The 60948-nt window shown below is 38.4% G+C and overlaps 4 protein-coding genes and 1 long non-coding RNA gene across 5 annotated transcripts; all 5 read left to right on the top strand.

Annotated features, from left to right (window-relative positions):
* The first annotated feature begins 8521 nt into the window (after positions 1-8521).
* On the top strand, positions 8522-13834 carry LOC134824642 (uncharacterized). The gene is made up of 3 exons (XR_010161449.1): positions 8522-8719; positions 13160-13562; positions 13762-13834. It is a non-coding gene; the product is annotated as an uncharacterized LOC134824642 (long non-coding RNA).
* Positions 13835-28193: 14359 nt separating this feature from the next.
* LOC134824573 (alpha/beta-tubulin-N-acetyltransferase 9-like) lies at positions 28194-28942 on the top strand. Its single transcript, XM_063836482.1, has one exon. The coding sequence runs from the start codon at positions 28194-28196 to the stop codon at positions 28779-28781; it is 588 nt and encodes a 195-aa protein (XP_063692552.1). The 3' UTR covers positions 28782-28942.
* A 2284-nt stretch (positions 28943-31226) lies between these two features.
* On the top strand, positions 31227-33934 carry LOC134824363 (phosphatidylinositol 4-kinase beta-like). Its single transcript, XM_063836255.1, has 3 exons — positions 31227-31712; positions 31893-32105; positions 32298-33934. The coding sequence occupies exons 1-3, from the start codon at positions 31310-31312 to the stop codon at positions 33677-33679; spliced, it is 1998 nt and encodes a 665-aa protein (XP_063692325.1). The 5' UTR covers positions 31227-31309; the 3' UTR covers positions 33680-33934.
* An 861-nt stretch (positions 33935-34795) lies between these two features.
* On the top strand, positions 34796-45179 carry LOC134824364 (serine/arginine repetitive matrix protein 5-like). Its single transcript, XM_063836256.1, has 10 exons — positions 34796-34922; positions 35170-35253; positions 35590-35661; positions 35823-35880; positions 36057-36145; positions 36452-36530; positions 36843-36998; positions 43407-43545; positions 43682-43870; positions 44076-45179. The coding sequence occupies exons 1-10, from the start codon at positions 34816-34818 to the stop codon at positions 44783-44785; spliced, it is 1683 nt and encodes a 560-aa protein (XP_063692326.1). The 5' UTR covers positions 34796-34815; the 3' UTR covers positions 44786-45179.
* A 3703-nt stretch (positions 45180-48882) lies between these two features.
* Positions 48883-60482, top strand: LOC134824414 (neurexin-1a-like). Its single transcript, XM_063836317.1, has 11 exons — positions 48883-49146; positions 49345-50303; positions 50678-50758; positions 51031-51140; positions 52482-52607; positions 54744-54858; positions 55543-55641; positions 55954-56047; positions 58425-58526; positions 59171-59294; positions 60224-60482. The coding sequence occupies exons 1-11, from the start codon at positions 48950-48952 to the stop codon at positions 60395-60397; spliced, it is 2181 nt and encodes a 726-aa protein (XP_063692387.1). The 5' UTR covers positions 48883-48949; the 3' UTR covers positions 60398-60482.
* The last annotated feature ends 466 nt before the right edge of the window (positions 60483-60948 follow it).

The raw sequence follows: 60948 nt of genomic DNA on the forward strand, positions 1-60948 counted from the left end.
ACTTTCCTGTGTGTGCTGAACTTGATTATCTAGAGTTGCTGCGGAACAGTGTTAATGTTTGTAGACTATTGATGTTTTTAGACTTTAGAGTACTTCTGTTTGTAGAGTACGAAACACCTCTGTTACGTGATTGTTTTACGATTTTTGTAATGTTAACTGTATGCTGTATCAATATCATATTTCGTATAACTTTCATTTTTTAGGTAGTATGAATAGTTTTTTAGTGAAGTTTAATTATTTAGAAAGAAATTTTCAGATACACTTTAAAAAATATAAAAAGAAAAAAAAAATACTTTTAAAGTTTGGGTTACAATGTAATTGTAATGTTGTTATATTGTCACCTGTATAATATTGTTAGTTGTGATGAATACAGAATAGAAATCCGAAAATTGAGCAATTTTATCGGCTCTTCAAATATTGGCATTCTTTCTTGTATCGCCCACATGACAACGGCAACCCATATGACAATTGACAATGGATCGTTTAGTTTTACATATTACATGCCCAGGAAACCTTACTGGCTGGGGCCTATCTCCAAATTTTCGCCTCGTAAAAATAACTTTTCCTCTCCAGGAGAAAAAAATGAGACAATGTACATTTTGAGTTATCGCGAAAAGTCTCATTTTGGACCAAATAAAAGTTCGCAACTTTAACTTTGCAAATTCATAACTCATGTCCTTTTATTTGCTGTGCCTGTGGGCTGAATTGTGTCACGTGAAGCTGGAATGCGTCACGCGCGTGCGCAATTAACTTAATATAATAAGCGCCAGTAAGGTTTGCTGGGTGCAGGTTCTGAGCTTGCTGGTCAATGGCTCTCTCTACTCTGGGAGTGATTCGGAATCAGCGTCCAAAAATGAGGGACGATTTAGGCTTGCTGGTAATTGTTTTTTTTTGAGATCAATACTTTTTTATAGTGCACGATTTAAAACTTTAAAAGTAGCTGAAAGCTGACTAAACTCAGCTCATGCAATAACAATAACAGTAATCCGCCGCACAGGATAAGAGGACTATAATAATGCAAAGAAACTGCTGCTGACTGTGACTGCTGCTGACTGCTGCTAACTGCTGCTAACAGCGTGCGCTACAGCAGCAGTTAGCAGCAGTCAGCAGCAGTTAGCAGCAGTCAGCAGCAGTCAGCAGTAGTCAGCAGCAGTCAGCAGCAATCAACAGCAGAGTCTAGACTACTGCTGTTCAACTTGGCGAGATGTCGGGCTAGCAAAACTGTCAAAAAGACCGATAAAAATACCCGTTAAAATTCTCCAAGACGGGAACTCTGAGATTGTGACATGTAATTACTATGTGACATGTAAATTGTAACTACTATGTAATTACTATGTGACATGTAACTACTATGTAACTACTATGTGACTTACTTGACTTAAGGCGGATAGTATTCCCGAGATCCATTGACAACAGTTCTCCACAGCTTTCTGTCCTCCATCAGTCTAGCTATCTCATCTACTGATTTCAGCCCAGTATCTGCTTTTAGGTTATCTAGTAGTGTTAGGTAAGGTCGCCCCCTGTTAGTATGCCCATGACTCGGCTTCCAGAGGATCAGTTTGTTCAGTGTCAGCTCCGGATTTCGGTGAGCATGACCTGCAAGTCTGAGCCTTCGTTGGGTTATCTTGGAGCTGACTTTAGGAAGATCACCGTACAGACTGTGGTTGCTGACATGGTCTCGATATTGATTGATGTTAAGGGCCATTCTTAACATTCGTGTATAGCAACCATCAACCATCTTCTCCAGCCTTTTCGTCATAGTCCAAGTCTCAGAACCGTATAGAAACACCGACTCGACTAGTGCTGTGAACACTCTGGTCTTGATAGACTTTCTAAGGTTAGATTTCCAAAGTTTTTTGAGAGTGTGGCATGCTCCCCATGCTCTTCCTTTCCTAACCCTGATATCACTCTCACTGTCTCTGATTCTAGAACCAAGATAGGTAAAGTCTTCCACGTGCTCTATTGTATTGTTACCCAGTGACTTGATGGTATCAGGGTTCTCGATGTTCTGAGTAATGAATTTGGTTTTCCCTTCGTTCATTTTAAGTCCCACTGTAGCAGCAACTCTTTCTACCTCTAGCATCAGCATCTCTGCCTCCTTTACAGTATCTGCTATCAGCGCAATGTCATCTGCAAAACCAGTGTCTGTTATCTTCTCCGCCTTGACTCTCCTACTCCGATAAGGCTTAATGGTAAATCCTATTTCAGGATGCTTGTTTAAGGCTTGTCTCATGCAATAGTCAAGGGCTATAATGAACAAGTATGGTGCTAATGTATCCCCTTGAAGAACTCCTGCCAGGATATCAAATAGCTCGGTATCCCCATCTGGTGTTATAACTTTGCCCTTCGTGTTGACATAGTAACTACTATGTAACTACTATGTCCGCTCCTACTAAATCGCTCGCCCAAATTTTAAGAAAATAATTGTGAAAAGGCCCTTTGGGTATGAAATTCATCAGAATCGGTGTATTTTTGGACGCTGATTCCGAATCACCCCCCATGACGTAGGGTAAAAATGCTTCCCTGGAGAGTTATGGGCAAAAAACCGTTTAGGTCACGTGACAGGCTGAAAAACATGAATTCAATTGTTTAGGGCTTGGGTTAGGGTTAGGGTTGTGGTAAGGGTTATGGATAGCTTCGGGGTTATGGTTAGGGTTAGGGTTGGGATTAGGGTTTATGTAAAAACCGTTCTGTACGGCTGCAAAACCATAAAAACCAAAGTCACGTGAAATTTTTGGGCGAGCGAATTAGCTTAGTTAGTATAGTTAGTAAGAGCTCTACTTTACTCACTTCTAACACTCTAACAGTAACACGGAACACCGCTCTTTATATTAGCTAGAAATAGAGAGTTGAATTAAGGGAATCATAGGGACATACGGATGGTATAATCAGTGACAAATTTTAATTTATTTTAAATTTATCACAGATCATAGTAACAGACTGAAGTGTAGCACAGTTTACCGTTACCTACCATACTATAAGTTATATCTTGATGCAAGCTAGTATTAGTAAGGTATCTTGATGCAAGCAAACTATAGTGAAATTCTTTATTTGGGTACTGCGGCCTTATTTAACTTGAACAGTGACAAATTTTAATTTAATTTAAATTTATCACAGATCATAGTAACAAACTGAAGTGTAGCAAAGTTTAACTACACTTATAAACTACGAGACTGCAGATATATCTTGATACAAGTAAGCAGACAAGGAGGAATGTTGAGCCCAAATGAAATATTATATAGCATTATAGCTGCTCCACTTCCAGTTCACTAACATTCAGTTCTCTTTAAGTTTAAGTTCTTTGTTTACCCTGATTTTTTTGTGAAACTTGGTTTCGAGATAGCAGTTGACCAACAAACTAGGACCAGTGACCGAACTTTTGAGGGGGTCCCGGACCCCAACCGCCAAACGGTGCCCGCGGGGCAGCCACGCCCAAATTTGGTCCAAATTAGGCCCAATTAAGCCAAATACCCTGAATATGCCCAAAACCCAGATTTTATGTGCTCTACTTGTAGCTAGTGGTCCCTTGAACTCATATATGAATTTTCATTAAGATTGGATAAAAATAACTGAGTTATGAGCTAAAAAGTATGTGCCCATATTTGGGCATACGCACTAAATTTGATCGATTTTGACCCATAAATTGGTCAAATATCAATATTTTTGAATGAAACCAACTTTATATGAAGGGTAAGCCTAAAGTACACATTCTCTATGATTAATAATCATTGATTATCAGCTCAATATCTAACTAAATGTGGATTCTGTATTCAAAAAATCGCCAATATCTCAGTTCGCGATATTTGCAAAACTGACTTCGCTCAAAACGATAGAACTCAATATTATAGGGTTTCAATATATTTTCATGGAATTTTCAAAATTAAGGCCTAACTCAAAATTTTAATACAAAACTTAAGGTCATGAGGCGATTCTGTTGATTCTGAAAATGTCATGAATAAATATTGAAACCCTATTGAGTTCTATTGTTTTGAGTGAAGTCAGTTTTGCAAATATCGCGAACTGAGATATGAGCGATTTTGTTCATTTTTTGCGATTATTTGAACACAGAATCCACAGTTAGTTAGATATTGAGCTGATAATCAATGTGCAATGACTATTAATCATAGAGAATATGTACTTTAGGCTTACCCTTCATATGAAGTTGGTTTCATTCAAAAATATTGATATTTGACAAATTTATGGGCCAAAATCGATCAAATTTAGTGCGTAGGCCCAAATATGGGCACATACTTTTTAGCTCATAACTCAGTCATTTTTTGAGTTTGTAGCGTATATATGACGCTTTGCCCTTAGTAGAGGCTCTTACGGGCATTGTCTGCTCGATACGCTAGGGACCCCAGATACACCTTACTAGACGTATTTTTGACCGTAGAATCGATTAAAAGTGGTTTAAAGTTGTCATACGTTGTATGACCCGCCGCGCACGAAGTGCGCGGCTCCCCCTGTAGCGTCGAAGACGCTACAGGGGGTCATAGCCGTTTTGCAAACAATAACAAACCAAAAGGGAACTCAGTCAGTTCCCTCCATAATAAAGCGCCGCGCCATACGTGATTGTACTGAATATTTGTGTGTCGCCAATACGAAATGCTTGCGGAGAACATGTTTGTGGCTTTTGACTTGGATCCAGCTTTATTAATTATAAATTCGATCGACCTTTATTACTATTTTATTCGTAATGGTTTTGAACTTGAATTATTCTAGTTTATCTACTCGATCTACCGTTAGTTATTTCGATCCTTGATTGCTGCTGTTTAGGTAGGATTATAGGATAGCTTTCGCTTTTAGAGCCATCTGCACTGTATACTAGTATTGTTAATGCAAGTTGAATGAATGTATATTTTAGGGGATTTGGTCTTGTTTAAGCATTTCATATCATTTAATTGAAAGGTATACCGGTCGGACCTGTTTGTGTATAAGTATAAAGGCACATAATATTTTGAACCTTGCAAACACAGTGTTCGGTTTCTGTAGATATTTAACTTTACTGTAACCTGCTCATGCCTATCCTGATCCCAGAAATATTATCAGTTTTATCATATCAGTATGTTCAACAGGTCAGACGTTTTAGTAATCTATAATCGACAATTGTGACTGGTTTAACCTGCATAATTTCTTATTGGGCGACAGCTGTCCGGCAGCGACATCTGTCCGACAGCCGAATTGGGGATTTCGGACAGATTTCGCTGTCGGACAGGAGCAGTTTTTGGCGACATCTGTCCGAATTTCGGATCATTATATATTGTAACTTCGGTTCACATTCGTATTTCACAAGCTCACAGGTAATCTCGTGACGTTGCTCCCATTGTTCTAATGCTGATGTGATCCGTTGAGATCTGATCAATCGATACGTGATTGACCAGTTGCGGACAGGATCGTGCTAGCCGTACACTAACAAGCTGTCGATCACATCACAGGTGTTTCTAATATGTCTCATATGTTTTTTTACACTCTGTGTTTACTCGACGATTTGCTTAATTATAACAGTAAACCATTTGTGTGGAATTAATATTTGATCGTACCTTTACCATTTAAGCCCTCGAACATTGATATTAAAACAAAGAGCTCAGTTTGTATTATAGATTTAAACATCAAGTGGGACGTTGAATACGTGACTTGTGTGGAGGCTCCTGCCTGCCCTTTAAATTAACGGTTTAAGTGTATACGTCTTTATTAATGTTGCCTCCGATTTCACTACACTGACAACATTCACTTTTTATTTTTTGTGTTATTTTACTTGGGATCTCATATCATAAAATTTTACCATCGCAATACGGGTATTAATTTACCTCCCAGCGGTGAGACACCGCTTCCCTCCATCGCCATGTTTGAAGCTCTCCCATCATCTGTTCTACTTCAGAGGGAAGTGATTTATTTTATATTTTAAAATTGTTATTATTCCAGTATAACAAATACATTTTTTAATCGTGTAAAATCGTGTAAATTGTTTAACCACTCCCGGACGAATTGCCATTATAATAGGCCCGACAGAATGTGAGGGCTTATTATACCTACATCACATCGCTGCTAGGAAACCAGTTATTAAGTGTTTCTAATATGTCTCATATATTTGTTTACACTCTGTGTTTACTCGACGATTTGCTTAATTATAACAGTAAACCATATGTGTGGAAATAACATTTGATCGTACCTTTACTATTTAGGCCCTCAAATATCCCTCGAACATTGATAATGATATTAAAACAAAGAGCTCAGTTTGTATTGAATGTAATGAGGTAACTTTCACAATCAAAGAGTGCAAAGAGACAAAATCTCTTGGCCTCATTCTAGATAGTAAATTAAACTTCAAAAGCCATGTAGATTATATTATTAGGAAGGTCATGAAGAGAATTGGTGCCATGTATAGAAGTAAAGCACTGCTACCCATTAAATATAGGAAAATGTTTGCCAATGCACTCATGTTACCACAATTCGATTTAGACACGATCTATTGTAGAGCTGGCAAGACAAAACTTGCTGAACTTGACACTCTGTACAAAAAGGTAGCCAAAATAGCTCTCAACGTTCCACAAACAGAGAGCAGCCTTAATGTTTATAGAGACATGAAATGGTTACCACTCCATCTTAGACGACAACTCCATCTGTCAAATTATATGTTTAGAATCATCCATGACAATTGTCCTACAAACTTTATGAACAAATTTAGTTACATATCAGGAGGTAGTAGGAGCGGCGAAAGCTGCAACTTATATGTTAATAGATCAACATCACATAAAAACTTTCAATACTTGGGGGCAAAATGTTGGAATAATGTTCCAACAGATCTACGAAATCTGCCCGATGTTAAAAGCTTTAGTGATTCGTATAAGAAACAGCTACTCTCATCTATAACAACAGACCCTAATTATACCGTCGACAATTCATATGACAAATTTTACACTGCAATCATAGTCGACGATAACTAAGTATCTTCTAATTCTTTTAAATCTGAGGCATATATAATTGATGTATCGAAAGGATATTCCCTTTTTTTACCACCTTACCATTCTGATTGATTTTGCACATGACTGACATGTTTTAACTGGAGAAGGGGTTCGCACAGTGGTAGTTTTATAAACCACTTTTAATTTATTGACCTATTATACCTAGTGGTAGTTTTATAGACCAAATTTAATTTATTAACTTATTATACTTAATATTTATTTTTGGTGATATGACTGTATCACCCAGTTTTAACATTTGATAATTGTACAGTTTATTGACGACACATTGACTGAATGTTATTTTATATTCTAATTTATATTCTAGATATTTTATTTATTTTTCAACAGACGACATCTTCCTGTTTTTTCTTCTATATTAGTTACTCATATCTCTTGTACAGACTGTTTTACAAGGACATTGACAGATGATACTCACATTAGGCATTCATTATTGCATCTAAATTATTTCACTTGCATTAGGTTTAGAAATTTATTCTCTAGTTAACAGATTCAAATGTATAATTAATTTGTAGTATGACAGTAAGGTATCGTATGTAAGAAGTTATTGAATTTTGCTTGGGCTATTATATTGACTATTGAGGTTTAATGATGATATGGAATTTGAATATTATATATTAATTTACACTGTGTGGTTGGGGCATTTTGCATAGTAAATATATGGTTACTACTCCTATATATCATATTATTTGATTGGTATTCGATTTCTGATTATTTTCCTAGGAATATGATTATTATATCTCAATTTGGCTTTAGGTAGGGTGCCCCGCTAAAAAGCTAAAAGAACTGGATTCTTCCAGGAAGCATCCCGTGCACAGAGCTTGGTCTACATATATATTAAATTATTAACCAATAACCATTCATTCTGTATGTGCACGAAAATTTATTTCGATCATTTATAGATTTAAACATCAAGTGGGACGTTGAATACGTGACTTTTGTGAAGGCCCCTCATGCCTGCCCTTTAAATTGTTTAACCACTCACGGACGAATTGCCATAATAATAGGCCCGACAGAATGTGAGGGCTTATTATACCTACATCACATCGCTGCTAGGAAACCAGTTATTAAGTGTTTCTACTATGTCTCATATATTTGTTTACACACTGTGTTTACTCGACGATTTGCTTTATTATAACAGTAAACCATTTGTGTGGAATTAACATTTGATCGTACCTTTACCATTTAAGCCCTCGAACATTGATATTAAAACAAAGAGCTCAGTTTGTATTAAATTTTATTTGAATTAGGTATTTTTAAACCCAATTAGTAATGTTGCTTTTAATTATAATTTTCCATAGCAAGGACTAATCAAGTGTAATATGTAACAAGATAACATCAGTATTCTCTAAACTGTATATGCAGGCAAGTTATTTGACTTTAAGTGTCTATTTAAATTGACTATAGGTCATTTTCAAGGTCGCAGACGGTTGAATTTTTGCATTTGAAGGTTTATATTGTATGTTATCACAAGTTATCACTTGAGTTACAATCAGTACAATGCGCTTATTTAATTCAATACTCAGGTAACGTGTTGACTCTTGGCCCGGTAATAACTTAATAATGAGCCGAGAATAAGGGTTAAAGTTCGGTATCCATAATGGAGACTGAGAGGAAGATATTGTCGAAGTATCCCCTCACTTGACTCATCGTTATGATATCTGACCATAATGAAAAAAAAAGACTTCGCACATGCAGTCCATGTTCTAGTTCTTGGTCTGCACTCTGCAATCTACCATGTAAGTGAATTTTATTGATAAGTTATTTGCGATCTGATCAGCTAACAACGCTTTTAGTAAAACCAAAAACTATGTTATCACAAGATGTACACATGATGATCGCAATTAGGTCACTACTTAATTACTACGATAGGATGTCAATCTATATACATTATCTTATTCTACACACATACCTTAGGGTGCGGTTGGCCGTCGCGGGGCTCACACGTGGGCGGATTCCCGCGTAATTTTCGAAGTAAATTTGTACAAAGTGTAACTTTCGTGAGCACTATCTCAATCTGTGCGCGTACATTACATTTACATATTATTTTGTCGACAAAAATATGAATTATAGCGAGGCCGATGTTTTTTTTGGATAACTTTTTATCCATTTGTCTAAACTTCACTCTGTAAAAAGTTATTGGTAGTTCTAACTTCTAAGGTTTAAAGGTGTTCTAAGAACTTGAAAGAACACCGTGTTCTTTCAAGTTTTTACGTCATTATTTGCATTGCCCATCATACTCCATAGCAACCGCAACGGGTCCCCCGTCCCCTAGCAACTGTTTCAAAATTTTGACTTTCTATCATCGTCTAAAGCATTACCTTTTATTTACTATAGCCTTGTCGAAGCCTTGTGATTTACAGTCATGATCTGGTGAATCTTTTGATTGGTTGGTGGCTTTCACAACGCGTCCCCATTCTCCAACTCCTGCTGCTGGAGAGAGAGACTCCCAAATTATATACCATAGATATATTGGGGGGGGGGGGGGTGACATGTCTCCAATGTCTCCCGCACCTTATCTTTTCGAAAAAGACAAAGACATTGGAGACACAGCTTTTGGAGACATTGGAGACATTGGGGACATTAGAGACACAGCTTTTGGAGACATTGGAGACATTGGAGACATTGGGGACATTGGGGACATTGGGAACATTAGGGACATAAAATGAATATTAGGGGCATTGGAGACATTGGAGACACAGCTTTTGGAGACTCCTCCTCCTCCTCTTTCTCCTTCCAGTCCTCCTCAGTCATTCTCCTCCTCCTCCTGGGTCCTTCTCCTGGGTCCTCCTCTTCCTCTTCATCCTCCTCCTCTTCCTCCTCAATCATCAGTCCTCCTCCTCAGTCCTCCTCCTCATCCTTCTCGTCAGTCCTCCTCCTCAGTCCTCCCCAAGTCCACCTCCTCCTCAGTCTCCCCCAGTCCCCCTCCTCCTCCTATTCAGTTCTCCTCAGTCCTCCTCCTTCTCATTCCTCCTCCTGAGTCCTCTTCCTGAGTCCTCCTACTCCTAGGTCCTCCTCCTCCTCAGTCCTTCTCCTCCTCCTCCTCCCCCTCCTCTCAGTCATCCTCCTCAGTCATCCTCCTCAGCCATCCTCCTCAGCCATCCTCCTCAGTCCTCCCCAGTCCCCCTCCTTCTCCTCATATTCACTCCTCCTTCTCCTCAGTTATCCTGAGTCCTCCTCCTGAGTCCTCCTCCTCCTCCTCCTGAGTCCTCCTCCTGGGTCCTCCTCCTTCTCCTCCTCAGTCCTTCTCCTCAGTCCTCCTCCTCCTCCCTCTCAGTCATCCTCCTCAGTCCTCCTCCTCTTCCTCAGTCCTTATCCTCATCCTCCTCTTCAGTCCTCCTCCTCCTGGGTCCTCTTCCTCCTCTTCATCCTCCTCCTCTTCCTCCTTAGTCCTCAGTTCTCCTCCTCATCCTTCTCGTCAGTCCTCCTCCTCCTCAGTCCTCCCCAGTCCCCCTCCTCCTCCTCCTATTCAATCCTCCTCCTCCTCCTCCTCAGTCCTCTTCCTGAGTTCTCCTCCTCCTCCTGAGTCCTCCTTCCGGGTCTTCCTCCTCCTAGGTCCTCCTCCTCCTCCCTCTCAGTCATCCTCCTCGGCCATCCTCTTCAGCCATCCTCCTCAGTCCTCCTTAGTCCTCATCCTCCTCCTCAGTCCTCCTCAGTCCTCCTCCTCCTGGGTCTTCCTCCTCTTCATCCTCCTCAGTCCTCAGTCCTCCTCCTCAGTCCTCCTCATCCTTCTCGTCAGTCTTCTTCATCCTCAGTCCTGCCCCCAGTCCCCCTCCTCCTCCTCCTATTCAGTACTCCTCCTCCGTTCTCCTCAGTCCTCTTCCTTATCAGTCCTCCTGAGTCCTCCTCCTCCTCTTCCTCCTCAGTCCTCCTCCTGGGTCCTCATCCTCCTCAGTCCTCCTCCTTCTCCTTCTCCTCAGTCCTTCTTCTCCTCCTCCTCCCTCTCAGTCATCTTCCTCAGTCATCCTCCTCAGCCATCCTCCTCAGTACTCCTCAGTCCTCCTCATTCTCTGTCCTCCTCAGTACTCTTCCTGAGTCCTCCTCCTGAGTCCTCCTCCTCCTCCTGAGTCCTCCTCCTCGGTCCTCCTGCTCCTGGGTCCTCCTCCTCCTCCTAGGTCCTCCTCCTCAGTCATCCTCCTCAGCCATCCTCCTCAACCATCCTCCACAGCCATCCTCCTCAGCTATCCTCCTCAGCCATCCTCCTCAGTACTCCTCAGTCCTCCTCCTTCTCAGTCCTCTTCCTGAGTCCTCCTCCTGAGTCCTCATCCTCCTCCTTCTCCTCCTGAGTCCTCCTCCTGAGTCCTCCTCCTGAGTCCTCCTTCTGGGTCTTCCTCCTCCTAGGTCCTCCTCCTCCCTCTCAGTCATCCTCCTCGGCCATCCTCCTTAGCCATCCTCCTCAGTACTCCTCAGTCCTTCTCATTTTCTTTCCTCCTCAGTCCTCTTCCTGAGTCCTCCTCCTGAGTCCTCCTCCTCGGTCCTCCTGCTCCTGGGTCCTCCTCCTCCTAGGTCCTCCTCCTCAGTCATCCTCCTCAGCCATCCTCCTCAGTACTCCTCAGTCCTCCTCCTTCTCAGTCCTCCTCAGTCCTCTTCCTCAGTCCTCCTCCTGAGTCCTCATCCTCCTCCTTCTCCTCCTGAGTCCTCCTCCTGGGTCATCCTCCTCCTAGATCCTCCTCCTTTTCCAGTCATACATCTAAGTCTCCAGTGTCTCCAATGTCTCCAAAAGCTTTGTCTCCAATGTCTCCAGGACATGTCTCTGCACCCTATCTTTTCAAAAAAGACAAAAGACATCGGAGACATGTCAACCCCCCCCCCCCCCCCCCCCTATATTAAACATAGATATCGACAACAGACTCCGAGAGTCTTGAAGTTCTGTTACCACCGCCCTTGGTGCAACCCCGCCGGGTTAACGACAGAGAGACAGGGACTTCCAGGGGAGGTCATGGCCTGCTACGTGCAACTCGTAGGAGTATGCAATGCTCATGTAACGTCACTGTAGACCGCTCCTCTTTCGATTTTTGAGTGAAAAATCTAAACTAAATCCTGGAGTTACACAAGACTTGGAAGCCTGTGAGCGAGTCAAATCCTGGGGTTACACGAGACATGGTAGCCTGTGAGCGTGTAGACCGCTCCTTTATCGTTGTTTTGAGTGTCCGATCCAAAACCAAATCCTAGGGTACACGAGACGTGGTAGCCTGTGAGCGTGCTAAATCCTGGGGTTACACGAGACATGGTAGCCTGTGAGCGTGTAGACCGCTCCTCTATCGTTGTTTTGAGTATCCGATCCAAAACCGAATCCTAGGGTACACGAGACGTGGAAGCCTGTGAGCGTGTTAGAGTCTGTTAAGTGTTAGAGTCCTAGAGTTACACGAGACGTGGTAGCCTGTGAGCGTGTTAAATCCTGGGGTTACACGAGACATGGTAGCCTGTGAGCGTGTAGACCGCTCCTCTATCGTTGTTTTGAGTGTCCGATCCAAAACCGAATCCTAGGGTACACGAGACGTGGAAGCCTGTGAGCGTGTTAGAGTCTGTCAAGTGTTAGAGTCCTAGTGTTACATGAGACGTGGTAGCCTGTAAGCGTGTTAAATCCTAGGGTTACACGAGACGTGGTAGCCTGTGAGCGTGTTAAATCCTGGGGTTATACACGAGACGTAGTAGCCTGTGAGCGTGTAGACCGCTCCTCTATCGTTGTTTTGAGTGTCCGATCCAAAACCAAATGCTGGGCCGGGGTTACACGTCATGTGGGAGCTTGTGAGCCTGTTGGTTTCCTGCGGAAGGTGTTATTTGCCTGTGGTAAAAGTGGTTATGCTGCGGTTCTGAGGTTAGTAGAGGCTATTAGAGCCTTTCCTTTGTTGTAGAGATGGCTAGTCCCTTCCTATGCATAGGTTAGAAACACCCATGTACCTCCCGTTCGAGCCACCCACCCAACACCGCGTGGAGGTTCGGTGAGGTTTTTCGTGGGGCGACTTGTCACATCATCACATGCTATGTTGATCGATCTACACTTGGTGAAATTGTTGCTGAGCCATGTGGTTTTAGGTTGATTTTAAAATAAATCTTAATGTTGTGTTTTTAATAAGCTACTATTATGAAAGAAATCCTTTTGGGTATGCTTGAACAAATCATAGATTGCCCGTTACAGTGTCTTTCCGTATCATCTAATGTGACATAACATATTTCAGGAGACTGTAGAAATCCGATGATTGTTTCCTGGATCTAACTTCATAAAAGTATTCCCATTTGAACCTACAGCAGAACCTCAACATCCAGCATAACCTCAACCCTCGTCTGAACCTCCACCTCGAAAAGAACTCCTTCGAACTCCTTTTAGAACCCCTTCTGCTAAGAAGAGAAGATACAATATAGACAATCTTGACGGGTTGGCACCCTTGATAGCTGTGCACAGGGTAAATAACAAAGTATGCGCTAGACTTACCTGTAAATATAACGAGTTTATGGAGTTTGACAAGCAGTTTACAGTAAAGAAGGTGAGAGGAATTGTGCAGCGATCTAAAGAGAATGCGTTAGAATAGCCTTGGAATCTGACAGTGGAGTCGCTCTACTTTGACAGGAAAAAGGATAAAGGTATAATGCTTTTTTTATTGATTTCATAGATCTTTCTTTTTTGGCAACTAAACGCTTTTAAAATAAATATGGGATTTCGAGTCGAATATCCAAGCCTATCGATTAAATGGGATTTTAGGTATAAGATTTTGATAACTCATTACTTTTTTAGTTGCTTGATATAAAAAGGTAAATGATGTAAAAATGTTTATCTAACCAGGTACGTTAGCCTTGGATCAACACAAGATTAGACAGAAGGTTACTGAGGAACACACGACCCTTGTAGCGCAGCCATCTGGTCGTTGCCTTAATGACTGCCTTCTTGGAGAAGAATATTGGACGGGAATTGCAAAGATGTATTTGCTGCCTTCGCAGGGTAGAGCTGCCATTCAGACACTTATTCATTGCATTTGATGGAGAGAAATCCGGCCCCAACTCGTTTACCCACGATATCGGAAATCTTCTCAGGACAACCGTTAAGTCAACGAGACATTTATGTCTTCTCTAGGGACATACATTCAAGCCCCTGGATAGAAACACCGTGAAGAAGCTGGGTTGGGACCTATGACTGTGTGTGTAAACTAAGGAAATTAGTTAGTTATATTATCAATATTTACTTACCGCTTCATTTGAATTTCAAGTATAAAAGCTCAGTTATTTATGGTATAGTTAGCTTGTTTGAGGAAGTAACATTGGTCAGGAAACACGTTTCGGGTAAAGTTCACAGGGAAATTTGTTTTAGGAAATAATTCTTACTTTGCACATTCCCATAACATTCTAATTGCCATGTTACCTGACGATTGTTCTGTTATTAGAAAAGAGGCTATAGAGAAGATGTCTGAAGTTAAGAGTATCAGATGTTTTGTCCTTAAGCTATGTTCTGCCTTGGTTGAATGTTAGGGCCACTTAAAGTATACAGAGTTGTGTTCTATGAGTAAGCTAGATGGTAGTTGGGTATATTTAAATTGTTTTGGTAAGAACGTGTCGGTAAAAAAGGTCAATTATTAGCAGAATTTTAGACTTAACTGAGAGATAAAAGACTAACGTGGTAACTCTTACTTCGTTTTAAAGATCTAGATTTACAGTATGCTATATAGATAAATATCTACCACATACCACACTTTATTTTATCACAAACGACTAGTAATCTGAGTACCCGTCTAGAGATTTGGCTGTTGAACCGGAAACAGTCTGATATCAGTATATTTTCCTGTTAGCATGCCCTTTAATAGTTGATACCTGATATGGAACCAAATATTTACTTTAAAACTACTGCAAAATTTAGTTCTTTGACATTTGAAGCGCTGAGGCATCCGTATATTTTCATTAATTTATGATGCAGATGAATTTTAGTTGTGTTATCTATCATCTCCAGGATACCAATTGTACAAGTTTTAATTATATGTGGTCCATTCTGTAAATATTGTTGATTGTGACTAAAATTATGGCTTTACTGATTTAATTTGGAATATGTTTTCTGATTAAAATACTAATTTTGATGTCCTGCACAGCAGATCGAAGCATTTTTAATTTATTTACTATTTCTATTATATTGCTGTTTAAATTTGACTCTAATTCTAATTCTAATTTGTAAAATGCTTTCCTGTCTCAAATTCAATACCGGGACTTACGTGTTCAGACACTAAACACCAAAGCCCGGGGTCCCCAAGTAAGCAAGTAAGAATAAAATAGAGAGAGAGTTGCAAGTTCAAAAATTGTGAATAGTTGGGGGTTAAGCTTTTCTGTTAATTGTGATCACATCATCGAAGAAGTCAACATACAACGTCAAATAGTCTAGAACCTTCTAAATGTGACTCTACCGTACACGCGGTAACAATTAAGTATTGAATCTATCATCTCGCGCACGCGAGTTCTTCTCGTACAGTTGCACCTGAGATTTCTCGCGAATCTCGCAATTCGGATGACACCCACTATAGTGAAGCGGCAGTGGGGGTCACCGCGTGATACAAGTTTAAAGATGATTTGACTGACTTTTTGGGGGTAAAATTGCAAAAAACCGATTTTTGGGCAAAAAATAGGCCAAAAAACTATGTTTTTTGATATTTTGAACAAGTTAATTTTGTTGGCATGTCGGCAAAACTTGCATGGAGATAGCTAAAACACAGCCGCACAAGATGATATAAAAATTTGAAAAATCCCTCTATTTTTTTGGGGGTAAAAATCCAAAAAAGTGGTAAAAATTTTGACTTTTTTGTTTGAAGTTTGAATAATTTTTTGCAGGTGTATTAAATCAACCCAAAAATAGTCACATCGTGTTTGCCTAAATTTTTCCTTTCCGAGAAGTACCCACTTCATATACTTTATCAAAGTTTGAATATTGTCACTCCGCAAGCGTTTTTGCCAAATGTTCGACGCGCACTACGCGCAAAAGCATTTAGTTGTTATCAATTGGCTCCTGCGCGTTCATCATAAATTTCAAACAGCTATAACTCAGCGAGATTATGTCCGTTCTAGCTTATATTTTCACACCAAATAGAAAATAATGTGATTTTATTGCTGACAAAATATGAATATAATTACTCTATTTGCCTTAGAGTAATAGACTGTCAAAGTTTAAAACGCGCATTGGTATAGCACGTGACTAATAAGGCCAAATTTATACTTCTTAACATATTATCAATCCTTAGACATCATACTATTGTGTCCAATTAGCGGTTAGGTCTCTAAACTCGTAGCAGAAAACACGTCTTTTTGCCCGTAAGAGCCTCTACTACCTTGTAGCGCGATGCACTACTGGGTCGCGCGCGCATCAAATAATGCTTCTCGGTAGATCGGCGAGATGCACCACTGTGCCTCACCGAGCTGCGAAGGATTGACATCGTGAATCAACTACTACCTTGTCAGAGGGTCTATCATTATGAGTTTAGATTGAAATTGGCTAATCTCCTCTGAATTGAATACAAATAACACACGTTATTGCCGACGTTTCGCCCCCATGGCTTCTTCAAGGCGGAACAAAAACTTTGTTACATAGTGACCTGATAAATATCCAAATTAATACATAAAACTCTGAGAAACATTAAAAATAAATGGGAAGATTCTAAGCGGTAGAAAATTTTAAAGCAAAAGATAGATGTTAGGCCAAAGAATCTAGAACTGTCCAATATTTGAGAGCTAGACCAACGTACACAGAACAGCAACGAAAATAGCTTCCTACTCCCTAACATTTTCGGGGAAACTGAAAGGGTGCCACGTACATATATTTTGATGACATTTACATAATAGCCCATGTGGTCTTTTGCCACGAGTCTGCTTCAGGTGAGAGCTGAGTGTTTATTTTAGGAAGTAACTGCTTGATATACAGTGATTGCCAGATCATTCGGTCTGCATAATCCTTACATACTTTGAGGACTTCAAATTTAAATGGTTCGATAGGAGTCATTTTTTGTCCAATCTTGATGAAAATTCATATACGATTTCAAGGGACCACTAGCTACTAATAGTAGTAGAGCACATAAAATCTGGGTTTTGGGCATGTTCAGATAATTGTGCATAATTTGGACCAAATATGGGTGTGGCTGCCCCGCGGGCACCGTTTGGCGGTTGGGGTCCGGGACCCCCTCAAAAGTTCGGTCACCGGTCCTATTTTGTTGGTCAACTGCTATCTCGAAACCAAGTTTCACAACAAAATCAGGGTGAACCCCCCCCCCCCCCCTTAAGACTCTGGGACGATATTTCAACGAATGATTATAATTTCATGACTCTCAGTCTCACCCAGACTGTATCCATTTAAGGCACCCGCTCCCTTTTTTGATTTACGATAACTATCGTGAACAAAATTAGAGTCTGGTATTTTTCATTAATTGTTAATACTGAGGTCTTCTTCCAAACAATTTTTGTCATACGTTGTATGACCCGCCGTGCACTAGTGCGCGGCTCCCCTTGTATCGTTCAAACTCTACAGTGAAACTACTAGTTTTACCGTGAGGGTCACGATGTGATACAAAACAATTTTAGATCTCTATTACAATGGTTTTTAGACACCTAAATATGTCGATTTCCGGGTTTTTTCCAGCGTTCAATTTTAGCAGCTGGTTCCTTCTTTCCTTTTCATCTTTAACAATAGAATAAAATATTTTGATCTACCTTTGAACGACTATCAGTATCAGGGCTTTAACTTTCAGTCCTGTTCCTTTTACCAGGTTTCAGTCTTTTTAAATCTTATTTTCATTTTTATCTGATATCGATTGATATTTGTAAAAAAACGTTGAACTATTTAAGTATTGTCATATTCGTATTTTATTGTTTTTATCTAAAAAAACACCAGACCCGCAGCAATGACGAAAGTATTCTGTTTTCTACTAGTGCTAGGACTGATCGCTCTGACTCAGTGTCAGACTCCATTTATGGGAAGACGATCAGCTGATCCCCAGGAGAACGGGGAAGAATTTGTTGATTTTGGAAGACGATCAGCTGATCCCCAGCAGAACGGGGAAGAATTTGTTGATTTTGGAAGACGATCAGCTGATCCCCAGCAGAACGGGGAAGAATTTGTTGATTTTGGAAGACGATCAGCTGATCCCCAGAAGAAGGGTAAGAAGGCCAAGGGGGAATAAACGAATAAGTACAACAGACGTTTATACTTTTTATTAACCGAAGCTTTAAAAACCATATGTTAATGATACTTGTCTTAAATGAAAGGTATTTGTTCGTTGAGTGACCATAATTTTAAAAAGTTACATTGAATATTGAGTTTTATTTTATTAGCACTTTACTTTTATATCAAAAATAAAATATACTCCTATCTATGTACAGCTCGACAAGAGTACAGTCAACAGTGTAGCGGGCGTGCTAAATCACTGTACTGTTCAAGACTAAAAGGGCCCCCGACAGTTGAAACCAACTTCAATTGCTGTATTTTCGGACGCTGATTCCGGATCACCCCCCATGACATAGAGGTAAAAAACTTTCTCTATCACGTGATATGACCGTATAAGGAAGTTTGTTTTATTTCTCGTTGGGGTTAGGGTCTCAGCATATTATGCTTTTGTAAAGGATTGGGTTAGGGTTAGGGTTGGGATCAGATTTGTAGCGCGATGCGTTACTGTGCATGCCACGCCGCGCACTCAATTATGCTTCTCGAAACGCGCGACAATCTCGCTAGATCGGCAAAATGTGCTACTAGCTGGGCCTCGCCAAGCTGCGATGAATTGACATCGTCAATTAAGAATTTGTAGGTTTATAACCTACCAGGACGCGCGCCGAGTTGGATTCGTCAACGGTCCTGGAACAAATATTTTACGGCCGGTATCAGTGTATCACCCGTTAATTAAGAATCAGATAAGAGGGTTAGGGTTTCGAATAATCGTTCAGGGCCAGCTGGAGAACGGGTTGAAAAAATCACGCGACAGTCGAGTGAAGAGTAATTAATCATCATCCAATCATGAGACTGAATAACACTTCATATCACGAATCTACATACCAGATTACAATCTACCAGATTACAAACTGGGATGTTTAGGGTTAATTGAAGTACAATTTTTTGTACATTCACAGTCACCTTATAATTATAACCGCGACCGTGAAAACCAAAAAACGTGTAAAAACTTATTAAGTAATAGTATTGATAATAATGATACACGTCGTTTACAAATTCTGACCACGACCATATAATGATAAAATGCTTAAACTAATTTTAGTTTAGTCCACAGTCGAACATAAGTTTTTATGCGTAAGTTAGTAACCAAATTTCAACATGAAATTGTTTGTATCACGTCGTGACCCCCACGGTCGTTTCATTAAAATAAAGTTTTTACAATATAGGCGGGTCATACAACGTATAACAATAAATTATATGGAAAATGTTACAACTGTTTGATTGTTTTCGAAATAATGTGCTAGCTGGCCGAAATATGAGCTAAAAATCATTCAATGGTCAGTGCGCGCGTTTTACAGTCGATGGTACTGCACGGCCTATTAACACTGAATATAAAAATTGACAAACAAGTTTATTTTAGTAATGTGTTATGTGCCCTGAGTGCTGAGACATGAAAGATTTAACACAATATTGAATATAAAATTAAAATGATATTGCTTTCTGCAATTGCATTTTACAATTTGTAATTTGGCAAATGTGGTTGCGATGAACAATATTTGATGCGCGCGGTGCGGCCAAGTTGTGCATAGCGCTATTGTCACACGTTGTTGTCTATTGGTAATGGACTAGCCCGGCGCGCGCACTTGCCTCGATTGTTCCAAGATTGTTGCTCTTTTATCTTGTCATACGTTGTATGATCCGCCGCGCACGAGCGCGCGGCTCCCCCTGTATCGTCGAAACTCTATAGTGAAGCGATAGTGGGGTCACTTGTCATACGTTGTATGACCCGCCGCGCACGAGTGCGCGGCCCCTAGTTGCTAGTGAAACGACCGTGGGTGTCACAACGTGATACAAGGGGTCACCAAGTGATACAACTTTTATCATGACCATAATTAATATTTTCTCTGTCATGTTACCTTTATACATATTTAGACTCAACGTTGAACGTTCATCCTTTTACCTATATTTATTGAATACTATCGATCAAAAATGAATTTAGTGGTCAATTTATACCGTTTAATATTAATTGCGACTACTTTTCTCAAATTTATGATATCTAACCCACCGAACTCTTGGTTAAGCTAAATATATGGTTATTAGGTTTCTGAAGCCCCCACGGTTTACTCACCTGACTGATCGGGTAACCGTGAGTGATAGTGAAATGAGGACCCTGCCAAAAGATTTTGAATTTTGTAAATAGGACAATTTTGAAAAACTTAACTGAGGTACTAGCAAAATTGCTCGTTTTGCTCTAGAGAGACACACTTTTTAGACATTTTACCGGCGTATCTTCTAAAACCACCTAATTTGTTCAATTTTAGGGAGGGGCACCAAAAGGGGAAGGGGCTCCAACAGGTGGTGATTTTTTTACCAACAGGCAACGTCACACCACTAGGATCATGCACTGCATGCGCTATGAGTCTTTGAATGCCTTTGTCAATAAGTAAATTTGACAACGCTGGCAGAGCGGCGAATACGTGGGGAACTTATTGAAGCTTTTAAGGTGATTAATGGTTTGACTGATTATGGTTCAGACTTGTTCAGACTAAGCAGATCAGGTCTTAATCTGGTTTCATCCAATAGATATAGTACTAAAAGTGTGACAAAGGTCAAGAATATCCAGAAGTCTTTTCTCCCGGAGCGAGTTATTCCATATTAGAACAAACTCCCTCCGCACAGGAGGGGCAAAGTGCAAAGAAACTGCTAAGTACTAAAAACTGCTGCTCACTGCTGCTCACTGCAGCAGTTAGCAGCAGTTTCTTTGCACTTTGCCCCTCCTGTGTCCGGACGTCAAGAACTGTGTGACAGTTTGGAATGTTAGGACCTCTACTATTTCTGATTTATATAAATGATATTGTGAGCTCCTCAAGTTTGGCTGAATTCGTCCTGTTTGCTGATGATACAAATATTTTTGTGATAGGTCGTTCAGCACAGGAAGCTTTTGAAAAAGCTAATCATGTAATGAAACAAGTCAGTAACTATATGGAGTCTAATAAGTTACATATAAATGCAGGGAAAAGTTGTTATATGCATTTTCAGCCAGGTTTGTCAAGAGCAACACAGACCTGTGCCAGAACACGGCCCTTTAACAGGAATCTAACGATTTCAATAGATGGCAAAAAGCTAGAAAAAGTTCAATGTACAAAGTTTCTTGGGGTGATAATAGACGAACAGCTATGTTGGGAACCACATCTTAATCATTTATCTTTAAAGCTAAACTCCAGTATTGTATCGATTAAGAGAATTTGCAAATTCTTTCCCAAATCTGAATATTTGAAACTATACAATGCTCTTTTTATGTCACATCTTAGCTATTGTATAAGTTGCTGGGGTGGGATCCCTAAACATAAGCTGAATAAAATCTTTGCAATTCAAAAACGATGTATAAGACTGCTATTTGGTAACATTCCCAATTTTGATCATAAAGAATGCTACTTAACCTGTGCACGTTCAAGAACTTATAACGAACATATGGCTAGCAAGAACTACTGTCTTGAACACACTAAACCGCTATTCACTGAGCAGAAAATTATCAACCTGGAGAATCTGCACATGTACCATACATTTATGGAACTATTCAAAATTCTTAAATCTGATGTCCCCCAGCCGATTAAAGATCTTTTCAAGTTCTGTCCTAGAAATGAAAAACTTCGTCTGATTGTCCCATTACTGAGGTTAGATATCTCCCAACAGAACTTTTTGTACACCTCTACGAAAATTTGGAATGATCTCATCCCCTATGTATTCGAAATATGTGATGCTAATGAAGATTGGATAATAATCCCGGGTTCTTCCAAAAATTCAGACTTATCAGCCTGGCCTCGTCAGGTATTATTAAATCTAACCTTAAAAAGCTCTTGCTATCCCTCCAAAATCTAGGTGACCCTAATATATGGTAACTAATCTATATTATATCTCAAATTCTACATCCGGTATGGCTCTGCACACATGATATCTCTCTGCCATGAAACATGGCTAACCTTTCAAACTATGATTTAAAACATAAACCTAAACTAAAACTCAACTGGGCATTCCTATGTCACCAAACTAGACCAATAAGCAATTTTAGCTTAAATAATTATATTTTTCTATATTTGTATAATAAGTATATTGACGTAGTGGATGGTTGAGGGGGTTTTAAGCACAGGTCACTCTCAAATCCTAAAGATAAGCAGTGGCCTTCGGCACTTGAAACCTCTTCAAACCTCCCCTGATTTATTTAAGTAAAACAAAATTTTTAAGTAAAACAAAATTTAAATTTTATCGCCATTACAATGAATAATGATATTGATTGATTGAAATAAATTTTCGTGCACATACAGAATGAATGGTTAATAATTTAATATATATGTAGACCAAGCTCTGTGCACGGGATGCTTCCTGGAAGAATCCAGTTCTTTTAGCGGGGCACCCTACCTAAAGCCAAATTGAGATATAATAATCATATTCCTAGGGAAATAATCAGAAATCGAATACCAATCAAATAATATGATATATAGGAGTAGTAACCATATTTACTATGCAAAATGCCCCAACCTCATAGTGTAAATTTATATAAAATTCAAATTCCATACCACCACTAAACCCCAACAGTCAACACAACAGCCCAAGCAAAATTAAATAACTTCTTATATACTTGTCATACTACAAATTAATTAAACATTTGAAATCTGTTAACCAGAGAATAAATTTCTAAACCTAATGCAAGTGAAATAATTTAGATGCAATAATGAATGCCTAATATGAGTATCATCTGTCAATGTCCTTGTAGAACAGTCTGTACAAGAGATATGAGTAACTAATATTTTTTTTTTTTATCAATAAACTTTCAAATTGTTACACAAATACATCATTTTATTTCAAAGAAAATATCGCCGAATGACCTTACATGCCTTGACAAGTGACCGAGTGTAAACAAAATAAGGGACACCGAAACACCAGTTGACCAGTAAACTGATCATAGCAATTACATCGGGCCCTAAATGCACCTATAAGTGAAGCGATGCTGCAACCAAGGCATGCTAGGTTTATTCCATTGAACTAATAAGGTTACAGCCTAAAATATAAATATAATAAATAACAATGTACCATAAATCATAATTATAAACACACTTTATTTAACATATTTTATTAATTATACTTCATATCAATTTATATTTAGACAATATAGTTACATTAAGGTAAATTGTTTAACTGTCAGAGGATGTTATATGGTCGTTTAGAACTGTCCAGAGGTACTTAATTAAATGGGTTTTAAACACGGATGGCCTTGAGATTTCCCTTAATTCATAAGGGAGTTTATTCCAAAGAATGTGTGCTCTGTAAAAGTAAGACTTAGATATGCCTGAACATCTGGTCTGGCTTGACGTAAGGTTTTGTGGAACTTGAGGAGAAATGTCACTAATCATACTGAGATCGTCTAGATGTGATCGCCTTAACCTACTTCCCATGAAACGTCGTAAGTAAGGTGGAAATGTCACAACTGACATGTCATAAAAAATATTATGAAAATATAATATATCCTTGTAATCAAACCTTACCGAGAGTGGAAGGATATTTAGTTCCTTACACGCTATGAAATACCTTTTTTTGTCCCTAAGGCTCAAGTAAATATCATTAAGGATCCACTTGATACCTCTTTTTTGTATCGATTCAAGTTTCTCCACCGAGGTTTCTGAATGAGGCCGCCAGACAATTGTGCAGTGTTCGAAATGACTTCTAACCTGAGATAGATAGAAGGCCCGACGTTTTTTAGTGTTCTTGGTGAAGTAACATGTTCTTTTTAGAAGGCCTAACCTCTGACTAGCCTTAGAGTATATCATATCACAGTGATGTGACCAATCTAACTTACTATTGATATGTACTCCAAGATCTTTTTCAATGTCTGTGTATTCGATAGCCGTTTCATTCATTGAGTACACAAAATTAACACTACGATTCATAGAATATGCTCGGGTAATAGAAAGAACGTGACTTTTTGAAGGGTGAAACACCATCTTATTATGATGAGCCCAATTTTGAAGACTGTTAATATCCCGCTGGAGCAGCCAATGGTCATCCTGGGACGTGATTCTACGCCATATTTTTGTATCATCAGCATACATGGTTATATTTGTTTCCGGTGACAAATCCTCTGTAATGTCATTAAGAAAAAGTATAAATAAAGTAGGCCCTAAAATTGAGCCCTGGGGTACACCTGATCTAACCTGACAGGGAGCAGACATTTTATTTCCAATGACAACCCTTTGGTATCTGAAGGAAAAAAAACAGGAAGTTGTCGTCTGTTGGAAAATAAATAAAATATCTAGTATATAAATTAGAATATAAAATAACATTCGGTCAATGTGTCGTCAATATCATAATAAATATAAGTAGACATCCGATAATAAACTTTTTACATCCAGTACAACCCAAGATGTCAGCCGACGCGACTTACAAAAATAAAAAAAGCTAGCATGTTATGTTCATTGTTCATAGTTTTTCTAACGAGCATACTTAGCACTTAGGCTGTACGGAAATAGCTTTAATTCTACGTCATATTAAAAACGTTACATCATTTTTGAGATACAAAAATAAATTTTAAAATAAATAACTCTTTTGCTGCTTAGGCGCGGCACCGCGCTTGACCCACATGCTATACAGTGTGTAGCAACACATCGCTGAAAACAGAAGATGAGGGAGCTATAACATATAAGCGGTGCGCCGCGCCTAAACCTAAAACCATAATGCTCGACAAGGAAGCCGACCCTACTTATTTGTCAGGCTGACCCACCTGATAACCATAATACAAGATCAACCAAAATTTTTAACATGATTACTCCAAAAATTAGAATGGATGACTTTACCATGAGTGTGATGTGTTTGCGGGGAAAGCTAAAACGTGCACTATTAAATAATCAACACAGCCACGCCCCGCTTGATTGGACAATCAAAGATTTTGACTGCAACAATATTGTCTTCGAAAGATCACTACTTGCTGGTCACACACATGTCAGCGAAATTCCCCTAGTCTAGTGTTTTCCAAGTCTTGTTCTGTGAGTAAAGTATGTGTGAGAAAGTCTTTAATAAAATAAAATGAATGTATATTTTTGAATTTTTAACATTTAATTTGATAATGCAGTATAAAGAAATTTTTAATTAGCACTGTATAGTTTAAGATATTTATATTAGCTTATTATAACCATTGATACAACGACCATAATTTTTCAACAGCTCTCCAATATCCATTTTAAAGTTGCATCTTATATCCTCAAACTACACAATTTAAACTTAGGCATATATATAGTGTAGACTTTCTGTCACAACAAGACTGTAACCCATAGTAACAAACACAAACAGAACCCCTAACGTCTGCTAACAATTTTCTTCTGATCCTCATATGAGCCCTGTCTCTAAAAACTCAACTGAACTAGCGTTTTGGTGTGTGCAAAAGCTTTCAGGCACGCACATTACCTGCCCCGTTAGTTGCCTGTCCCTTCAAAATCAAACTAACAGTCAAGGACAAAAAGTCATACACCAAATGAGCATTATATTTTTATAAATTGTTTTACATCTCTTTACTCTGTAAAATGTGCTAAAAATTAAATTTCTTGTTTCATTCATAAACTTTAAATATTGTCAAGATATTAAACGAGTTTTGCAAAATAATATAGCATGCTGACTTCGTAGGATATTACAATTATACTAGTGCCAGTTCCAAATGTGAGTCAGCGCTTCAACCAAAAGCAGTTGGCAAAAGGAGCCAGTTGCCTGCAAGATCAGTTAAACAAAAATTTCAGTTAAACAAAAATTTCAATTTTATGCCATTTATTACAGATTAAACAAGTTTACAATAAATCAATTTGATATTTAACGGAATCCTAATTCAATGTGCAGTATGGTTGTCACTCTTTAAATAGATTAGATATAGGTTGACGGGGCAAAGAGCTTTACTAGCACCCGATTTACCACTTTTGGAGCACAAACTCAAACCTAAAACCGGCCAAGCACAAAGATATGTTATCGCCACGATTGGGTGGATTGATTCCCAGAATATTTATCAGCACGCGGCACTAATAATATGAAGTTCATTATCGAATTTTAGATATGCCCTGGATCGTTTAACACATATATAAAAGGTTATTAATGTTTGGTTGGTATAAATCGATATTAATCAATTATTTAAAATAGTATTTGTGTTTGTTATTATTAACTATTGAGTTGCGTTCGATTTAAATAGTAAAACACTACTACAATACATTTCACAAAACAAAACGACGGGGACACAGAAAGGAGAAGGACAACACATCACACGGACGGAAACTGCTGCTGTTGACAAGTATCTGATTATATTAATTATGGGTCTCTTGTTCATTAAAATAAGTGTGATCATACTTATTTATTATTGATATTGTTTATTTATTATTGATATTGTTTGATTGTGCCGTAAAAATAAATATTTGTTTTATTAAATAAATATTTGTTTTATTAATGTTTCTAATGAAGTTTTAGTAAGAATTGAAGGAGCCAGTTATGTCAGTAATAAAGAGAAACAAAACAATTATCTTTGGTTCCATCCTTATAAGGATGGAACCAAAGATAAAACGTTTCTTTGCCACATAAATGTGGCAAAGAAACGTTTTATAAATCTTTATTCCACTGGGAAGTTTTTAAAATAGGATAATGTTTTTGATAAAATTGTTTTTAAATATTGTATTTGATAAATAATTAATGTTGGTGGGGAAATATTTATTATATATTTTTTCACACAGTGCAATGATATTTTGTAGACATGTGTGATGATGTGATGTCATACATTTTACTTACTTACTTACTTACTTACTTAAATTTGTAGTAGTAGTAGTAAATCTTTCAAAGTACGAAATATCTCTTTAAAAGAGCATCCTAGGCACCTTATAGATATCAAAACGCATAAAAAAGAAAACAAAAAACATCAACCATCTTCTAACTTCTTCCACTCCTCCCTATCTAAAGCTAAAAATCTAAGGTCTTCGAAATCAGTCAAATTCTTAAGTCTAATATCAAGATTTCTACTAGTCAAGTCTTTTCTAATAACATCTAATAAGTTTAAACATGGTCTACCCCGTCTCCCTTCCAAAAAAATATCAGAATTTATAGCAAATAACATAGAGGTGTATGCTGGTGAGTCTTCCTGTCCTCTTAAGATATGTCCTAACATTCTCCATCGAAACTTAGAGACTCTCACAGACAAGGGAGTGACATAACAACGAGCATAGAGTGCCTCATTAGAAATAACCCCAGTAGGCCATCAGATGTTGAGGATTCTTCGGAGGTGTTTGCGATGAGCAATATCAAGTTCATTCAACGAAGCTAGTGGTGCAGCCCAGGAGTTGCAGTTGTAGAGTAGAATAGAGACTACTTGTGCCTCGTAGATTTTGATCTTCCTTTGGACTGAAATCTTGCTCTTCATCCAAACTTTCTGAAATTTACTAAAGGCAACATTACCAAGGAATATTCGATTCTTGATATCCGTAACAGTGCACATCAACGATCCTAAAGTTTTGTTAGAGCGCCACTCTTCATCACCTCTATACACTTTTCCAACAATCACCTTGCGTTTAACAGTGGGTTTAGGATCTGCTAAATAAAAATGGACAAATTCAGTCTTGGAAGAATTGATGTGAAGGTCCCACTGCTGGAATATATCTTTAGCGATAGGAAGCATTTCTTTGAGTGGAGCAAGTTCAGTGTTATTAAAGTCAATATCATCAGAGTATCCTGTTTCGAGTGGCATGAATTCTTCTGAGATAGGAGGATTAGGGATTGGATGATTCACTGGGTAAGGTGTTGATGATACTTGGGAGAGTACAGATCTGAGGTGAATAAGTGCAGCGGCTTCAACAACAGTAAATAGACTTAAATTTGTCACTAAGTAAATTACTGAATTTGCTGGCAATGTTTTTTGATTCATTTATTAATTAATTAATTGTTATAATTTAGTATTTGAATTGATTCATGGCTTTTAGGGAGGTATCGAATATAAATCCATGCCATTGTCCTTTATTATACTAATATTCACTCTTAAGACTTAATTACATTTTAGCATAACCACAATTGTGACTGAATTAGACAGAATGAAACTCAATAGAAGTACCATGATCCTTGGTGAAACCATTTCTCTTGTTCCGTATTGTAAACATCATGTTGAAAAGTATCATATGTGGATGCAAGACAAAGATCTACAGCTTCTTACTGCTTCTGAACCCCTATCACTGAGCGAAGAATACCAAATGCAATTATCATGGCAAACGGATGAAGACAAGTTAACTTTTGTTGCCATCAGTGGTAGCTCAATTCCCCAAACTGTGGAAGAAGAAGTTTCCAGGATGATTGGTGACATCAATTTGTTTTTTATATTCTCGCCAGACATTGCTGAAATCAATATGATGGTGGCTGAAAATAAATTTAGAAGAGGTGGGTATGGTACGGAAATACTTAACTTGATGATGAGCTATGCTGTAGATCAACTGAACATTACTAAATTTTCTGCAAAAATAACTAATTCTAATCGACCAAGCATGAATTTTTTCCAAAAGAACACATTTAGCTTGGAATCTGTTTGCGAAGTTTTTCAAGAAACTAATTTCGAACTCCCTGCCACTGAGGTAACATCATTCAAATATAGACAAATTGTATACCCATTTTATCAGCCAGAAATTTAAATCTTTTATTTAACCCATTTAACATGATATTATTTGTATTTAAAACCTCCCATATCTAAGTTACCTATCTAACAGACAGCAGTACGTTTTAGTTTTAGGTGAGGGATCTGATAAACTACCTGTTATTTGTGGAGTACCACAATGTAGTGTTTTAGGACCGCTACTGTTTATAATTTATATAAACTAGCAGGAACCCGTCTAACCCTAAAATGGTGTCAAGACTGAAGAGACTAAAACAATTATTACCTATTTAATTCGCGTTTTTGACACCACTTGGGGTACCAAATTTTGGGCTCTAAAACTCCTATTTCTTGGCCTATTTTTTATTTTTTCATGCTGATTTCGAGGCCATTAAAGCATTTGACCCAGTCAAAAAAGATTCAGTTGTATATCTTTGACGGTTTTTGAAGAAATTCGCGTTAAAGTTGATGCCGTGGTGTCAGTAAAATGGCAAAGATTAATATATATACAGGGTGGCCCATAAGTGACTACCCACACGCAACCTCTTAATAACTCACGTAATTCGTCTCCAAATTGCACCAAAATTTCAGAGATTATAGATATGGGTCAAACTTAGATTTCCTGAAAGTTTCGTAAGCCACGCCCAATTACAGTGGGCGTGGCGTGACACTCCCTCTTTTTCACTATTGTCATCATAAAATGAGAACGCTTTAAGCTAAGAACTCAAATTTTTTTGCACACATTTGGCTTGATAATTGAAAACTTTTCCAAAAGTTTCAAGTTCATTGGTTAAAATATGGCTGAGTTATGACCATTTTAAAATCCATCGGATATGTGATCCGAGCACTCAGTCAGTGATATTTGCACTCAATTAGTGATCTCGTCACCCAATCTGATCAAGAGTAAGGCGTTAGCGTGTATTAATGAGGTTCATTAGGCTTTGATTGGATACCGATGATGACTTTGCTAGAAAGGAAAACACACATTTTTAGGATTAATCAAAGTATGGATCCACATTCTGCTTCGACAGGAATGTGTTGGCGAAATCTATCCTCGATTGGAAATCACGGTCCAAAAGTTTGTGTTTCTTTGTGATTCGGTAGGCCCGGTTAGAAAGGTCTTGCTTTAGCATTCGCTGAATGGTTGTTCTGCTGATGTCTAAGGCAGGAGCTCGTTTCCGGGTTGTGTCCATCACGTCACCAACAACCATCGTGATGTTTTCTACAGTCCTCGAAGTTCGTCTTCTGCCGACTCTTCGCCGATCGTGTGCAGAAAACGTAAACTTGATCTTGTGATGAATGTCAAAGCAGCTTTTCCGGCAAGGGGGTGGTCGGTTGAATTTCATCTGAAATTGTCGTTTAATCTGAGGGTAGAACACCCCATTTTCTTTCTTCAGGTAGACGAACAATCGTTGTACTGCAGTAAAGGGAGGATAGTGAACCATTTTCGATGATTCAATGGATGGTTCATTCCTTTTTATTGATTGTAAGGAACCTGTGACTAGCAGGGCTAACAAGCCCTTAAATGGTGACACCACCATAAATTCGTGTGATAGCGTTTTAGGTGCTGTCAGCTGTATAGGCTGGCCCACATGCAACCAATCAAGCGGTGCATGTGAGCCAAATAGGCCATTAACCAAGTGACGAGATCACTGACTGAGTGCTCGGATCACGTATCCGATGAGTTTTGAAATGGTCATAACTCAGCCATATTTTAACCAATGAACTTGAAACTTTGGGAAAAGTTTTCAATTATCAAGCCAAAATGTGTGCAAAAAAATTTGAGTTCTTAGCTTAAAGCGTTCTCATTTTATGAAGACAATAGTGAAAAAGAGGGAGTGTCACGCCACGCCCACTGTAATTGGGCGTGGCTTACGAAACTTTCAGGAAATCTAAGTTTGACCCATATCTATAATCTCTGAAATTTTGGTGCAATTTGGAGACGAATTACGTGAGTTATTAAGAGGTTGCGTGTGGGTAGTCACTTATGGGCCACCCTGTATATATATCGTCTCGCTTTATATATAGTAAGATGATATCTATCTAGTATCTTTGTTTCACACAATATAATAGAGCATAAGTTTTGTGGTTTATCTACTGGGCTTAGAGTTTGTGTTTAAGCTACCAAATTTTATTATTATTATTATAACTTATCAGACCTAGGAAAATTTATACTTTTCGCTGATGACACCAATATATCGACAAATCGATAAGTCGACAAATCTGTCCAGAATCTCTACCAAAAAGCAAATACTATAATGAATTCTGTTTACAATTATATGAAATGTTGTACTTCAAGTTTTGTTTTACTTAATATTTTCATTATCAATTGCATGTTTAAATGATGCCCAATGCCCAATTAAACATACAAGTTAGGGAAATACATTATATGCTGTAATGGATGAGTCCAGATCATTGAATTATCATCAGAAAATACGATGTTTGTTATCTATTTATTTGTAGGCATTTTCAATCAAGCCATTTGTTTCAGGACTTTAGCAATGTTCAGCCATACAGCCAAGATGTAAAGGGTCTGAAAACTCAAAAGCTGTTTGCTGTTCTGATTCCATGTCCACGGATGGGTTATTCCGGCTTCTTGAATCAGAACACTGTGATGCTTACTACACAATTTACTACCTATTCCATTCCAAAAGCAATGAAGTCAGGGAATTCTTAGGAACAAAGCTATTTAATCTATCAGAAACTGAACTGGAGTTTTTCCTACCCCAACTGCTACATCTGTACATCAACTATTCTTTTGTTGCGGACCATATTCACTCCTATCTCCTTTGTCGCTGCTTGAATGATGATATTTTTGCTTTAAAAACGGTTTGGTGGTTGAAGTCATGCAGTCAAGACGAATGGATGAACCCTGATGCAAAGCGTAGAGGACTCAGATTATTGGACATTATTATATCAAACGACATGAAATCTAAAAAGGGGACTAGTCCTGGAAAGTCATCTTCACCAGGTATTTGAAGTAATAAATTAGAAGTTTTCAATGTTTGTGTTTCACCTATAGCTCAATATTCCTTTTTTAATAATAGCAGATTACTTAATCAAGGAATTGGTCAGGGGGAATTTGGTCAGGGGTTTGAAGTTTTGCTGTAAATCTAAAATATCTCTAACAGGACAATCCAACCCTTTTCAGGAGCATCACTACTGAACCTATCTGAAACAGAAACCTTAAAAAGAAGCAGTTCAACTCACTCCCTCTCCATATCACCAACTCAACCCCACGTGACAACCACGCCCAAGTTCGTGCGGACACATTCCAGATCCAGATCAGATGACAGTGGTCTGATAAACTTCATACCTATTTTGAGAAGTGCCAGCACCCAACACTTGTCCGATTTAGCATCAGGTGATTTGTCGTTTTACAATTTACATGTTGGTTGTTTTCCCTGGCTTAGAATCATAGACTTTAATTGCAGTTTCGAAATTTGTTTATCATCAATAAGATCAATTGATTAAATTCGATACATCTGATTAAATTAGATACATCTGATTCGATACATCTGATTAAATTAATTAATTAATTAAATTAAATGTGCAGGCGGAGCATTTGAACTGGACTGCTCAAACTGTCTAAACTCCTCCACCTTCTGGTCGTGTAGAAGTCACGTGCCTCGGTTGACAGTCCTACAGAACTTTGTCCAATCCTTCCTAAACATATGTGACAAACTCGGACCACTGGCAACCAAAGAGGACAAAATGAACAAGTTACACGCCGAACTGGGCATCATAAATCTCAACCTTCCAGCTCGAGTTAAAATCCCCACAATCGGTGCCAAACACTACGACATAGTTCGAATTCCACCAAACCAAGGAATCGTACTAAACTCAAAAGAAAGGATCCCATATATGGTAAACATAGAGTATGTAGAACGGCACAGCTCTGACTCCCCACTCCCAGCGCGGTGTACCAGAAACAACGACCCTGCCACGCCCCTAAAAACAGATAACGACCCATTTCAAACAATATCCGCTGCTTCAATCCGGAACAATCTCTCAACCCAATCAGAAAGTGAATGCCCCAAGTTTTCTTACGATAATAGTGATCCGTCAGCTAGCAGGTTAAAGGAACAATGGGAACTGACAGTTCAGCGAACAAAGCAGTTCTCCCCATACGGCCATCTACCTGGCTGGAATCTCCACTCGTGTATCGTTAAATGTGGGGATGATTTGCGGCAGGAAGTGGTGGCGTACCAGTTGCTGAAGCAGTTCCAGAAAGTATGGCTGGAGGAGAAACTAGAGCTGTGGCTGTACCCGTACTCGGTAGTAGTGGTCAGTGAGGATTGTGGGTTTATTGAACTCATACCAAACACTGTTTCCATTCATCAGGTTAAGAAACAGAGTAAGCTATCCCTCCTGGGTTATTTTATCCAGGAGTTTGGTTCAGTCACCTCCCAATCCTTCCTTACTGCTCAGAAAAACTTTGTTCACAGCCTGGCTGCGTACTCTCTCTTTTGTTACTTCATCCAAGTGAAGGACAGGCACAACGGCAATATACTGATAGACAACCAAGGTCACATAATTCACATAGACTACGGGTTTATGTTGTCTCATTCCCCGGGCCGGAACATAGGGTTTGAGAACTCCCCTTTCAAGTTGACCGAGGAACACGTCGAGGTGCTGGGCGGACAAGACAGTGATTTATTCAACTACTTCAAACAGCTGCTCCTCAAAGGATTCCTAGCTGCTCGGAAACATTTCGAGCGGATTAAGTTGATTGTTGAGGTTATGCAGTTGGGGTCACAGTGGCCGTGTTTCAACCGCCGTGCTGCAACGGTACACGATCTGCAGAATAGGTTCTTTTTGAACCTGACGGAGGAACAGTTGTCTAAACAGATTGATGGTATGATTTATCAAGCTCTGCGGTCTCTGACTACTAAGTTGTATGATAATTATCAGTATTTTACTGGTGGTATACTGTGAGGATTTAGCAGGATTTAGCTGGATTTATCAGGAGAATGGTAGGAGTGTCACAGAATCTTGAGAAATGTCACAGAATGTTACGAATTCTGCAGAGAGCTGATTTTGCAGAATTTCTATCGTCCGATTGTGTATTATAATAGTTGAAACCGTCTTTTGGTTACGCATTGTAAATGAAATAGACTAGTATTTTTTGGTTATTTTTGTACATGTTTATTTTATGTGGCTGCGCTACTTCAACTATTTTAGAGCAGAGATGTTTATTGATTGGTAAAGTTGATAAGATTTTGCGTTTTCTACTTGATATATTGTATAGCATTCTTGGCATAGTTCCATTGAGTGAATAGTTGAGACTACGCATAGAGAATTTACAAATAGTTGAGACTACGTAGAGAATTTACAAAGATTTTATTCAAGGCAGACAGTAATAGGAAAATGTTTAATGACTAGATTTATTTTCACTTTTAATCCCTTTCCATCTGTAAGTTACATTGTTTCACGAATTGACCATGTTGGTTAATGGTTAAGAATGCAAATGGTTTAGAATATGTCTGATATAGTTCCTATAGTTAGTAGTTTTAGAAATTTAAAATAAGTTAAAAGTAAAATTGTTTGTTATTTTGTACTCGGTAAAACGTTTTTTGAACTAAAAATATTTATCTGATCCAATGGTCAGGGTTACAAGATATTTCTTCTAATTTTCATATTCTTTAGCGGAGTATGGATTACTTGTAACCGTTAGTAACCGTTAGTAACCGTTAGTAACCGTTAGTAACCGTTCAACTGTGATATTTGATTCGTTTATTGATTGAAAAAGTCGTTTGATTGGCGTTTCCCAACTAGTCAATTATGCTTATCTATACTTAAATTGAATATTCAGTCAAGTAAAAGTAGCCTTAGCCTCTTTATGAAATGTTGGCACGTGACTGAGAATGACCAATCACCGAATCTCTGTCTTACATAAAAACACCTATAACAGTCACATAAATTTAGGCTACTGCAACTGTAAATTATCCTACACTTTTATAGCAATTTGCTTTTACAAGAGTCAAAAGTTATGATTTATTGGTTAATTAATTAGCTAATTAGTTAATTAGTTAAAATTAAGTTAATTATCTAACAGTTTTAATTGGTAGAGTATGTCAGTGGAGATAATAGAAGCTCAGGAGCAGCTTCAGCGGGCTAGGGACAACTTGCGCCATGTTGAGGAGGGGATTAAGAAAACTGCTACATCTTCAAATCTTAGGTTGGTAGTACTTTATACCTATGCTATGTATAATGTACATATTATTACATTGATACAGATGCCTGACTGTGACTGTCTGACCTTTTGTATTATATTTCAAAACCCATGAGATAATATGAGATGTTTTGAGTTTTATCTCATTAGTTTCAGTCACCAAACACCATTTGACTTTTGAGTTGATAACCTAATCACTAATTCGTATAACATGTGTTGGAGTTTCTAGTATTAAAGATTTTAATTTCTTCAGATTTGGAGATAAGGATGCGGGCAGGGGCAGACCTGGCAGGGGCAGACCTGGACGCTTAATGGGTCGTCTTGGTGGCGTCCAGAGGTATTTACTGAGTTTTAATTTTAACATTTTAAACTTTAGTCTTAGGGTACGGTTTTACTTTTATCAAATAAATCAATAATCAGATTTCTTAAAATGTATACAACAGTTCCAATACCTTGCTCGATAATATCAATACTAAGATTAGTAGTAATGCTTTTCAAACAAAGTTACAACGAATTCTTCATGTAGTACATCCTAGGTTTGGACAGGATATGCCCGTTTAAAATATTTCCATCACGTTACATTACATAATTCTCAATAAATGTAATAGATTTGTAGTGTTGTTATGAGTTTAAAATTAGTTAATTAATTTAAAACTATGATAAACATGTGCAGGTTCCGGGCAGAGAACGATAGCAGTGTGGACAGTGAGCCCCCTCTCAAGAAATCCCTATCCTCCGTGGCAAGGTATTAAAATTTAAACCTAGTTTTATCTTATAGCATTGGGTATTTTGTAAATTAAATAAATGTTTAATATTAATAACACTTGGTAAATTTGGTGGCTAGATCTAAGAAAATCATAGACGATCTAAATAATTAATTTGATAATAACGTATTTGTTTTAACAGCAGGTTGGGTCCCTTGAACATCGAGAACAAACCTGACAATGATAATGACGATGACGCTGTGAGTATTATTAGCTAATATATTTTATTTTGAAATATAAACACGATTATGAGCAAAAACTTTTTACTTTCAACATTATAATTGTTGCAAAATTTATTCATTTATTAAACAAAAATCGATAAATCTTTAGATAATTTTTTATGATTTTAATCGCTCAGTTTTAATCTTATTTTTAGCCGACTCTGAAATCTACGGTGACCTTGAGCCAGATACAAGATAGAGATTCTGCTAGTTCTATTGTAAATGATGCAAAAACTCTGAACAGGTACCTTTAAAATTACACTTTACAATTACACTTTACTTTTAATTTACATTTATTCAAATTAATTAATTTTAAAAGTGTTTACTTTGTGATATAACATCGATAATTAATGGTGTTAAAATAGTTGCCATGAAAGAAGCTTGTTCTTATAATCGTGAGCCTTCAATTTATCCAGTTCTTGTTTCCACCCCAAAACCTAGACAAAGTTTAAATCGGCATAGATTTAAATTGTACTTAACTAATTATACCATTGCTTTATTGTGTAATTAAAGTTTTATTTCATCATGTTATTTAAATTATATTGTCCAGGTCAAAGCGTTTGTTTGGTAGCCTTTTGATGGGTACCTTGCGTCAGTTCAAACAAGAAAAAGAGAAAACCAAATCATCGGTTTGTTTTAAAAATCAAGTACAATTAGTTTCTGTTACGATGGAATCCTGTTAAAATTCTCGATTTACAAAAATTTGAATTGAACAGATATTTATTCTGACATATCCAAAATCCAAATCCTTCAAAAGTTCCTAAATAAAGGTATTAATTATTGATGTTGTGTCTCTCAAATGTCTCTCCCTCAAATATTTCAAAAAATGTTGCTATTTAAGTCATAATCAATAATGTCGTGTTACTTAATTGAAAACAATGGATATAAAATCAATTCCAATAAAACGATCCCTCCTCAACCCTGCTCGATCCCATCACTAGGAGTCAAAGCAAGCGGAAATGTGGGACAAGATAAATCAGAAGGAGGCGGAACAGGTAGCCTTGACAGCTGCGGATAGGAGACGGTTGGAGACGGCCAAGGACGAGGTTAACCAAGAGATTCGGCTTCTGGAGGAGAAGATGGAACTTGCAGAGATGGTGAGTTGATTTGATGGTTGGGATAGGAAGTTGGAGCAATCCTTGTTCTTTGATACCTTGTTAAGTACTTTGGGGTAGAGGGGTTCTCACCCAACAGCCTTACCGAGATAATCCATACCCTTTCTCTGTTATAGTGGATAACCGAGTAGACCGTTCAAAATAAAAGTAGACGTTTTTTCTATGTCAATCGAAATCGGATGTAATCATTGTATTACAACTCTTTCAAGTGTTGTCAACTTTGCGTCAGATTTCCTTCCAGGTTCATTTAACATGTATCTTGGTGCAGCCTGATAGTTGCTGACTATTCTGGTCTCATTCTTATCACTTTTCCTTCCTGGGCGGATAAAGATCATATTAATACTTTGATTGATTGTATTAAACATTAAGTAAATTTCAGCTGTCAGTTCACTCATAAATTTGCTATTAATTTGTATTAAATTAAGGTTATTTAATTTTAATTCGATAGTTATTTTCCAAAGATTCAAATGAACCAAAAACTCATTTACCTGATAACAATTGCAACATCATCCTCGTCTTTTCTCTTAAAAAGTTTCTGAAACTTCTCACAGTCATACTATAAATGAAAAAGTTTGACATAACGTTCACACTCAGCATGGTACAAGCACATCTGTAAAACACCAGCTGGAACATACTCCATTTAACAGGGTCTTTCTCCAGAAAAGGTTCTACCAAACCGTAGATATTATAAGGCAGAATAGCGAAACTGTAGATAGTTGCTACTAGCACCAGCGTTAAGGAACCCTGCCATCTTAAAGTAGTGTGGGTTATCTTCATTGCTTTTCTGAATAACAGGACTGTGGACACAATGATAGCGATACTTGGCACAGAGCCCATTAGGACAAAACTGACAGGTTTAAGCCATTTCCAGGTTTCCGCGAAAAACCCATAAGAGCAGTTATATTTACGGAGGTCAAAAACCACATCGGTTGAACTGACAAGATACTGTGTTATGGGCAGTCCCAGGCAGAATACCCAGATACCTCCGCATACCTTGTGGGTTTGGGTACACGTCCATGTTCGTGCTTTTAGAGGGAAATGCAGCATCAGTAGCTTACCTGTTGTCATGCCACCAATCAAGAAACAGCCCACTGGTAGACAGTAATAGCTGGAGTAAGTCGTAACATTGCAGATAATATCACCTAAAACCCAGCCGTCAGCTAGCAATGAAACCAGTCCCGGGGTTATGTAGGTGACAGCCAGGATGAGGTCACATGAGGCAATGTGCTGCATGAAGACAACTGTTACTTTCTGGAGTTTTATAGCTTTGTATCTGATGGTGGCTAGTAGGATTATGGTGTCACCCAGGAGAGATGATACAAGTACTAGTATGGTCCATGTGATCCAGATGGAGCGGACTAACCCGTTCTTTAGACCGAGTGTGGGGTAGTCGGAGTAATTGATAGTTTTGTTCATGTGGCTGACAGTGGGGTAGATAGAATTTAGAAAAGAAACAGCTGGAAAATGTCTTGTTGGACGATCGATACAAAACGTGTGATCCAGTACTATACATAATACATGTAATTTATAACCGGAACAATCTGACAATATAAACTTTTAGTTGCCGGCACAGAGACTGATATATTAGTTATTAAAGTTGCAATAGAATGGAAATGCGAATACTTCGCGAACGTTCGATGTTAACAGCCATTAGTGGTTCGAGAAGTGCATGTGACGAACTCATAGATGGGGGCTCCATTTTTACAGGTCGTGTTTGCGTCGACCAAAAAGATTATATCTAGATACAGGGTGGCCCAAAAGTGACTACCCACACGCAACCTCTTAATAACTCACGTAATTCGTCTCCAAATTGCACCAAAATTTCAGAGATTATAGATATGGGTCAAACTTAGATTTCCTGAAAGTTTCGTAAGCCACACCCAATTACAGTGGGCGTGGCGTGACACTCCCTCTTTTTCACTATTGTCTTCATAAAATAAGAACGCTTTAAGCTAAGAACTCCAAATTTTTTGCACACATTTGGCTTGATGATTTAAAACCTTTTCCAAAGTTTCAAGTTCATTGTTCAAAATTTGGCTGAGTTATGACCATTTCAAAATTCATCGGATACGTGATCCGAGCACTCAGTCAGTGATCTCTGCACTCAATCAGTGATCTCGTCACCCAATCTGTTCAAGAGTAAGGCGTTAGCGTGTATTAATGAGGTTCATTAGGCTTTACCAAACATACTGAGGAGATGACGACCTGATCATGATTGATTGGATACCGATAATGACTTTGCTAGACAGGAAAACACCAAATTCTTCGTAAAAGTCAGGTCCTAGGATTCCACGAGAACTGATGGCGCACCAGATCGTGACCTTTTCAGGAAAATCAGGAATCACGGTCTAAAAGTTGGTGTTTCTTTGTGTCCGATAGGCCCGGTTAGAAAGATCTCGCTTTAGGATTCGTTGAAGGGATGTTCTGCTGAGGTCTAAGGCAGGAGCTCGTTTTCGGGTGCCAATTTTAGGTGTATCCATCACGTCACCAATAACCATGGTGATGTTTTCTTCGGTCCTCGCAGTTCGTCTTCTGCCGACTCTTCGCTGATCGTTTGCAGAAAAAGTGAACTTGATCTTGTGATGCATATCAAAGCAGCTTTTCCGGCAAGGGGATGGTCGGTTGAATTTCATTTGAAATTGTCGTTTAAGCTGAGGGCAGAACTCCCCATTCTCTCTCTTCAGGTAGACAAACAATCGTTGTTCCGCAGTATAGGGAGGATAGTGAACCATTTTCGATGATTCAATGGATAGTTCATTCCTTTTTATCGATTGTAAGGAACAAACCTGTGACTAGCAGGGCTAACAAGCCCTGCAACCAATCAAGCGGTGCATGTGAGCCAAACAGGCCATTAACCAAGTGCAGAGATCACTGACTGAGTGCTCGGATCACGTATCCGGTGAATTTTGAAATGGTCATAACTCAGCCAAATTTTGAACAATGAACTTGAAACTTTGGGAAAGGTTTTAAATTATCAAGCCAAAGGTGTGCAAAAAATTTGGAGTTCTTAGCTTAAAGCGTTCTCATTTTATGAAGACAATAGTGAAAAAGAGGGAGTGTCACGCCACGCCCACTGTAATTGGGCGTGGCTTACGAAACTTTCAGGAAATCTAAGTTTGACCTATATCTATAATCTCTAAAATTTTTGTGTAATTTGAAGACGAATTACGTGAGTTATTAAAAGGTTGCGTGTGGGTAGTCACTTTTGGGCCACCCTGTATATAATCAACAACCAAGCGAGTAAAAGAAGATCTATTACTACAATAGAATGAATGATCTAAATCATTCTCCTGTATAACAAAGAATAATGTCGATATTGTACAGACACGTACAATTCCTTTGTAAAGCGTGTATGAAATTGCGGGTAGTTTGAGTGATCAGGCATTCCTTTGTAAAGCTTTGAGCACATTGGCTAATAAAGGTAAAAACAATGTATTTTCATTTCAATAATATATTAAATAATAAATTTACACATAATCAAACTTAAACCCAAATAACACTCTGCTCAAAAGCGGACATATGATCCCGAGGATTGAACTTGTATCCGTACACCTCTCCATCATTTAGCGAATTCATATCATCATCTACAATATCCTGGTACATTCCGTTACTCTCGGAGATAGAAAGTCCGAGCTTGTGAACTGTACAAGTTTCCTCGTGGTCAGCTATCAGGGAGGAGGAGTGGATAGGAGCTCCCATCTCCGATATCTCCGATAATTGCCGAGCTGGAGGGAAGGGCTGGTTAGCAGAGAGTTGGTGAGAGTTAGGGTAGGAAGGAGCTGTGAGTCGTCTTGGTCTGATGTGAGTGTAGGAAGTACGAGGGTAGGCGTCCTGTTCCGAATATCTCCTGTGTTGGGAGATTCTTCTGTTCTTTCTTACTGGGGTTATTTGGGGTTGGTGAGGACATCTAGTGCTGAAGGAACAGTTGCAGAGGTGAGCCACCATGGCATCCAGGACATCTTTGTGGACCAGGGCGTGTGTGAAATTGCGGGTGGGTTGGGTGATCAGGGATTCAGGAAGCTTATTGAGGGGGCTGGGGTTGTACAGCTGTGGTTGGGTGGGGATGACATGGTTGTCCCTGGGGTTGTATCGTTCTGTGGGTTCGGTGGGGATGACATGGTTGTCCCTGGGATTGTATCGTTCTGTGGGGCTAACATGGTTGTTTCTGTAGAAGGAATGGTGAGGAGAAGAAGCTTTTCTAGTGTTCTTCTTAGAAGACCTTTTCTTGGAGATGCTCTTCTTGGAGGATTGTTTGGAAGAACAGCACTGACCCATTGTTTGTTGGAAGATGTGGTAAAAGTAAAACTGTAGCTGTAAAAGGTAATAAAAGATTGATGATGTATAAACTAGATAATACCGGTATTTATAATGTTCTGTAGCTTTGAGCTTTGTTTGTAACACGTGGAGTTGACACCATGTAACGAGAACTGATATTAACACCGTGTAACTGATATGATCCAGACTGAATAGGATCGGGGTGCACTCTGTAGCGGTGTGGTTGACACCTCCCAATACCCAACTTGGTGATGTGCTGACACCATTATTGGGTATGGTTTGATTTGAGCCATTATTCTCAGCTGAGTACAAGGCCTATCCTATTATTCTAGAACTAAAGAAAAATCAAAGAAAAAACTAGCATAAATTACAGACTACAGAGTAACAGTGCCATTCAGAAATCTGTTACAAAAAAACAGTGATACAAGAAACTATATACCATGGGGCAAGTTGGTCGTTTAGCTCCGGACAGTCTATTCACGGTCCCTGCACGGTCCATGCAACAATGGAGCAATGGACCGTGGCTACCATGGTTAGTCAGTGCCAAATACTGTTGAGAGAGCGAGGTTTAACTGTACGTTCAAGTATAAGTACAAACTCAGACAATATCGCTAATGAGGACTATGCATACTGTACAAATTAATACAAATATCAATATCTGTATACAAATAGTCAAATACGCGAACATATACCCCCGTGTTACGAAGTCCATGACTACAACTACTATATCAGTACCTCAATTCCATGAGATTAGTCTATGATAGTACTACATTCATTACTATGTTTATATAATGGTTTAACTGATAAACATGGGAAAAGTGTCAATGAATGTTTAACACTCAGAACTACACACTGAATGACAGAATTAAGCAAACGTTCCCTTAAACAGAGAAGTTGCTACTAAATTATTAACTTAAATAAATTATTAGTTAAAGAGAGAGTCACGAAAGTTGGTATATTATTAATAACTTAGTAGTCAAGGGATCAATAACTTGAATAATTCAGTTCAGATTTACGGTTAAATTCTACCTCTTTGTTTACTCCAATGGGTAGTTGATGAAAATTGTATTATTCAAAAGACATTGGAGTGGTGACCTACCAGCCTCTCTTGGTATGTAAATATTTGTCAAAATTGAGACATCTTAAATTAAGTCATCATTTAATTATCTGAATTATGAGTTATGACGTTTAAGTTGGCATATTATTAACTAAGCCCTAAGGGATCTCGTATTATATGTAAATACTTGAGAATAACATCTGCCGGAGATAGTTTAACCGCTCTAAGCTCTATTATAGGAGGAATTGTAATATTTCGTACAAATAACTCTTTTGTTAGTCAAAACAAGTTAGTTTTGTTAGTTAAAACAACCGGGCAAAACCTAACACTTACACCGGTCTTCGAGATCATGTTACTCGCATTACAATACAAATACTACCCCATTTTGGACAATTTTAACTTCTTACTTAACAACTTGCACTCTAATCGCAATGTACGAATTAAATGCTCCACATATGCTCCTGCTATTATTACCCTAGAAGTCGTGTAGAGTTAAATAATGCCAAATTCCTGTGATTGTCAAATTCCAGTGATTGTCGTTATTCTGTCTCGTATTGTACGGTTACACCAGGATATGGCATATAATGTTATTCTATGTATTTGGAAATGTTTTGGAGACATTATATCCATAAGAATTAGAGGGGAATTATGTATTTTTGATGTTTATGCACTTAAATAATGGGTTTATAGTATTAAACGGAGCTCTAAAATCTGGCATGTAGCGCGCTAAGCAACTTTGGCGTTGAGAATTTTCACTGCTCACACTTTGAACGAATTATTGTACTGCGCGCATGGTGGATTTTGTGAAATCATCCGCCCGCCCATCCTGTTAAATGTTTGTTGCCCGTTCAACCGCAAGTAAACGAATAGAAGTCTCATCTCGTCGATAAATTATGGTTATTATTATTTAAACATTTAATTAGTCCAATTGGTAAACTTGAATAGTTAGTCAGTAGCGCCAGTTGCAGTGGGTCATTCATTTTCAGCTCTTACTTTGGTTCCTTTGGCCAAGTCTGCTTTTTTCAAGCGTCTTTAACTAACTCCTATCAATTTTTCAGAAAGTCCGGGCAATTGAAGAACGGGACACCTACGCACAATTTATCCAAACTAAGACAACCCCTAGTATTTACTATCAACCCAAAGAGCATTCGGAAAGCTCCAAAAAAGCGTTGAAGGAATCTAATCAACGTGTCACGAGTGAGTTTATGACTTTTTATGCTCCTGTGACAGCGTCTTTATTGAATATTTTGGTTGTTACTTCAGTTACTAAACGCCGTTAAATTCTTACCATGCAATTCATATTCTGAGTCGTAACGAGGGAATCTTTCCTTAGAGATATACGATGCTCGTATGGAAGGCTACAGTGACAAGATTTCGGAGATTGAAAGAAAACTAACCAAGCTGGGCGGAGGAGTGGAGAAGCAGTTGGGGGAACTGAGTACGGTAAAGATTGAGAAACTGACTAGAACTGTGTCAAATGACAGGCCTGAGAAGGAAGATAAAATCAACAACCCTCAGACTGGTTTGTGTTTTTGCTTTTATCGTTTATTTTCTACCAGTTTTACATCCTTTATTAACGTCCCTTTGCATTTTCTCTTCTGACACGTTGGAAATTAGCTCCGTAATAAACTCCCTCAAGAAACAGACTTTTTGACTATCTTTTCCGAGCTAAACATTAATGAGACCAGTTGGTAAAACAAAATCATCACCTGATTACTCCATTTCAGGTATTAAGGTGGAAGTCCAATTACGGTCAAACAACGAAACGGAGATCGTAGCGCCGTCAGAAAGTGAGCCAGAAAACATGGATCAAGAACAAGCAACTAAGGTGGACAGTAAATCTCCCTCTAAAACTAAATCACGGAGCAGATCGCCAGTAAAAAAGAGGGATACCAGTGACAAAGTGGAACCAGTTAAAGGTACCGATACGAGGAGAAAAATCAGTCCTAGAAGGACTAAATCTAGTCCTAGAAGAGGCTTCCGTCAACCAAGAAGAAAATCACAATCTCCTAGGAAACGATCTCGATCACCACGGAAAAAATCGCGTTCACCAAGAAAGAGATCGCGATCACCACCGAGAAAACCTCGATCTCCTAGAAGGAGGTCGCGATCACTTACCAAAAAATCTCCCTCTCCTCAGAGAAAGTCTCGGTCTCCAAGGCACAAAAACGCCTCAACAAGATCTCGGTCTCCCAAGAAATCGGCTAACAATAAAAGTTCTCCAAAAAAGTCTAGATCTGCAAGTCCCAGAGTCCCCCACAAAGGTTCCGAATCTAAGTCCCAAGATCGGGACCATTCTTCTGGTAAAACCGGTGAACACAAATCCTCTGCAAGTTCCAAGGGTCCCGGCAATCGAGCTATTGCAAAGAAATCCAGGAGTCGATCTCGCAGTGGTAGCAGCTCTTCCAGCTCAGGATCGTCTAGCGATTCTGATTAGCTCGACTTCAGGTAAGTATACACTTTTAATAATCAACCAACCTCAAATTCATGCTGCTAATTATCCATAACCTAAAATTTTATGACAGCCTCTTCAAAAAGGAGGAAAAGTTATTTGACTTCGAACCATAAGACCTGGAGTTTGGAAAGCAGATGATATTTCATTTCACTGCGAATGGTTTGCATCCTTATGACGAAAGTTCACAATTTCATCTGGGTTTGCTATGTATGACAGTATTAGACCTTTCTTCCATATTACGCTTAAGAATCATGAGTTATGAGCAATATTTATTACTATCGTCAGATTATGCTTTTCGCTATTTATTTCAAATCAAATTTGTTGTGTTGTGATGTGTGAACGTCTGAATACTTAACTTTTATTTTTATTTTCAATAAATTATGTGTTTCATTTTTTTGATGGGCCCTGGTTTTGAATATTGATAACTTAAACGTACGAGTGATATTCTTAAAATATTTGTTCTAAATGTCAGACCGTCGAAGAGTCCAACTCCAACTCGGCGTGCGTCCTGGTACGGTAGGTTATAAACTTATATTATAAATTTATATAATTACCTAGTAGTAATCGAATCCCAATGCGCAACGCTCTTTTGACCGAGCTTCTCGCATATACCATATACGTGAGAGGAGCGAGCAATAGACTAGCAAGCTAGCTGTAAGTTATAAACCTACTCACTACAGGAACCTCACTTGAGTTGTTCTTCTGGGCTCCACTATAGCAGTATTGCGAACCCATGCTGATCTCAGGCACGTAGCCAGGGGGGGGGCTAGGGGGGCGGCAGCCCCCCCCCCCCCCCCCCCCCGGAAAAAATCGAACCCCAGAAAAAAGATAAGCCCCCTAGTCCCCATGGTCGCCTGGTAACTGGGCTGTGTTTATGACTGCAGTCAGTCAAAGATTTGAACTGTGGATTAGTAAATATATGTCATTAAATCCAAGCAAACATTCTAGAAGACTTCTATAATTATAGTCAATAGTGTCCCCTAGACCGTAGGAAATGTAAAAATCTTAAGACGATGAGGCCTGAGTAAGTCGTAAATTCTGATTGGAGAATGAAGATTGCTGTTGTGAAGTTACCAAATTTACGTGAGTACTTGATTCTTTTCAATCCCAGTTTATTGCTGTCCTACAAATTTCTTTAATGCCAAATGTCGTCTAAAACACCCTGTTTCGCAAAAAATTTCCGGGGGGCTGCGCCCCCCTAGCCCCCGCCAAGGGGCTCCGCCCCTGGACCCCGCTGGGGGCTGCGCCCCCAGCGCCCCTGCCACAGCTTGCTCGCTTCGCTCGCTGCACAGCTTAATTGGACGCGTCGGATCGCTTCGCTCGCCGACAGCCCCCCTCAAAGAAAAATCCTGGCTACGTCCCTGGCTGATCTATTCCACTTCGAATAACACCCGTTACTTTGGTTTCCTAAACCTAACCATTATAGGCATAACCAATAAATAGACTGAGATGGGCCCATTTTAGTGTTTCTCTGTTTGTCTCTGCATGTATCAGAAGATCGAAGAACAATAGTAAGCAGCTCAGCTTTCGTCGAATTCGTGCGCGGTAGGTCTTTGTCATACGTTGAATGACCCGCCGCGCACGAGTGCGCGGCTCGGCCCATAGTGAAACGACCGTGGGGGTCGCAACGTGATACTAGTAGGTCTACACTCTACAACGTGTGTGTATAGGCTATAAGTATAAACCAGAAACCTACCATATATTTCTAAAGAAAGCATCCCCAAATCAAAAATGGTACCTTGACCATTGTTAATGATCTGGCCCGGCGCGCGCTACTTCGTAGCTCGTGCCGTCGGGCCAACATTTCGAGAAGAAAGCGGCGCGCGCTACTTCGAAGAAATTTAGACGAGTAACATCCGTCAAATTGTACCGCGACTATACCAAAATTAAAATTACAACATTAATGTAAATAATCGAAATTCGTGTTCATCATTCACAATTCATATGACCAATTTTTTGTTGAATAGTACTAAATAGTTATTTGCCAAAAAGCCAGAAAAATTGCAAATTTAGCACAAAAAAGTGCGCGAAAATTTTTAACTGCTTCAGCTTACTCATACTGTAAACTTGGTGCAATGCATGGTGGATTTGTACATTGTTAATGGACCAAGCCGGCGCGCTACTTCGTAGCACTTAAGCATCGGGCTAATATTTCGAGAAGAAAGCGGCACGCGCTTGTATCACGTTACGACCCCCACGGTCGTTTCACTATTTATCGTCCTGACGATACAGGGGGAGCCGCGCACTTCGTGCGCGGCGGGTCATACAACGTATGACAAGCACGCGCTACTTCGAAGAAATTTCGATCACGAGTATCATCCGTCAATGGTACATAACCAATATTACCAAACACTTGATAGTACACATTTTTATATTTTCAACGCGAACGGCTAACAAAAGTTCTTATATATGTCATATGTGTTTGTAAAAAACCAAACAACATCACCTTATTTGGAGTGGAGTGCATCTACAATTTCTTTAATCTCGTTTAATTTAGTATATATTTATATAGGCATTTGGAATATAATCGTTTTTTATAACCGAAGTAATAGCATAATAGCAAGGATTCAATTTTCTATTATTAAGAGCATTCGGCTCCTATACTAGGTTTTCATTTTTTGCTGTTGATGTGAATCTTGAAAGGCTGCTAGTTTTGGGGAAAAGTGTATTTTGTTTAATTACTGATTTGATTTGATTTGATTTTTATGTTAATGTTAAAGCCTGCGAATTCTTCGAATTGATTGACTTGATTTTGTGGTGTGTTGTAATAGAAAGATCTGACGGACTGTCATGTCAGATTGAAAAGATTAAGAAACAGGCTAGTCCATCTTCATCATTTTTGCAGGGAGCTTTTCATTCATCCGTAGACATTATGTAGACAATGTGAACAATCACTCGTTATAACCCCGCCTAACTGACTGTGAACTGGCTCTGCAGTTCAGTTAGTACATTCAAAACGTCCACACTGGGTAATTATACTTAGGACCACTAAACAGAGAGAATTATAGCATTAGAGGGATCCTGCTTCGAGTACAACTATCCCCCAACTATGAGTTCCTTTTTTAAGGGGTCGTAAAAGGTCATTTAAACAATACATATACAATAAATTAGATCAAGAGATCAAGAGATCAAATGGCAGAGCACATCATAAATCGTGAACAATAAATCTCATTTTTACCTCATAGCTCTTCTCCTCAGGGATCAGGTTGAAGGACACATTGAATATAGGGGTGGTCCATGCTTTCTTCGCCTTTCCAAATACACCGCTCACTGCTACTAGCACACTCCTCATAATCATTTTGTTAGTTCCTCATTGATCTTCTGATGTATTGGACTTGGAACCAATGTGGGAGTATGCTGTTATTTAGTCGGACGAATTATCAAGGCATGAGGTATCTGGTGAATTTTCAGCCTTTGTTACTGCATCTAATGTTTCTGAGGGAGTACTTGTAATGAGTCTTATATAAAAGTGGTCACCGTTTTTTCCTTTTTTTAAATCGAACTTTGGATGTGGCCATTTTTTGGTAGCAGTGTTTAGGATGCAGAAGCATTGGTAGCTACACACAGTGGTGTAACGTTGCCTGTTGGCGCTCCCGCTGAAAAGGGCCCCCCTATTGGCATGGTGCCCCCTCCCCTTTTGCCGCCCCTCCCTAAAATTAGATGATTTAAGAGGATGCGCTGGTAAAATCTCTAAAAATAGTGTGTTTCTAGAGCAAAACGCATAGTTTTGCTAGTACGGTAGTTAAGTTTTTCCAAATTGTCCCACATTCAAACGATGATTTGGTGCCCCCCTAAGATGGCACCCCCCCACCCCCCCCCCCCCCCCCCCCGCACAGCGGCGTCGTTGGGCCCTTTGTTACGCCACTGGCTACACATTATTTTGTGTCAACCATCTTCAGACCAATATTTCCTGATCCTTGCAAGAATCAGGATTTTCGAAAAGTAGTACTGTTTTGATTTAATTGTTTATACAATTAAATTAATTGTATTATCTTTCTGGTAATTATAATGTTGTACAAAGATAATTTCGTATTCAGTACGAGCATATAAGTATTTAATATATTTGTATATCGTTTTTCAGTTTTATGAAATAAGATGACAATATGAAGATGAAAAACAAGACGTAATGGAGAACAAGCGTGCGATATGTTGGTGTTTTTCTCCTTTTGGTTGTTGCTGAAACTCTCCTCTGCAGATTTTGTTGCCAATTTTTCTGGCCACTCCCTTCTTGCTTTCTATCCCTCCAACCAAACCAAAGACTTTACCCTTGACCTTTCTTTTCATACTGCCTTTTCTTATGGCCTTGTTTTCTCTGTTTTCAACTCTCTTGATATGTTATTCAGGTATACTATTCAACTTGGAGAGACTGAATGCATTTCCACCTTCAAAAAAGTTTATAATAGAATGACAGTATTCTAGATATTCAAGAAATAATTCAATTTCTGACGTGCTGATCTCTACTTTTTTGGTATTATTTAATAGTTCAAAATATTAGAATGTTATAATTATCTCATTCCAATTCTAATTTAAATTTATTTCAGGGTCCAACTTAGAAACAAAACATTGACCCTTGATATATCTGAGGTTGGTGGAGCTGTTTCCTCAAAGGACCTTTGTGATTGTTATGATCCCTCAGATTGGAACTCAATAACCGTTATTCGAACTGTAGATTTACTCAATATAAGTGTCAAAGAAACTTCATATCAGTATCAGTTACATGATGACACCGGGCCTATCGAGAACGTCATTTACTTTGGCGGGCTTTCTTCATTTATAGACATACCATATCATCAGTTCAGCGGTCTGATGAGAAACATTAAAGTATCAGGGACTAACATTTTAGATACTGATCCGCTCCCAGATAATATCAGTGTTAAGAACATAGAAACTATTTCAGAAGATGTAGATGTGAAACCAGTTCATGGTGATTACCCACAGACTGTTACAGTAAACAATTCAGATATAAGATTCCCTGTTACTTACACAACCTTTACCAACTTTAGCTTATCATTTGAGTTCAAAAGTCCTGAAAATGTGCTTCAGTTTCTCTCTTTTGAAATGGGGCAGTATTATTTTTATCTGAGAAAAGACTATAAACAACTCATCTTGGAGTCTAACTTACACGGAAAACACTCCAAGTTAGCGGTTGAACTTACCTCCGTAAAACAGTGGGTCTCTGTTGGTCTCAAAGTTTCAGATCAAATCACGCTGTTGAGCTCTGAAGATCGTAACAACGAGATTGAATCAAAAAGACCAATAGCCAACACACGGCTCAACAAGCGCCCGCTTTACTTCGGTTCAAACCCGGAAGTAGCAAGCGCCGGGTTCCGGGGTTGTGTAAGTAATTTTGTGTTAGATGGAGAACCGTTTCCTCTTTCTGAACACGCTCTGAGTCAAGCAGGTACACTAGTTGGGTGCTGGTATCCGAGTCAGGGGTGTGATGATTTGTCATGTCCGTACTCATGTCTTCAAACTTGGGATGAGACTAAGTGCACTACTGGTGAGTTCTTGATAAGATTTATTATCCCTAATTATCTCTTAATTACCTCTATTATTATTGGTGTTTTCTTTATCTCCCCAGCCTTGATAATTCCATGCCTAACTGTTTCAGTTATAATACCTTAACGATGGGTGTATTAGCTTTAGTGATCTCGTACACAATAGTTTAAATAGTAATTATTGATAATGGCAATGATGAAATTAAAAGTTGTGTAACTCCCCTGAATTGTGAGTGATTATTATTACATTATTTCTAGTTATACATTAAAGATCCTACAAGGTCAACTACTAGGGAGAACTGGGGATAATCATTACAAAATAATTAGGGGGTTTGCATGGAAGGCATTTATTCATAACATTTATAATTACTTACAGTTGGAACAACGCTAAAAACTGCAGAATTTAATGGTTTTGGGATCATTGAAATCAACATGCCCTCACTGATAGACCCCCAAGGTAATCGATTATTTAATTTATCAATTAAATCCTTATTGCAGTTGATAAAAGATAACGTACAGAAATTGTTAGCATGATTAAAATTTTAATCCGAAAGCTTACCTTCGTTTACTATCCAGATCATTCTAATTTTAACACAATAGTCCAACGATTTAGTTTAAATTACAAGGGTCATCTTAAATTAACAACACTTCAAATCCACCCTCAAATCAACAAGTTTGTCACTAAGTTGTCACTAAGTTGTCACTGAGTTGTCAACTTAAATTCTGCAGATGAGGAGTTACGTGTTAGTTTCCAGTTTGTATCGACAAGTAGTAAAGACGATGTGCTACTTAGTCTACAGCACTCCCAACAGAATATGGCTTCATTTTTGATCATCCAGGTACAATTTTAGAACTGGTCTCTAGATTTGGTCTCTTGTAGATTTCCCTAATAATTTAGTTGCTATTTTAGGATCTCTTTTAAACTTTTCTATTTCCAGGTCACAGGTGCTAATTTAGGATCTGTTTTATAGTATTTTCTGATCATCCAAAAGATTTCCTTCAAAAAATGTATCACGATTCACGAATCATATAAACACTCAGCTACAAAATAACTTCAGAATCATTAAACACACCTCATCAGAATCACGTCCCGGATTTCACCGGGATGGACCATATCCCGGATTTCACCGGGATCCCGTTACAATATCAACCACAGCACCTTCATATCACACATTACCACGACACAATATGTTGTTCATGTTATGTTCATTGTTCATGTGAGTGTAATTGTATCTGAAGTTACACCTGCCACTTCTGATTAGTTAGTAGTTACACAACTATATCATCAACCTGTTTGTTCAAAAGCTCTTTAGGATCTTTTTTAGTATTTTCTGATCATCCAAAAGATTTCCTGAAAACAATTTGTTGAAGCACCACGAATCAAATAAAGAGCTACAAAATAACTTTTAAAACTTCATAATCACATCGAGTTTCATAACGAAATTTTATCAGAATCACGTCCCGGATTCCACCGGGATGGACCATATCCCGGATTTCACCTGGATGGACCATATCCCGGAATCCGGCTGGATCCCGGTTTTCCTGGTTCCCGGCGAGATGCATCACCATATCAGTTAAACACCGTCCACCAGTGCACCTTATGTCACCAGTTCACCTTATGTCACCAGTGCACCTTATGTCACCTTCATATTACCTTCACATAATATAATATAACCAGATAATATAATATAACCAGATAATATAATATAACCAATATATAATATAACCAGTTATCACCTTGTTAATTTACACTAGTACGACACATGTAATAGTATCTGGTTAGTTACACTCACTACTATATTACCATCAACCTGTTTGTTCATAAGCTCATTTAGAAGCTCTGCCCCGTCCTTATTATGTAGCGGGTTTCAATTTAAAATAAACTCAGCCAACAGTGACCAGCGTTAAAATAAATCACGTGTATTTAAGTTTGTGTAAATAAGTAAATAAGGCGGCGAGCTTCATAATCTAGTTTGTGAGTAAAACATCTGAGTCTCAACGTAAAATGTAAATCTGAAATCTTAATTTCACCCCAGTACAGATTTTAAAAGTAACTGTAAAATATCATCCACATTCCTTCCTCAGATGGTAAATATCATCCACATTCCTTCCTCAGATGGTAGAATATCATCCACATTCCTTCTTCAGATGGTGGAAGGGTACTAACATTCCTTCCATAGATGGTAGAAGGGTACCTGTCGCTGTCCCTGACGGACGATGTACAGCTGAACACAGACTCACCTCTAGATGACGGACAGTCTCACGAGGTCACGGTCACTGTTTCTCCTTCTAAAGTCTACTTTCGGGTACTTTATAGTTCATATATTAGTAAATTAGTTAGTAAATTAGTTAGTCAATTAGTTAGTCAATTAGTTAGTAAGTAATTGCATAATAACTTAACTATGACTGTTATACATTACATTATTTATTATGACTAGCAGGAACCCGTTACCCGTCTAACCCTAAAGTGGTGTTAAGATTATCGGTGGTTTTTTATTTTGTTGTTATCGGAGAATCTGTAAATCTGTTATAGGAGAAATACCTCTGGTAAAACAGAGTTATATAATCACGTGATCAGAGTTATATAATCACGTGATCAGAGTTATATAATTACGTGATCAGTGATCAGCGGACCAATTCTAGATATCTACTAGGTAAAAAATTTTTGATTTACTTTTGATAAATCCAACTCAGCATTTAAAGCAGTAAAACAAAAAGTACACTTTCGCATCTAGATGAAGGGAGTTGCTCTCCTAAATTCTGACTTCATAATCACCGTAACTAAAACTGCCTGCCAAACGTCAGTTAACGCACTCTTCCTCTATTGACGGTACATACCATCTTAAAACGGATCTCGCTAAAGCTTTATTTAGACTTGCCGACCTCCACCTTACCTCGAGTCTATGAAATCTAAACATTAACAAATTTACAACTGTCAACTACATGGCGAGTTACAACTTGTTTACATTTAATGTCCGTTTTAATACATTCCGGGATTTGACACCTGGTGTTGTGATGACGTCACGTGGTGTTGTGATGACGTCACGTGGTGTTGTGATGACGTCACGTGGTGTTGTGATGACGTCACGTGGTGCCCTGATGACGTCACGTGGTGCCCTGATGACGTCACGTGGTGCCCTGATGACGTCACGTGGCGTTGTTATCTACTCCTTACGTCGAGTCTACCGTACAGTTAGAACACGTTTATCTTTTAAGCTGGTGTAGCAACTAACATGTAACATACCTTACTGGCTATTATTTAAGTTAGTGTACAGTTTGTTGTTAGTAACGCTTATTAGTTGTTACTACTTATAAGTTAATAAGTTAATACAAGGTTTTATAACTTATATAAGTTAATACAGTGGTGTGTGTTGTTAGTTACACTAAGTAACGACTCACTAAACCCCGATTTACCGCGAACCCCGCGGTTGTTTCCATCCCCAAAACTCTACGGTAAATTGGCGGTTTACTTTACCAAAGTCTACCGCTTATAAATTAATTTAACACCGTGTGTTGTGGAGACTTCACGTGGTGTGTCACGTGGTGTGACACGTGGTGTGTCACGTTGTGTGTCACGTGGTGTGTGTTGTTAAGTTAACACTGTAAAAGTTAGGTTCTACATATTTTTACAGTTTTACAGTATTTCTAGTGTTCTGTAGAGTTTCTGTACAATTCCGCATGCTTGGAGAAGATAATATTGTGCAGAAAATATAAAATATTGTGCAGATAGGATTCTTATCAGTTTGTCCAAAAAAAATGTGGATGTGGATGTGCAGTTAGAAGTGCTCTTGCACGATGTGCATGCAACAAGGTTACCAGGTTAAGGTTTTTTCTACTTTCGAGTGTTCTGTAAATTTATAGCAAAGTTGAATTATCTGTACTGTACAAGCTATCACTGTATTAGACTATAGTAAACTGTCCACTGTCTTAAACTGCCATTTACCAGGCTTCTCCAGCAGAACTGTCTAGTTAACTGTTACACAGAGAAAAGTTACATTTGGGGGGTTTAGATGACGTCACGTGGTGTTGTGGTGACGTCACGTGGTGTTGTGATGACGTCACGTGGTGTTGTGATGACGTCACGTGGTGTCTAGTTAATTGTTACACAGAGAAAAGTTACATTTCGGGGTTTTAGATAGGGCATGGTAAAGGGAAGAAACGGAGAGCCAACTCCAAGTCGCCGGGTACCTTTGAAGAATGGTTCCCCGATTATCGGGATTTTGATTTGCTCTCTAAACACGCTAAAACTCTAAACATGCTAAACACGCCTTTGAATGTGCCGAATTGAGGGAAGAATTAACGTAAAATACTTTTACGTATAGACTACGCAGTAAAATTTAATAGAATCACAGCTACTGTTATTCTAAAGTAATTCTTCACATTCCAGGTTAAACCTGGAATTCTTCACATGCCAAGTTAAACCATGATACCCTTCATTCCAGGTTGACCTTAAAACGTGGAGTCGGTCTAACACTGTGGATATGGCGTCCTTCCGACAACCTACCAGCATTAAGATAGGAGGAATTTCTCTCAAGCTCAACGACTACAAGTTTTCTGGTACGTGAGGTTTTACATTTATTAATGTTATATCTCAGGTTACAAATAGATTATGCTCTGTTGTTGTTTGTTTTTTATTAAAATTTGTACTTTTGGTTGCTTTATTTTTTATAAATCACAATATTTTTGCAGTTGGTTTATAATTATACATTATTTTAAACTACCTTATACACACCTTGCCAAGATAAATGACGCTTCGCGTGATATTATATAAAATTGTATACAATATTATGAAGTCATCGCTAGAAATAAATAATCTATTTTTACTTTTAGCTTTGTACTTGAGATAGCATAGTGTTAAAAATCTATCATGAACAAGAATTTCGATTGATTTTACTGTATATTTATTAATGACTCATAATTTTCACTGTACATAAAATATAAATCATCATAATGATATCGACAATAATTCCCATGATAAGTAAATGTAACAAAATAAAACTAAAATAAATGTATAAAGAAGCTAGATAAATGTATAATCTCACTGTACCATATTATTCATTAACTTATAATTTATTACCTACTATATGTTTTGATTCTATGTCCTTAGAAGGGTATTCTTCTAACAGTTTTTGACTGACTTGATTGTCCTGCACAGCATCTTGAAGCTTCTTTAAATTATTTGTATCTTTATTGCATTGCTGTGTAAATTTAATTCTAATTATAATTCTAATTCTAATACAGGGTGCCTGAGTGAGGTGTCTATCAACAGTGTTGAACTGTTGACTCTGACCACCACCCGATCACAAAACATTGTCATCCAGTCTGGAGTTCAACTTCTAGGTGAGTTGGCTCTTTTAGCTGTTAAATTTGTTGATTAGTTCGGTTAATAGTGGTTCCAAATGTTAATTAGATTTATTAATTGTTTGATTCATTTCATTTTAGAGTATTAAAAAATCATGTTCGCTCCTTTTCTCTTTTCATGGTCCGAACGAGTGTTTAAGAAGCAGGGCAGAACGTCAATTGATCAGTTCAACAATTTTAAGTTTTAACCTTATCTTTAAAATGAGTTCACACTGCACTAGTGTTATCGTATTTTTCTTCTTAAAATCTAAAAATAACTAATACAATTACTAACCTCTGGTCAATTCCCAGGACATTGTCCTTTGTTAAAAGAAAACATGGTGATACCAGTAGATAGTGTAACTCAACTCCTCCAGACCACTGCTCCGCCCACAACCCACCACTCGTAAGTCACGTGGTGTTGTGATGACGTCACGTGGTGTTGTGATGATGTCATGTGGTGTTGTGATGATGTCACGTGGTGTTGTGATGACGTCACGTGGTGTTGTGATGACGTCACGTGGTGTTGTAATGACGTCACGTGGTGTTGTGATGACGTCACGTGGTGTTGTGGTGACGTCACGTGGTGTTGTGATGACGTCACGTGGTGTTGTAATGACGTCACGTGGTGTTGTGGTGACGTCACGTGGTGTTGTGATGACGTCACGTGGTGTTGTGATGACGTCACGTGGCGTTGTGATGACGTCATGTGGTGTTGTGATGACGCCACGCGGTGTTGTGATGACGTCACGTGGTGTTGTGATGACGTTACGTGGTGTTGTGATGACGTTACGTGGTGTTGTGATGACGTCACGTGGTGTTGTGATGACGTCACGTGGTGTTGTGATGACGTCACGTGGTGTTGTGATGACGTCACGTGGTGTTGTGATGACGTCACGTGGTGTTGTGATGACGTCACGTGGCGTTGTGATGACGCCACGCGGTGTTGTGATGACGTCACGTGGTGTTGTGATGACGTCACGTGGTGTTGTGGTGACGTCACGTGGTGTTGTGATGACGTCACGTGGTGTTGTGATGACGTCACGTGGTTTTGTGATGACGTCACGTGGTGTTGTTATCTACACTTTTTAATCCACTACTCGTAAGTCGTAAGTCACGTGATCATGTCTTGAGAAAAGTTTGGTGTGCAGAAAACATAAAACTTTGTACAGATACGATTCATACCAGCAGTAAGAATTGCTCTGGTACAGGCAACAATGTTACCAGGTCAAGGTTTTTTCTGCCCATGCACGTGTTAACGTCACGTGGTTTGAAAAAAACTCGGTCACGTGATATAAACAAGCCCCACGTGACCCGTCTCATGCGCTTAATATTCGCTATAATATCTGATAATGTCGCTACAATTACACTAGTTTCAAATATTTCACACAATTCTCACATTCTCCAGACTCATTCGACAGAACCAGTTGTTATCCCGTCTTATAATACATCTCACTAATTGTTGTGACACATAAAGGTCTATTATAATATTTAATACACTACGTATAATTAACACGTGGTGGTGTTGTGATGATGACGTCACGTGATGTAATGATGACGTCATGTGACTGTTATATCAGTTCACGCACTCTCCCGTTATAATACATCTCACTAATTGTCTGTAGCCCACAGTGGTCTATAAATACATTACTAAGCACGGTATATATCAGTGTCTGTTTAACACGACTGTAGTGTGGACTGTCTAAAATCTAGACTCAGATATTTAAGACTCAGACAATATTTAAAGTTCAGCTCTCTCTTTCTTTTTTACCGTGACTGAGAACGGGGGGGGAGGGGGGGGGGGGCGGGGGGATCAGGTACCCCCGCTGAGAATAAGGCGATACAAATTGTTAGGCTGTTCGGGTATGAACTACGAGTGCAACTTAGATGCTTGTATCGTAATTGGCCCTTGATTTGACTATGAGGACGTATAGACTATAGGCGGCTCTGATTTCCGATAATAAACTAGAAATAACAATCTTGGATATAATCTGATGTACGAAGAGTTTCTCTTTCGGACAAAACTCTATCGAGTTCTATCTTAGTGAGCAAATACTAATTGTTACTAAGTAAGGCATACCGCATAGTGAATGTCTCATTACAATTCGTTGACTACAGGTTGAAGTATGACCTCTGGAGTATGGGAACAAATTCGTACCCCTAGTACATTCTAATAGGGCGTGGCACTATAGTGAAGAATTTAAAAATTGTCCACTATCTGTAGAACATTCTTGAATTATCAAAATTTTGTTGTGAATGTATTTAACAATGTGTTACAAATTACCTAAATAACGTTACACCTGCGATTGTGACACCTATGTTGCTGCGACTGTGACACCTATGTTGCTGCCATACTCCACGGTAAATATATTATAATATAGTAATATATTTGTAGTATTATGTATAATAGAATGAGGTTAACGAGGATCTATTATGTAGAAGTACAGCTATGTATATTATACATTATACATTATACATTGTATAATGTATATAGATTATAGATATATATATATATTATCTTTATAAAATAACAGATATTTACATATAGGTGGTCAAGTTTTCGGATGCATCACTACACAATATATAATATAATCACAGTTTCTCATTTTTCATATTAACTCATAAAAATATAACATCACGTACATAATAAATATCATTGCTGTTAACTTCGTCTTCATATACAATTTGTTTTTCCATAGTAGGTCACGCTTAAACAGCTTAGATGTATATCTTTTAAGGTATTTGATATAATTAATAATACAATTTATTTATACATATTTCAGTGGGGAAGGACGAACTAAGGACAAATACGATGACAATATGACGACACTGTTACCTCCAAACGAGAAGCATTTGGTCGATAATAATCCCCATCTTGACCGCACGTACGTACAAAATGTTGTGATGACGTCACGTGATAGTGTGATGACGTCACGTGGTGTTGTGATGACATCACGTGATATTTCGAAGATGTTACTACAGACCACAAACCTGTCAGTAGTTGAAGAGTACTCTCCAGGCAGCTGGAGACTAGACTGTACAACTCATAACAATCTATCTCGTGATAATGTGTTCTTTAGTGCAATCCTCCTGTTCGTGAGGAATGTTTCTACTTCAGAAGCAAAGTAATGTTTGAATGTGGAGAACATTAGTTGCTTTTATGCGGATCGTACGATTTTGGACTCATGATCCCAATTCTCACATGATAAAGTAGAATCATGACGTCACAAAATGTAACATATTAATATATTATACTGGTCAAGTAAAGTTGTTTTTCACACGGAATGTGATATATTCTGGTCAAGTAAAGTTGTTTTTCTCTATGGAATGTGTACAATTGTTTTCAAAAAATGATAAATGTACGTGTGCAAGTTGAGGGAGAAGGTTTACATTTTTGTTTAAAAAAGTAAAATAATTTCTCATAGCCCACTTTACAATAGGTTAAATATCTATTCAAGTATAATAGAAAATCAAACAATCAAATGAACAAACAATTACGCAATTAAGTAATTAAAAACACTCTTCACAGGGACAAGAAAGATAAGAAAGACGAACAGCTGCTAATAGGGCTTATGCTCGGTTTTGTCACCCTTCTCGCCATCGTTATTTTCCTGGCATACTTCCTCTGGCAACGCCGCCAAATGCACCAAACTGTGAGTTATAAATAGATAAATTTAATCTTTTCCATCCTGGAGCACTGGAGCACAGAGAGGAGACGTACTTTGACTAGAAACAAGAACAAGTAGTTTGCTAGTTTACACAGAAACAATAAATAAATAAATAGATAAATAATAGACGTGTGCTACTGGTGGGGAGGTGAGGCATATTTTTTGACATGTGAGAGTGATTTTGGGGTTTGATTGGTCAATAGTGGAAGCTGATTGGTTCATTGCTGTTAGTGTCACGTGTAAAAAAACATGGCTCACCTTCCCACCATAACTCAGAGCTGTAAGTTAAAACTATCTTAACTTAACACTGCTATTACAATCTCACAAGCCTGAAATTAAGTTAAAACTAGATTTGCCATTAATGGTTTGACAGTTTGGCGCCAAATTGGGACGCTATCTTCTCAACCTTTTAAAAACATTGGCTTACAGTTTTAACAATAAAAGAGCCACTCTGATATGAACTTATGAACTAATCATCTCTTAACGATATAATAAGTTAATATCTAGTGTTTGTGTAAATTGTCGTTATCAATTTAAATTGGTCTTACAGAAAGGGTATAAATAATCAGTTTCCCTTTATTTCATTTCGTATTAATGACATGAAATAGCGTATCTGTTAGAGCATTATGATTGATTAGTGCAGGAGAATGTGTGATATTTTTAGCCAGCACACTGCCATTGAATCAGCAAATTGGATAACAACTGCCATTATTAGTTAAAATAATTATGTAATTAGGGGTCGTTCACATATGACATATTACGTAATTAGCCGAGGGGGGAGGAGGGGGGGGGGGGTAAAAATTGTCCAAAAGGTGATTACGTAATAATATGTGAACGACCCCTTATACCTATCAGTATATTATAATAATTGTAATAATTATTAATTATGATAATTAGCTGTTAATAATGCTCAGGAAAAGAGAAGAGCACGTAAAGCATCAGAAGATGAAACACTTGACGAAGAATTCCTCAACAAAACTTACAACCCTAAAAAGCAGGACAAATACACACTGTTTACGCCTCACGCATTGGACTCGATTGAGGAAGAGTCAACCAGCATGCTCAGTTTAAACATTGCGACATTGTGATGACGTCACGTGGTGTTGTGGTGACGTCACGTGGTTTTTTGGTTATGTCACGTGGTGTTGTGGTTACGTCACGTGGTGTTTTGGTGACGTCACGTGGTGTTGTGATGACGTCACGTGGTGTTGTGGTGACGTCACGTGGTTTTTTGGTTACGTCACGTGGTGTTGTGGTGACGTCACGTGGTGTTGTGATGATGTCACGTGGTGTTGTGATGACGTCACGTGGTGTTGTGATGATGTCACGTGGTGTTGTGATGACGTCACGTGGTGTTGTGATGACGTCACGTGGTGTTGTGATGACGTCACGTGGTGTTGTGATGACGTCACGTGATTTTTTGGTTACGTCACGTGGTGTTGTGGTGACGTCACGTGGTTTTTTGGTTACGTCACGTGATGTTGTGATGATGTTGTGCCATATTGGATATCATGATATTATCGTTAAGTTAGATGTTTTGTTGACTTAATTTTAAATTACGTGTTGTTTTTTTCATATATAAACCTTATCATTATCATTATGTTAACTGGCAAAACTTAGTTTTTACAGATATTTGAGA

This window comes from Bolinopsis microptera, chromosome 12, assembly GCF_026151205.1.
Source record: "Bolinopsis microptera isolate Bmic1 chromosome 12, MBARI_Bmic_1.0, whole genome shotgun sequence".
Taxonomy (NCBI): Eukaryota; Metazoa; Ctenophora; class Tentaculata; order Lobata; family Bolinopsidae; genus Bolinopsis; species Bolinopsis microptera.

Excerpts from the sequence above, each read along its gene's own strand:
- LOC134824364 (XM_063836256.1), top strand. The coding sequence starts at position 34,816 with ATGTCAGTGGAGATAATAGAAGCTCAGGAGCAGCTTCAGCGGGCTAGG. Across the intron at positions 35,881-36,056 it reads ATGATAATGACGATGACGCT|CCGACTCTGAAATCTACGGT; the intron begins GTGAGTATTATT and ends TCTTATTTTTAG. Across the intron at positions 43,871-44,075 it reads AATCAACAACCCTCAGACTG|GTATTAAGGTGGAAGTCCAA; the intron begins GTTTGTGTTTTT and ends ACTCCATTTCAG.
- LOC134824414 (XM_063836317.1), top strand. The coding sequence starts at position 48,950 with ATGTTGGTGTTTTTCTCCTTTTGGTTGTTGCTGAAACTCTCCTCTGCA. Across the intron at positions 56,048-58,424 it reads CCGCCCACAACCCACCACTC|TGGGGAAGGACGAACTAAGG; the intron begins GTAAGTCACGTG and ends TACATATTTCAG. Across the intron at positions 58,527-59,170 it reads AATCCCCATCTTGACCGCAC|GGACAAGAAAGATAAGAAAG; the intron begins GTACGTACAAAA and ends CACTCTTCACAG.
- LOC134824573 (XM_063836482.1), top strand. The coding sequence starts at position 28,194 with ATGAAACTCAATAGAAGTACCATGATCCTTGGTGAAACCATTTCTCTT.
- LOC134824363 (XM_063836255.1), top strand. The coding sequence starts at position 31,310 with ATGTCCACGGATGGGTTATTCCGGCTTCTTGAATCAGAACACTGTGAT. Across the intron at positions 31,713-31,892 it reads TGGAAAGTCATCTTCACCAG|GAGCATCACTACTGAACCTA; the intron begins GTATTTGAAGTA and ends AACCCTTTTCAG. Across the intron at positions 32,106-32,297 it reads CTTGTCCGATTTAGCATCAG|GCGGAGCATTTGAACTGGAC; the intron begins GTGATTTGTCGT and ends TTAAATGTGCAG.